Here is a 72,089-nt window from a genome sequence, read left to right as displayed (position 1 = left end):
CCGTAACCATGGCCGCCGAGGGTATATAAATGCTGCACAAGGTTCCAATCGTCCGTTTACACTTGCTCGTGGACTTGTTTCGACCTGCTCCAACCTCAGCCTGTGGAAAGCTAAGTTTTGAAAAACATTTGACTGAAAGCGGATTAAACTTGAGAGCACAACAAGTACTTCATCTGTTTGTACTTGTTTTTGTTTTTCAAGTTTGAAGATGGCTCGCCTTGGACCCGGACTCCTCGACTGTCACCTGGACTTCGCTGCAGGTACGTTTGAAAATTTCTTTAACTTTAAATGACTGTAATAATTTAACAAGTTCCAGTGTGAATATCAAGTTTTAACGTGATCAAATATGTGTATCCCAAGATTGTTTCCCGTAAATTGTTTGTATGCTTTAAATTTTCCGGGAGAGGTGTAGAAATTATTAACGACTGGTGTATGAATATGAAAAAAAGGTGTTACTTTGATTTGAAGGCTTCAAATTTGACACTTTTCTTTAAAATGAAATGGTTAAAAATAGCTTAATGGACTAAAATTTGTAAAATGCCCAAAAATCCGTTTCTGTGGTAACCGCATCATCAAGATGTCATGGCGTCAGAACACGCAGGTGTAAACACACAGATCCAGGTCCCCTCCTAACATCCTTTTCTTCTCCGGATCAAAGGCTTTATTGACATAAACTATATTTTTTCTCTGCTGCAAAACACAAAGATAAAAAAAAATACAAATAAAATAATATCAAAAGAATATGAAAACAGTAGAAATAATGGCATTAAGACCTATCTTCTGTTACGGTAATGCTTTTAACCTTATTAGATAGCAGAGAGAGATATTGTACACAGGGATATTTACACAGGGGTAGCATGTTTACCACAGATTAGATGTATCTGTCCTTATGGCAGATACAGTCCTTGTGCACATTTCTAAAAATGTGGATTCTGAGTTAAGAGTTTGTTTGTTTGTTTGTTTGTTTGTTTTTCACTTGACCATCATTTTCAGACATACCTGCAGAGCTTTGTGTGTGCAATTTTTACTCTTGCCAAGGAGGTTGTGTTTTTATTTAAAAAAAAAATTTATGTTTAGGACATGCGATTGGTACATGTGGTCTAAATGTTACATTATGGTTTGCATCCACATATTTAACCTATGAGCTTTTTTCAAAATGTGTGACATCGTGAATTGTAAATAAAACAGGAGAATGAGCTGCATGGTTAGTTATAAATGTACTGTAGTATATTTATATAATAAGTTACTCATGTTCGGCTATTTACAAATCAATACTTATTATCCATTACCTATTCCAACATAGTGTTTGCATAAAGGCTTACAAAGAACAAATAAAACAAATTGAATGTACACAAAATACAGTGTCATATATAGTGTCAATATAGTGTCACCTTAAAAGTACACAGAGTGAGCTGCCTTGGTGGAGGTTTGGTGGTCTTCTATTAAAAAACTTCACTTAAAGATTGAACAAGTAGAAGTGTCATTCAGTCTGGCATAAAATGCTTTTCTCTCATCCTCTGCTCAAACTAACAGATGTAGGTCTGTTGCTTTAACACTGGGTGTCTATTACATTCCTAACGTTATTTTAAAAATTGTTTCCTCACAGGGCGTCTTGACTATGTGGTTGAACGCCCTGCAGAAGAAGGCCTTCCTGAAGTCATCAGGATCCTGGATGACAGTCTCCAGAGCACCACCTCTTCTGATGAAGCTCAGGACACTGATACCCAGCGTATCAGCGAAGGTGAGTATGGTGAGTATTGTTACCCTCTCTCATCCTCACCCTCTTCTGATGAAGCACCAGATGCTGATGACGATGAACAGCAAGGTGAGTATGGTGAGTATTGTTACCCTCTCTCATCCTCACCCTCTTCTGATGAAGCACCAGATGCTGATGACGGTGAACAGCAAGGTGAGTATGGTGAGTATTGTTACCCTCTCTCATCCTCACCTTCTTCTGATGAAGCACCAGATGGTGATGACGGTGAACAGCAAGGTGAGTATGGTGAGTACCCCCCCTACCTACCTGTAGACGATGAAGAGGTGAGTGAACAGACTGACAATTCATCTGACTGGAACGACTCAGAAGAGTGGGGGGATTGGCTTAGCGATGACTCTGGGTATGACACCATGGATGAGAGAGATGATTCCCCTCTCATCCGGGAGCACCCTCCAGAGCCGTTTTGGCACGATTGGCAACATCCTATTGCTCCAGGTGCTGCCCCCATCGCCATGCCGCCTTTCGGCCAGGTCAACGCCCCACTCTTCCCTCGAGTTGTTGCCCCAGTTGGTGATCCGCCAGCTGCTCCTCCCTCACCTGCTCCCACTGCTGCTCCTTTCTCATCTGCTTCCTCAGCTGCTCTCTCTGCTGCTTCTTCCTCATCTGCTCTCTCTGCTGCTTCTTCCTCAGCTGCTCTCTCTGCTCCTCCCTCAGCTGCTCTCTCTGCTGCTCCCTCTGCTGCTTCTTCCTCAGCTGCTCTCTCTGCTGCTCTCTCTGCTGCTCTCTCTGCTGCTCTCTCTGCTGCTCCTTTCTCATCTGCTTCCTCAGCTGCTCTCTCTGCTGCTCTCTCTGCTGCTTCTTCCTCAGCTGCTCTCTCTGCTGCTCTCTCTGCTGCTCCTTCCTCATCTGCTCTCTCTGCTGCTTCTTCCTCAGCTGCTCTCTCTGCTCCTCCCTCAGCTGCTCTCTCTGCTGCTCCTTCTGCTGCTCCTCCCTCAGCTGCTCCGTCCTCATCTGCTCTCTCTGCTGCTCTCTCTGCTGCTTCTTCCTCAGCTGCACTCTCTGCTGCTCTCTCTGCTGCTCCTTCCTCATCTGCTCTCTCTGCTGCTTCTTCCTCAGCTGCTCTCTCTGCTCCTCCCTCAGCTGCTCTCTCTGCTGCTCCTTCTGCTGCTCCTCCCTCAGCTGCTCCGTCCTCATCTGCTCTCTCTGCTGCTCCTTCCTCAGAAAAGAGAAGCAGAGAAGGCATCTGCACCGAGGAGGTAAGTGCAAAGAGGTGCAAGGTAAGTGACCAGTTTGATGCCCCTTCAACATCCTCAGGTTGTTTTGGAGTCAGACGTTTCTGGGAGAGGCCTTTTAGCCTTGATGACAGTGACTCTGATTAGTTTATGTTAGAACATGTTTTTAAACTTTGCCTTTGTGTTTTTGTTTTTACAGTAATAAGAACATCTGACTCGCACATGTGAAATGTATTGTTTTTTTCCTGATAGGTGACATTAATATTAATATTACATTGTGACTGAAAGGTAGTTTTTTAGTTGTTATTACTTCCAGTTACGTCCAAGATGGAGCTAACACCCCACCCAGAAGACAGCCTTACCCCGACCAACCCGATGAGAAGGATGGATGACCAAGTGAAAAACGGGAGAGTGGTGCTGTGTTCCAACTATGTAAGTTATCACCTCACATTGACAACAAACTGTATTGAAGGCGAAATTCTTCCAATAGTTGGTATAAATCATCATCTTATGTCAGCAGCACTGTAGGTTTAGGTTTATTTATATTTTTCATGTGTATACGTTGGGTTTAAAATTGCTTTTTAACAACATACTGCAGCTACCAACAATGAAAATGCTGTTTTGTGTTAAAATGACGTCTTTCTTGTGTTATTGCTTTGCAGGGAAGCTGAGAGTGGACAGAGCTGCACAGAGGACCAAAGATCCACTCTCAGCACTTCATAGCTGACTGGCCACAGCACCACCCCTCCTCACCCAGGGTGAGGAGGGTCCTGACCCCGCCTGCACAGAGGGAGTTGTGAACATGCACTTCTGTGTCGGTGGGTTTAGGATCCTCCTCACACTCACACTGATGAAGACTGTCACTGGAAGATGTCTCCATTGCATCAGCAGGACGTAAGCATTTGTAAAATATTACAGTTTGTGATGTTTTATACATATTTTTATTGCATCATTTAAAACTATGAGATATAAAATAAACCAATTTTCATAACATTTTCTGTGTATTTAGTTGTTTTCTTAATAAGTTATTTGGAACATCATCGCAACCTGTCAGCTTTTTATTGAGGATTTAGAAAGTTGCTGGTGGCCCGAGTGTGTAGAGTGGGGTGTTGTTTTTGTCACATGGTGAAAGTGACCTCATGGGGAGCAAAGAGAACAACTGAACAATTTGGGGATTCACAGACTTTGGAAATCGCTAAAAAAAATGAATAAAAATTGTTCTGTGTGAACTAAAAGCTCAAATATAAACCATCCTGACACACTGACACAAATGATCTGCTGTTTATAAGCAGGACAGTGTTTTCATGAGCCTGGGTGAAGCTCATTTGCATGAGTTTAACCTCCTGGTCAAAAACTTGCATGACTCTGTTATCACTGTAACTTTCTTCTGTTTATTTATTCATTTCTGCTAATTGTAGTAGATTAATATGTTCACCAGCTGATTCTTGGCCTGAATGTTTGAATGTTTGCAGTTTCAGGTCCTACTGATCAGTTTTAAGTATTGTAGAAAGTGAGCAGCAATTAAATCGAGTCCTGGGATGAAATGGGACAAAAGGGTAATGTGACAGCCACATTAGTTCCCTTCCCTCGTTTAACAATGTGTAAGCAAACTGCTTTAACCTGCAATTTACTGCATGTTGTTAGGCTGCATGGTTCAACCACAGTCTGCTAACCACCCGTGGTGATCGAAGGTTTTGAGGTCTTGCTTGAGCTACTGATGAACTTTTATCAAAGCTTGTTAAGTTTCCCAACCACATTTCATCCTGATGGTCCAAGGCTTACATCTTTATGCTCACAGACGTACTTCTGTAATTAATCAGTGACCGATTTATTACTTTAAGTTACAGTGTGAGGGGCATTAATGAACATAAATCAGATTTAACTGGATTATGTGTTTAGGTCAAGAGACACAGACCTTCATCTTTAAGAGGCTCTTCTTGAATGTCTAATCACGATGTTTGTGTTTGTCTGCAGCATCACTGCAGCAGAGAGGGTATAACACAAGGCCACAGTCATGTGGTATTCTTATTCTTATATATAAAAAGGGTTCACAACTGAAAGTAAAAAGTAATACAGTTAATGCACATTCACATTAGTCGACATAAGCATAAAGACAATGTAAATAAGATGTGAAACTATTTTAAAAGTTATTATTTTTCATGTTGCATCAATGGTTGTCATTTTATTCACGAGAACTGCGATCTGTACAATACTAATCGGCTAGTTTCTGGGATCGATTGGTAGTGTCTCCAATCTCCACTAGGGGGCTTTCGCACATTCTCCTCATTGCATTAAACTACTCTGTGAGATAACAACACAAAATCACTCTTGTGATTCTTTCCTTCCTGTTTTCAGGGGTGTAATAATGGCTGCATTCACTGAGGAACGTAGAGGAACAGTTAATATATGACAGCCTATATTTAGTATCATAGGGTCAGTGCAACACAACCAGGCTTTTTTACATCAATAGCTCAATTATGTCCAGCAATATTGGTAAATGGCCTGCATTTGTAGACCTGGAAACATTCCTCACAGATTTAGTTTCATATTGACATGATAGCATCACACAGTTGCTTCAGGTTTGTCGGCTGTGCATCCATGTTGCAAATCTCCTGATCCACCACATGCCAAAGATAATCTGCTGGATTGACATCCGTTATAAGATGAGTATACTGTGGTCATAAAACGATGGTCAGCAGCACAGCTCAGAGAGCTTGTACCTCTGGAAAGGCCACCTGAAGTTTTCAGCAGCGAGTTAGAAAAGAACGGAGGGTTCCTCAAACAGTGTTTCCTAGTGTTTCATCAACAAAGTAGAACTTATTCTTCAGACTGTGCAAAATTTGCTTTCATGGTTATCCTGCTGCGAGGGTGAGCTCTGAGATGGGCCGAAGCCATGCTGAAACCAAACCCAAATTTCATTGCAAAGTGTTTATGACAAAGGATTTAGCTGATGCTGCGGGCAATAGGCTGTTTACCCTTAACCAAAGTGAGAGGAGGTTTAGCTCTTTATCTCACACCTCATCGTCCTTATGACTGCTCCATTGACTCGCTTACTGCTCCTCCTTCACCTTCCAGTAATCAGTATAATTTTTAAACCCACATGGGTCGTTTCGGTTATTTGAAAATAGCATTTTCAGCAAACGCACCAGGAGTCTTTCAGGCCCTGGTCAATGACATCCTTTGTGACTTCATCATCCACATTTTCTTTATTTCAACAATATTCTTAACTTCTCTCAGTTGTTTTATACCTGTCAAGTCCTTCTCAAATGTCTCCTAGAAAAAAACATCTCAATTTAAAAGGTGAGAAATGTGAATTTCATGTTGATTCAGTGTCATTCCTGGGCTTTGTTGTTGAAAAGGTCATTTAAAAGCACACTCAGTCAAAGTGGTTGAATGGCCAGTTCCCTCAAACAGGAAGCAGCTTCAACAATTGCTGTTTTGCTGACTTTTACTACCTTTTGTGATTTCAGAAAAATAGCTCTATTGTTATCAAATTCAAATTTTATTTGTCACACACACAACCATACACAGTATGAGGCAGTCCTGTTTGAAATTTCCACCAAATCTACTTTTGTGTTTGTAGTGCTGTGTTTCCTCAGTGGATGCAGATGGTCAAAGTCTGTGTTTTCAAATATGTAGAGTGTCATTTCTCTACATAACACAGAAATAAGAATTTACAAATCAAACAATTATTCAGAAACAAAATGTGCAAAACCCAAAATAAACGAATCTTCAGTTTAGAGCAAAGGAATCATCTATTAATGTTGTGGAGTTGTTAAACACACACAAAGTGCTCTAAGATGAATAACTCTGTGTGGAGATCAGGGAAATATTTTACTGCTACTATTCATAACCATCATCATTACCATTACATTAATTATCATTTCATCAAGTGCAGTGTTTTGTGTTGTTTCACTTTAAATTTGTTTAAAAGGAGAAAGCTGAAAATTTAAATAGTTAAAAGTTGAAATGTAAATAGTTGGTTTTTGTATTTTATAGTTTATTTATTACATTTTATGTGAAGTGAATAAATAAAAGTATATTTATGCTGGCCCCTAGAGACAAAACACGTACAAACTACAAAACACGTACAAACTCCGAAGCACGTACAAACTGCAAAGCATGTCGTACAAATTCCGAAGCACAACAGAAGTGCTCCAGGATGCCAGGGGCAGTTTTGAACTTTTGTTACCTAGTGGCTACACAAGCCAGGAAGTAGTGGTAGTAACAGGTAAATGAAACATTTTTTTAAAATTATTATATATGTATATATATATATATATATATATATATATATATATATATATATATATATATATATATATATATATGAGTGTTTGTGTATAAATACACAAACAATAGACATATGCTTTCAACTATGTAATTTAAGTTATCTAGGTAGCTCTGTTTACTTTATTGATCCCTAGGGGTATTATATTGGTTACAGTGCTCCAGTACAAACAGTAACAAAAATAGACAATACAAGAAGTAAGAAATAGCACAATATATATATACATATAAGTCACTTACTAATAAATATCTGAATAAGAAAGAAGAGCATTTGCAAAAAGGGTGTAGCTATTGCAGTATATAGTGCGTTAGGTGGATGAGTTGTACAGGGAGATGGCCACAGGCAGGAATGATTTCCTGTGTCATTCAGTGGTGCTTTTTGGTCATCTCAGTCTCTCACTGAACGTGCCTCTGTGGCGAGCCAGCGTGTCATGGAGTGGGTAGGAGGAGTTATCCAACGGCTCCCTAGAGTTTTTGTGCATCGACGATTCCTGGACCCTGTGGATACCTGCCTCATCGCTCCTTCTTGACCCCTGTCCTCCTTGGCTCAATGTGCGTCAAGTGAACCCTGCAATCTGAGGCCTCTGTGTCGGGCTCCCTGTGCATTTTATATTTATATATTTTTTTTGTAACTTATTATTTAACTTAGTATACAGCACTTTGTTTTCAGCTGGGAGTTGTCTGAAAGTGCTATATGAATAAATTGCTTGCTCTCTTGCTTTTGAAAACTGAGCTTTAAAATGAATAGTGGTAATAAAAACGGAGACAGGCCAACAGTGATCACTGACTTTTTTAGGGGCTTAAAGATTAAATGGAACAAGATACAAAGCATTAAAACATGTTAAAAACGCAACAGCCTTAATAAATGCAGAGTCGTTGGGACCCGGAAGCAGGGTTCATATGTCATCACTTAAAGACCGGATATCCCACCTGCTGTGAATGTTTTAATGCAGTACAGCTGTTATTATTATCACTTGTCACATCCTGTTTATGACAGATAAAACAAATAACATTCATATAAGAAATAAAATTGTCTGTGTAAACTGATTATGGTGTTAAATAGGCCTATATTACTGTACTTTAATGTCGTTCATAAGGGTGGTACTTTAAGAGCCATATATTTTATGAGGTGGTACTCATTGTGAAAAGTTTGAGAACCACTGCCTTAGAATGCTCTGGTTTCTTCAGCGGTAAAGTAATCCAGTGACAGCTGTCAGTATTGCCACTGTTGCACAGCAAACAACAACTGTTTATAATGAATTCAGCAAACTTTATTTTTCAAATTTTAAACAAATACAGTTTACATTTCTATCGCTGCCACAGTGTAACTTGGTTTAATGCAGTAACCTGAAGTGTCCATCAGAGTGACCAATCAACTGAGTTGATTTGCGAGTGCAGAGAGCAACCCACGAGAGCGTGTAACTGAAGCAGAGTTAGCTACAGGAACTGTAGCTTCTTTGTCTGTTGTTGAATTTACGCGCAAGGAATTTATTTGAAATTGAATTATTTGGTCAGATTATCTTTCTGAGTTGATTTCCTGTCTTCCCACATTCTGCCTGCAACACAGCTGATCCTTCAAGTACTGTTTTTTTATTCTATTTTTTTGTCTCCCCTTTGACATCAATTAATGCACGTTTGTCAGAATTTTGTACAGAAACTCAGTGAAGCCTGAATGAATTTCATGAGTGGAATCTGTCTCGCACATTTCTGTTTATGACCATCATATTTTCTCAGAAGATGCTGTTTTCCAGTTTGTGGATACAGACATTTAAATTAATTATTCTGTATTTCAGGTGTCACAGTAAGCACCGTGGTGGATTTGCGCAAGAGAATCTATGGCGGTCACGACTGTCAAAATGAGCGTCACTATCACGTGAAAGTTATTTCACAAAAGGGACAAAAACATGGGTACTGTGGCGGCTCACTGATCCATCCACGGTGGGTTTTGACTGCAGCTCACTGCCAAGAGAGTGGATGGTGAGAAATCTACAGTTTTTACATAAAAACATTAAAAATTCATTAACAAATTGTCCTGCAATGTGTCTTAAAATACTGAAGCAAAAATAATTACCAATAATTTTTCATAGCAACAATAAGATAATAACAACACTGCTCATTCTTATTTTTAGCAAGCACAGTCGCTATTTCAGTCACTGTTACGGCCTCCGGCCTCAGGTGGCCCCGCCTTCCTCTAGGTAAATCAATGTGTTCCAGGACTCGTGTGTGATTGGTTACTGGGAGACCCGTGCCAACCCTCTCTTATGCAGAATGAAGTGTGCCAGACCACACGGACGATTGGCTGCCCCGGGATCCCATGATGCTCCAAGAGGCAATCAGTGGCTGATCGTACCCACCTGTGGCTACAAAAGGCTGGAGGTCCTTCACTCAGTGGCAGCTGCTTAGGACTGAACATGCAGTTTGCCCTTCGTGCCTCCCTCGGCGATCTTTGTTGAACTTATTCATATTGCTGAACTTTGTTGAACCTTGGTGCATGCTTTAAACTTAGCCTGATTAGAGTTTTGAGCTGCTAGCGGGCTGTGAGTAGGATTTTGTGAAGCTGGCTTGCCTTAGTTAAAACCCTAGCTTTTATTTTGTGTGCGGCCAGCCTGCCTTAGTTACCCTTTAACTTTTACTCTTACTCGTCACTGTTCTTTCTTTATGTAATAATTGTCTGCCCAGTGGTCTGTTGCACAGCCCTGTCGGTTTTCTGTTTAAAGTTTGTGATTAAAACCTTTTGCTTTACTCAGTTTTGTGTTGGGGGGCTCGTGTATGTTACTCCCTCCCTGACGTCTAGCAGAGGGGGTCGTAACATAAGTGGGGGCTCGTCCGGGATCCCTCATAGGGGGGGTCTTTGGTCCTGGGAGCGGGGGTTAAAAAAATAAAAAAAAAAAAAAGAAGAAAAAAGGGGGGGGTGTTTGTTTTATCACTAGAGATTACGCACTATGTCGGCTGCGTTTTGTTTACAGCACTTTATAGCTGCCCCATCTCTTGAGATTATTAATAGCTGTCGCAAAAATGATTTGCTGCAAATTGTGGATCACTTTCAGCTGCAGGTTTCAAAAACCCTCCGTAAGTGTGATATAAAAGCCTTAGTGGTGGACAAGTTGGTGGGAGCTGGTGTGCTTCAAGTGCCTGTTTCCCCTGTGGTCTCTGGTGTGCCAAGCCAAGCTGCCGTAGTTGAAGAGGGCCAAAATGGTTCTAGTGGGGATGGTGAGGGGGATGAGCGGGGAAAAACGCCGCGCACGCTTCCTCGCTATGACCCGCTCTCTTCTGGGAGTTCAGAAGGCAGAGAAGGAGCTCGGCTGAAGGTGCGGCTGGCACGTCTCCAATTGGAGGCTGAGGAGAAGGCTCAGAACAGGCGGGTTCAGCTCGAAATAAGAAGGCTGGAAATAGAGGCAGACAAAGCCGTTAGGCTCTGAAAGCTTGAGCTGGAGTCTGAGTCTCAAGCCTCATCTGTCTCTGCTGACAATTCCGGTCCCACCTCCTCGTCCGCTTCTGCTTTTAAAATTAATAAGTGCATTTCTTTAGTGCCCGCTTTTAGAGAAACTGAGGTTGATACATACTTTGCAGCATTTGAACGTATCGCTGGCGCGCTGCAGTGGCCTAGTGAGATTTGACCTCTTTTGCTACAGTGCAAACTGTCCGGCAAAGCCCAAGAGGTGGTGGCTGCACTTCCTTTAAAGGACAGTTTAGATTACGCGTGCGTTAAAACAGCTGTCTTGCAGGCATATGAGCTAGTTCCCGAGGCCTATAGGCAGAGGTTTCGCCAGCAAAAGAAATTGCCAACTCAAACTTATGTGGAGTTTGCAAGAGAAAAGGGGGTTCTCTTTGATAAGTGGTGTGTTGCTTCAAAAGCGAGTGACTATGACGCTCTGCGCGAATTAGTTTTGTTAGAGGATTTTAAGAAGTGCATTCCTGAGCGTATTGTGCTATATTTGAATGAACAGAAAGTGACGTCACTCGCATCTGCTGCTGTTCTTGCTGATGAGTTTGTACTCACTCATAAAGCCTCGTTTACTGACAGTGAGAAGCCACGGGTTAGCCCTGTGCAACAGCGCCACACAGCTAAAGCGTCTGGGTCTAGGGAAAACCGTGAATGTTTTTACTGTCATAAAACTGGACATGTGATTGCTGACTGTTTAGCCTTAAAACGCAAAACATCAAATGCTCAGCAACCCAAAGGGGTGGGTTTTGTAAAAGCTGAGGCCCGTCATGAGGTCCATGGTTGTGGTGGTAGGGTGCCAGACCCCTGTTTCGAACCATTCATTTTTGATGGCTCAGTATCGCTAACAGACAATCCATCTGAGTTAAAACCTGTGCGTATTTTAAGGGACACTGGAGGTTCTCAAACTGTCATCCTCTCAAGTGTATTACCATTTTCTGCTGAAAGTGAATGTGGTTTTAATTCTGTTCTACGGGGGATAGAGATGGGTTACGCTCCCAGACCAGTTCACAGAATTTTTATTAAATCAAACCTTGCTACAGGATTTTTCCCTGTTGCTGTTTGCCCGGCCTTGCCAATAGAGGGTGTGGCCATGCTGTTGGGCAATGATATCGCAGGAGGGGTAGTGCTCCCTCGTCTGGAGGTTTTAGACAACCCCCTGAATCAGAAAGCCTCTGATGTTTCTATGCACCCTGGGCTGTATCCAGCCTGTGCAATTACTCGAGCACAAGCTCGTAAAGATACTGATATTGCCCTCTCTGATTCTGTGTTGATGTCCTCATTTTCCGGGGAGAATGATGTGCCCACTAACAGAAACAATGTTCTGTCACCCCCAGACTCTGTGAAACCTGAGGAGCCTGATCCATTTCCTAAGGTCTCTTTGCTGCCCTTGACTAGAGACCAGCTATCAGCAGCTCAATTAGCTGATGAAACACTACAGAGCTGTTTCAAACGTACGGTAAGTGCTGAGCAAGTCGAGAAAGAGCAACAAGCCTATTTTGTAGAACATGATGTTCTAATGCGTCAGTGGTCTCCACCCGGTGCAGAAGGTGCAGATTGGAGTAAGGTCAAGCAGATTGTAGTTCCCTCTGTGTACCGGCAAAAGATCCTGGCCCTTGCCCATGAAAGCCAGTGGTCGGGACACTTGGGCATCACGAAAACATACCAGCTACTATTAAAACATTTCTTTTGGCCTGGTATGAAGCGTGCTGTTTCTACATTTTGCAACAGCTGCCATGTATGTCAGGTTGCAGGTAAACCTAATCAGGTCATACCCCTGGCTCCGTTGTGTCCCATTCCTGTAGTGGATCAGCCATTTGACCATGTCATAGTAGACTGTGTGGGTCCACTACCTAGAACAAAATCAGGAAAGCAATATCTTCTCACAATCATGTGTGCAGCTACCCGTTTCCCCGAGGCTGTCCCGTTACATAAGGTTACAGCAAAAGCAGTCGTTAAGGCGTTGACAACATTCTTTTCAGTGTTTGGCTTGCCAAAGGTCATACAGACCGACCAGGGCTCAAACTTTCAGTCTAAGTTGTTCAACCAAGTGGCTAGCACTCTAGGTGTCAAGCATGTCGTGTCCTCTGCGTATCATCCTGAATCGCAGGGTGCATTAGAGCGGTGGCACCAGACCTTAAAGACGATGCTATGCAAATACTGCCTGGAGAGTGAAAAGAGCTGGGATGAGGGTGTTCCATTTGTGTTATTTGCTGCCCGTGACGCCGTTCAGGAGTCACTTGGTTTTAGTCCTTCTGAGCTGGTATTTGGCCATAGGCCACGGGGACCCCTCAAAGCTCTGAAAGAGGCGTTTTTGAGCCCACATGGGGTTTTCAAAGTGAATGTCAGCAGTTATGTAAAGCACTTCCGTGAGCGTTTGAATCAAGGCAACGCTCTGGCTAAACAGCACCTTGCCGCTTCACAGGGAAAGATGAAACGCCATTATGATAAGGCTTCTGTTAAAAGAACCTTTCAGGTGGGTGACCAGGTTCTTGTGCTCTTGCCTGTTCCAGGCTCAGCCTTGTCTGCTAGGTATAGTGGCCCCTTTAAAGTTTGTGAAAAGAGAGGGGAGACAGATTATGTAATTTGCACTCCCGACCGCAGACGCAAAACACGCGTCTGTCACATAAACATGTTGAAACTGTACCATCCTCGATCAACGCCAGAGCCTGCTGGGTTCTGTGCTCCTATTGTAGCCTCAAACCACCTAGAGGAAGGAGGGGTGGATGAGGTTGATGGGTTAAAACTACGTTATCCCACCTGTTCTAGACCCCGTCTGCCTAACTCTGAAATGCTAAAGGCCTTGCCGAGTTTGCTTGAGCATCTGTTTTCAGAGCAGCAAGAAGACATAATTGCCTTGATTAGGGAACACACCTGTTTATTCGGGGATGTGCCAACTTCCACTACGGTGCTAGAGCATGACATCGATGTCCAGGGAGCTAAACCTATTAAGCAGCATCCTTATCGAGCCAGCCCCCATAAGCGCTTGCTCATGAAACAGGAGGCTGACTATCTGCTGCAACATGGCTTAGCGAAGCCCAGTCAAAGCCCCTGGAGCTCGCCTTGTATAGTGGAATCTAAGCCAGATGGCTCGCCCCGTTTTATTACAGACTTCCGGAAGGTGAACTCTGTGACTGTGGCTGACTCACATCCTCTCCCAAGAGTTGAGGATTGTGTGGACAGTATTGGGACTGCTCAGTATGTCTCAAAGTTAGATCTTCTTAAAGGTTACTGGCAGGTCCCTTTAACTGAACGTGCCTCTAACATCTCTGCCTTTGTTACACCTGATGATTTTCTACAATACACAGTCATGGCGTTCGGCATGTGTAACGCTCCTGCCACCTTCCAGAGGCTAGTAAATAAAGTCCTCCGTGGCCTGTCCAACTGCAGTGCCTACCTAGATGATCTAGTAGTTTACACTGAAACATGGCAAGATCATTTGGAAACGTTACAGCAGGTATTTCACCGTTTGGCTCAAGCTACTCTAACTCTCAACTTAGCTAAGTGTGAGTTTGCCAAAGCCACAGTGACGTACTTAGGCAGGGAGGTGGGACGTGGACAGGTCCGGCCCATAGATGCCAAAGTGGCAGTGATTAAAGAGTTTCCCACACCTACCACCAGGCGTGAGTTGCGTAGGTTTCTAGGGATGGTGGGCTACTACAGAAACTTAGTTACCCTTTAACTTTTACTCTTACTCGTCACTGTTCTTTCTTTATGTAATAATTGTCTGCCCAGTGGTCTGTTGCACAGCCCTGTCGGTTTTCTGTTTAAAGTTTGTGATTAAAACCTTTTGCTTTACTCAGTTTTGTGTTGGGGGGCTCGTGTATGTTACTCCCTCCCTGACGCCTAGCAGAGGGGGTCGTAACAGTCACTATTTCTCTTGTGCAGGACTCTGAGTGTGATTGTTGGAGTTCATCCAGGTCCAGGACAGGTCCAGAAAGTGGCAAAGAAAAAGATCTTTAAGACGAGCATCTGGAAGACAAATATCTTAAATATCTTTAATAGAAAGCATGACATCATGCTACTGGAACTTTCTGAGCCACTGACTGGGATTCAGCCTGTAGCCTTACCTGACTGTAACAACCCTCCTAAAATGTGAGTTTTCATGAAATTACTGTGTTTGAAATATTCATTCTTGAGATGCTGATATAAGATGTTTCAGGTTCTTATGTTAATGTTTTGATTTATTTTCTACCCAATGATTACCTGTGCCAGATGACTGTTTTTTCTGTATGTTTTTTTTTAATTAAATGTTATATCATAGCTGACTCTTTAACTTTGTATTGCAGTGGTCAGAATATCACATACTGTTTTTAGCTAAATCACACAGCTTCAATAACATTTCTGTATTTTTAGCATATTATTATGATGTACTGGGTTGGCAGCCTTTTCAGAATTTAGTCTCCCTCTTCTGGGCGACTGGCTTCAGAGTGGTGGACAGTGAAGCAAGGTTAATCTGTTAGTGATGCACGCTGAGCCTAATTTCTTTTCAGTGTTTCAGGTGGCTCTCTTGTTACCTGGTAAGATCACCATGGAAATATGCTCCTGTTGAGATTATGTTCAGAGTTTTGGTTTAAAATGAACAGGAAGCATCACATTTGAATTAGTCATTCAATTTATAGTATGCTTTAAGCATGACATAGATTGTCTGCTGAATTAATACGTTTTATGTAAGCAACTCGTTAAGACATACATTACTAACACCATCAGTTTAGGAGCAAACAGGTTTGGCTTGAATCTGCTCCTCAGTCTGCTTCACACTGCTGGAAATGCAGCTAATAGAACACAGATTAGAAAATGTATCAGTAACATTTGTAAACTATTTATCAGCTGCTCAATCTATAAATTCCAGTTTGATCTGGAGCCAAAAGAAAGTGACTTCCTGGTCTCCTTTATTAAGCCATGGGTCAGAGTAACGGTGTGTTCACACCGAACGCGATGGGCGCGAGAAAAAAGCCCCAAACGCCCCTAACTTGACGCGTGTACATTCGCACCTCTACGCGTGTCCAAGAAAAATCCATCGCGCCCCAAAATATCATATTTTAACGCGCGTGAACCGGAAATGTGGGAGGGATGTGGGAGGAAGTTTTGCCAGACCGGTATCTTTGCAATATGGCAGCTATCGAGCTAGCGCTTGAAGAGAGTCTCCCTTCTCTATTTACTGTGGAGAGCAGAGTAGCGGCGTAAAGGACGTCCTCGCCGTACCTGGGTCCATCAGGTCCTCCAGAGGTGTGAGCAGTTTGGTGAGTTTCACCACTTGCTCCAGGAGCTGCGCCTGGATGACGGCCGATTCCAGCGCTATCACCGTCATTCACTCGGCCAGTTTGAGGACCTGCTGTCCCGCGTCGGTCCCAGAATCGCCCGCCTAGACACCAATTACAGGCGCTCAATCCCACCTGCAGAGCGCCTGTCCGTCTGCCTGAGGTTAGTAAAACTATTTAATACGGTAGTCCTTTATTGATACCTGTGCTAATATATGCTAAACCATCCATTTATACACTGCTAACATGGATGTGCTATGCTAACAGTGGAATGCTGTCGGTGTTTACTGAAAGCAAACTGTGGTACGGAGACGACTATTTATAATATTTCTAGTGATACTCAGAAGCTCTCATCAAGCCCCGATTTAATTCGATTTATGCTGTTATCAGTGTTTGCATGATAGCATGGCTGTGGTGTCATATCAATGTATGCGCTCGGTGTTTGCTGATATCAAACTGTAGCATTAGGACCACTGAGTTAACCTTGTAGTGATACTCACTCCTTTTTATTTAGACCTGGTTTGATTCTGGGATAGTTGAATATTTGTATATAATCCCTGCAGCTGTCAGACTCTATAGCAGGGGTCACCAGCCTTTATTAAAACAGAGTTAGATAAAACTGAACAGTTTGGTTCATCTTTAGTTACATGGTTCTATCTTGATAAGCTGTCTTATCACAGATTAATTTTTCAAAAATATTAATGATTTAAGCAAGGAAAGGGCTACATGTCAACATACAACTCTTTATTTCTATTAATGTCTCACTTCATTCCTACCTGATTGACATGTTTAGGAATTATGAGTGATTGGCTCACTGTAGTTGTGAAAGTTGCTACCAATCAAATTATGATATGTTAAAGTTAAAACAAAACAACTGTTTTAGATATTATCTAATATACATTTTGTAATTATCCTTATAATTACAAAAGGTTTTATGTAAGATTCATGTTTTGTGATTTAAATCTGACATCACAAAAGTATTTTGGAATTTGAATAATGTATTTTGTAAGTACAGTACACATAATACTGATTTTGAACAATTCTGTCCAGGTTCCTTGTCACCGGGGACTCCTTCACGACCAAGCGTTCAGTTACAGTCGGTGTGTCCACGGTGAGCCAGATCACCCCCCAGGCAGCGACGGCCACCTGGGACTGTCTAGTGGAAGACTTCATGGCTGTGCCTTCACCTGGAGACTGGCGGTCCATCACAGAGGGATTCCAGGAGCGCTGGAACTTCCCTCTGTGCTGTGCAGCTCTGGATGGGAAGCACGTCCAGACAAAGGCACCCCATATATCATATAGGAGACACACACATTGATATACACTAAATATTTATTTCATTTCTTTTTTGTGGTGCCCAAATTGATGCACCTGCTTGATTTTGTTTAAACAATTATTGCACACTTTCTGTAAATCCAGTAAACTTCTTTTCACTTCTCAAATATCACTGTGTGTCTCTCCTGTATGATATTTAACTGACATTTTTTATTGTAACAACCAACGATTTATACAGGAAAATGATGTCTATTAACAAGGTTGCCCAAACTTTTGCATCCCACTGTATCAGTATATTTTGTCATTAGTATAATATGAAATAAATTCTACATGTGTCAAGTCGTGTGCCAACATTTGCTGTGTAGTAGAACTGAGACATTAGTCATTATAAAAATTTATTTGAAATAATATTAAAATTCTCAAACAGAAAAACATTAAACATAAATATATAAAATATAAGAATTTACAGAGAGACAGGAATAAAAAGGACCAGCTGCTCTCCAGAGCAGGAACAAGGCTGAGGAGGAAATGCTCCATTGGAGACTGGTGTGGCCTCTTCAGGGACTCCAGGATGGCCAGCTCCACCGCCGATGGACCGTCCTGGGACCCGTCCCTCATCTGCCTCGGAGCCGTCCTCCCCTGTGGGCCTGTAAAACGGCACAAAACACAAAGAAATGAGAAGGCTGCTACTAGATTTTAATTTCAACATTGAAAAAAAAAAAAAAAAAAAAAAAAACAGGATATAATCAGATTGGTTGTAGATATTTAGTAAAGGTGATCACAAGGCAATCCCACCGACTAAAAAGGTATCAGTGCTTGCTGTACATACCTGTGGGTGCAGCAGCAGGAGCTCAGGGACTGGGGAGCCAGGAGAAGCAACAGGGGATGCTCTGCTGCAGAATCAGTTGGTTCTATCAATACAGTATTAAATGTTAACAGGTTAAATATAATAATCATAGAGTAGACAGTGGTCCCTCATTTATTGCAGCAGGGGTTCTCAGAATAACTAGCCCCTGGCCACGCACTTTATACACTGTTTTCCACACACACACACATGAACATTGGTCACAGTTCTCACAATTGATTCTCAAAGTGCAAACCTTTGTAGATTGCAAAACGTAAAAGTATTATTATGCCGTGTTTTGTCTTCATCTGCCCGCCACTTTCGTGCGCCTTTTTCCCTCGCGGTGCAGGTGTCTATTTCCGAATGAGGCTCATAGTTATGGGTGTTTTTGTGCTGTTTTTTCTATTGGACGTGATGGTTATCAAAACCAAACATGATAAAATTGACAAGCGCAGGAGACACGACACGGAGCAGATTTGTCAATCAGGCTGCAGAATGCAATGCTGTACTGTGCAATAAAAAAATCAGCGAAAAAGCGAAGCAGTGACGGATGAACAGCGGGACCACTGTGTGCTGTTTATTAATAAACAATAAAATATATTCTTAAATGACAACATGCATAAAAGCAGAACGGTATTTGTACGTCAGTGGGAAAATAGCGGTGGCTTGCTAGCTTTTGTGCGGCTTCCCCGGGTCAGTGAAAACTTTAGAGAAAACTTAAGAGAAATGAATAAACTTACCAGGTTGCCCGATCTCTTCACATATCTTCCTCCAAGCTCGGTCCTTTATATTCCTGTCTCGGTCCAGAAAGTAGCTGGTGTCGTACGGCTCCGGGTTGTTTGCTACGGCATTGATTAGCCTTCCTTCTATTGAAGAATAAAGGGCTTTGGCTGGATCTGCCCCTTTGAACTAGGTAACAGCCACGTCACCAGGCTCCTGATTGGTTGTCGCGGCGCGATTTGACGCTGGAGTTCAGATTTTTCCAACTCGAGCGGTGGACGCGAAACGCGTGTATGCACAAAATGCAACACATAAACTCACGCGCGTGGTTTTTTTTCGCGAGTCAAACGCCTGAAACGCGCTACACTCACGCGCGTTTCAGGCGTTTTGGCGTTTTCGCGACACAAATCTGCTTCCGAATTTTCGCGGGAGCCGCAATCGCGGGTCAGCGCGCCTTTCCATTGACTTTACATGTAAGCCTGACGCTCTGCCTGCCTCTATCGCGTTCGGTGTGAACACACCGTGAGTGATCTGTGGTGTTTAAATGTATTCAGTTTAAATTTTCAGATCTCCAATGTGTGGCTGTCATGTTGAGTTAAAAACAGCAGCACCGATAGCACAGTGATGATCAAATCAGGGTTCTGCAACATTACTTTTTCTTTGATTTGGAACACCAGCGTTGTATTTTGCTGTTTACTTATTTATTTATATAAAACACACACATGCACACACACACACACACATCTCTAGGGTTTACAGAAAGTGGTATGAAAAAGTAACATATCGAGCAAGTAATATTTCTCTGGATGAAAATGCCTCGTCAAGATAACAATGGCCAGACTGCTTTGAGCTGAGCGGAACAACAACTCAAATAACCACAAAACATTGTTCTTTGTCAAATCGGTTTTTAATTAGTAATTCACTCACAATCAAAATAAAACTATAGAAAGGATGAGAGCCTCTGCAACCACATTTGTACAAAGTAATAAAAAAAGAACAATTTTAACAACATTGGTTTTATTAAAGGGGGTCATTATTCAGTTTGTGCAGCTAGTTTTAAAAGTTTGAACTTATCTGAAAATGGAAAGGGGTGGGGTAGGGCTGTTTGATGCTAACAGTTGTTGAGCTCAACTGTATCAGTGTGTGATGAGTTCATGTAATGAGAAAATGCCTCCCCCTGTTTTGTACACTAGAACAGCGGTCCCCAACCTTTTTTTGCGCCACGGACCGGTTTATGCCCGACAATATTTTCATGGACGCCTTTAAGGTGTCGCGGATAAATACAACAAAATAAAACCAGTACCGGTACCAACCCCCCCAATCTATTGATAACACACCGGAAAAGACCCAGGGAAACCGAGTTAACGATAAAAACAATAAAAAATAACGATAAAAACCCTGAAAACCATAAATTTCACACCCGAGCCTCAACTCTCGCAGCCCGGTACCAAATGACTGGCCCAGGGGTTGGAGACAGCTGCACTAGAATGATAATTTTGCACTTTGTGTGGATACAAGTCTCTATGAGCTTACTATGTATCATTTTGATTAGTTACTACTTCAAGATGTGGTTTAAAGTTAAGACTGCTGATTTGACTTAACCCTTGTGCGCCCTGGACCAAAAAAAAAAAAAAGAAGGGGAGGGGGGTCACGCAGACCCCAAAGCGCCACGGCAACAACTCTCAACTTCACATCATCATCATCATCGTCTCCTTCTCGAGAGTGTTCGCGTACACCGGCCTCAGTGAGGACCTCGGACTCTCCGTTCCTCCTCGACTTCCTTCCTCCTTCTCCCCCGTTCTCCTGCTCCCCGCAGGCAAGCGCTTAGCCGGATGGGCCCCGGGTTACGCGTAAACCGGCCCAAGTGGGGACCGCGGGCGCTCCGTGCTCCGTGGGTACTCTGTGACCCCTTAGTGATCATGATGGGGTATTTCGCCACCCCACACCACATTCGTAAGTTACGATGGCAAATACTGGGGTCTCGAGAGACCCCGAACCACCGGAGCAAACATCTCTCAACTTCACATAATCATCATCATCATCGTCTCCTTCCTCCTTCTCCTTGGTCCTTCTACCCTGCGCTTGCAAACGCTCAGCTTTACAGAGGGTAGTCTTCACGTAAACCGGCCCTCTCCTCAGTTCTCCTGTGCCTTGCTGTTGGACGCTTGGCTTTACAGAGGGCAGAGTTCGCGTAAACCGCCCTCCTTGAGGTCCTCAGACTCTCCCTGCCGCCTTCCTACCTCCTTCTGCTCCATTCTCCTGCTCCTCGCAGGCAAGTGCTTAGCCGGGTGGGCCCCAAGTTACGCGTAAACCGGCCTTCGCGAGGACTGGGGGTGCTCTCTACTCCGTGGGTACACTGTGACCCCTTAGTAATGGCGATGGGGTATTTCGCAACCCCAATGCACATTCGTAAGTTACGATGACAAACACTGGGGTCTCGAGGGACCCCGAAACGTCGGAGGAAACAACTCTCAACTTCAGATCATCATCATCAATGTCTCCTTCTTGGCAGTGTTCGCGTAAACCGGCCTAAGTGAGGACTTCGGACTCTCCCTGCCTCCCCGTCCTCCGACCTCCTTCTGCTCCGTTCTCCTGGTCCTCACAGGTGAGCGCTTTGCCGGATGGGCCTTGGGTTACGCGTAAATGGGCCTAAGTGAGGACCTCGGGCTCTCCGTTGCTCCTCGTCTTCCTTGCTCCTTCTCCATCGTTCTCCTGCACCTCGCTAGTGAAAGAGCAGCTGCTTGGCCTGCCTATTACGCGAACACCGCCCTCCAGTTGGACCTCAGGCTCTCCGAGCCTCCTCGTCCTCCTTGCTCCCTCTACATCCTTGTCACGCTCCTCGCTAGAGTATGCTTAGGTTTGCAGAGGGTGGGTTTTGCGAAAACTGCCGTCGGTGAGGACATCGAGCTCTCTGTTGTTCCTCGTCCTCCTTGCTCCTTCTCCATCGTTCTCCTGCGCCTCGCTAGTGAAAGAGCAGCTGCTTGGCCTGCCTATTACGCGAACACCACTCTCTGTTTGGACTTCAGACACTCCTTGCCTCCTCCTCATCTATGCTCCCTTTACATCGTTCTGATGCTCCTCGCTAGCATACACATAGGTCTGCGGAGGGCGGGTTTCGCGAACACCCCCTTCGGTGAGGACCTTGGGATCTCCGTTGCTCCCTGTCTTCCTTGCTCTCTCTCCATCATTCACAAGTGCCTCGCTAGTGAAAGAGAAGCTGTTTGGCCTTCCTATTACTCGAACACCGCCCTCCAGTTGGACCTCGGGCTCTGCGTTGCTTCTCGTACTCCTTGCTCCCTCTACATTGTTCTCAAGTGCCTCGCTAGTGAAAGCGCAGCTGTTTGGCCTGCCTATTACGCGAACACCGCCCTCCGTTTATGCTCCTCGCTAGTGTATGCTTAGGTCTGTGGAGGGCCGGTTTCGCGAACACCCCCTTCAGTGAGGACATCGGGCTCTCCGTTGCTCCTCGTCCTCCTTGCTCCTTCTCTACCGTTGTCATGAGCCTCGCTAGTGAAAGAGAAGCTGTTTGGCCTTCCTATTACGCGAACACCGCCCTCCAGTTGGACCTCGGGCTCTGCGTTGCTTCTCGTACTCCTTGCTCCCTCTCCATCATTCTCAAGGGCCTCGCTAGTGAAAGAGCAGCCATTTTCCTTTCCCATTACGCGAACATCGCCCTCCGTTTATGCTCCTTGCTAGCATACGCTTAGGTCTGCAGAGGGCCGGTTTCGTGAACACCCCCTTCGGTGAGGACCTCGGGATCTCCGTTGCTCCTCGTCCTCCTTGCTCCTTCTCCTTCATTTTCATGCGCATCGCTAGTGAAAAAGCAGCTGTGTGGCCTGCCTTTTACGCGACCACCACCCTCCAGTTGGACCTCGGGCTCTCCATGCCTCCTCGTCCGCCTTGCTCCCTCTTCATCGCTCTCATGCTCCTCGCTAGTGAAAGAGAAGCTGTTTGGCCTACCTATTACGCAAACACCACCCTCCAGTTGGACCTCGGGCTCTCCGTTGCTCTCCTTGCTCCCTCTACATCGTTCTCAAGTGCCTCGTTAGTGAAAGCGCAGCTATGTGGCCTGCCTATTACGCGAACACCGCCCTCCGTATGGACTTCAGAAACTCCTTGCCTCCTCCTCATCCTTGCTCCCTCTACATCGTTCTCAAGAGCCTCGCTAGCGTACACTTCAAATCAAATCAAATCAAATCACTTTTATTGTCACATCACATGTGCAGGCACACTGGCACAGCACATGCGAGTGAAATTCTTGTGTGCGAGCCCCACAAGCAACAGAGATGTGCAAACACAACAACACAAACGAGCAAAATACAAGAATGGCCAACCTGAAACTAATAAATATATGTACAATATATAATAGTGTATGCATTTCTGGATGTGTATACTAAATATTTTCCTACGTGTGTGTGTGTGTGTGTGTGTATACACATTTTTACAAATTAAATAGTAAAAAAAAAAAAAATAAAAATAAAAATAATAATAATAATAATAATAATAAAATATATAAAATATACAGAGTTGAATATGTGCAAAACAAGTGGCATTTATATACAGTGTGGAGTGCATAATGTTGAAGTTCCAGTAGTGAAGCTGAGGTGTCTATGACGTGTTCAGCAGTCTGATGGCCTGATGGAAGAAGCTGTCTCTCAGTCTGCTGGTACGGGACCGGATGCTGCAGAACCTCCTTCCTGATGGAAGCAGTCTGAACAGTTTATGGCTGGGGTGACTGGAGTCCTTGATGATCCTCCCCGCTTTCCTCAGGCAGCGCTTCCTGTAGATGTCTTGGAGGGAGGGAAGCTCACCTCCAATTATCCGTTCAGAGCACCGCACTACTCGCTGGAGAGCTTTGCAGTTGTAGGCGGTGCTGTTGCCATACCAGGTGGTGATGCATCCAGTGAGGATGCTCTCAATGGCACAGTGATAGAAGGTCCTGAGGATGCGGGGGCTCATGCCGAATCTTTTCAGTCTCCTGAGAAAGAAGAGGCGCTGCTGCGCCTTCTTCACTGTTTTGTTTGTGTGTACTGACCACGTAAGATTCTCAGCCAGATGTACTCCAAGGAACCGGAAGCTGCTCACTCTCTCCACAGCAGCGCCGTTGATGGTGATGGGGGTGTGTACTTCTCTGCACCTCCGGAAGTCCACTATCAACTCCTTTGTCTTTGCGACGTTGAGGGTGAGATGGTTGTCTTGACACCAGTGGGTCAGGGCGCTGACCTCCTCCCTGTAAGCCGTCTCATCACTGTTGGTGATAAGACCCACCACTGTAGTGTCGTCCGCAAACTTCACAATGATGTTGGAGCTGTTAGTGGCTGTGCAGTCGTAGGTGTAGAGTGAGTACAGGAGAGGGCTCAGTACACACCCCTGTGGAGCACCAGTGTTCAGTGTGATGGGGGATGAGGTGATGCTGCCCAGTCTGACCACCTGGCGTCTGTCAGACAGGAAGCTAAGGATCCAGCTGCAGAGGGAGCTGCTCTTTCCTAGATCCTGCAGTTTCCTGTCCAGCTTCGAGGGAACGATGGTATTGAATGCTGAGCTGTAATCTACAAACAGCATCCTCACATACGTGTCTCTCTTCTCCAGGTGTGACAGGGCAGTGTGTAGTGTCAGGGCTATGGCATCATCAGTGGACCTGTTGTGGCGGTATGCGAACTGTAGAGGGTCCAGTGAGTCGGGTAGTGCAGAGCAGATGAAGTCCCTGACCAGCTTCTCGAAGCATTTGCTTACGATGGGGGTCAGGGCTACAGGTCGCCAGTCGTTCAATGAGGAGATGGTGGAGGATTTGGGTACAGGGACGATGGTGGCCATTTTGAAGCAGGCTGGGACTACAGACAGAGAGAGGGAAAGGTTGAAGATGTGCGTGAACACTCCAGCCAGCTGAGCCGCGCATGACTTGAGGACGCGGCCGGGAATCCCGTCCGGACCAGTAGCTTTGCGTGCGTTCACCTTCCTGAAGCACTTCCGCACATCCTCCTCAGACACAGTGTACGCACTGACGTCATCCGCGGTGCGCACACTGTCCGGTCTCATGGTGTTCGCTGCGTCGAATCTAGCGTAGAATACGTTTAGATCCTCACACAGAGAGGCCGTGGTCTGCGGTGTGCTGGTTTTCCCTCTAAAGTCTGTGATCGTGTTTAGTCCCTGCCACATACTCCGAGGGTTGTCAAACTGTTGCTCCACCCTGTCCCTGTACTCACGTTTGGCTGCTTTGATCGTCTTCCGGAGTTGGTAATGTGCGTGTTTGTAGTCCGATGTGTTCGCGGAGGCAAAGGCGGTGTTCCGTGCCGCCAGTGCCGCGCGAACATCTCCGTTAATCCAGGGTTTTTGATTTGGGAAGGATTTGACTGTTCTGGATGGGACGACATCTTCCACGCATTTCCTGATAAATCCACAGACTGAGTCTGTGTATTCATCAATGTCTCTGGCGGCCACGTGAAACATTTCCCAGTCCGCGTGATCAAAACAGTCCCGCAGCGCAGACTCCGATTGGTCCGTCCAACAGTGCACCGCCCTCCGGGTTGGAGCTTCCTGTTTCAGCTTCTGCCTGTAGGCGGGCAGGAGCAGGATGGAGCGGTGATCTGATTGGCCGAATGGGGCGCGGGGGAGGGCTTTGTACGCATCCCGGAAAGAGGTGTAACAGTGGTCGAGTAGCCGGTTTCCACGTGTGTTAAAAAGGATGTGTTGATGGAGTTTTGGTGAGACTTTCTTCAGGTTTCCCTTATTAAAGTCTCCGGCTGTGATAAACGCTGCCTCTGGGTGTGCGGTTTCCTCGCTGCTGATCGCGCTGTACAGTTCCCTGAGTGCACGGTCAGTGTCGGCTTGTGGGGGAATGTAAACAGCTGTAATAATCACTGCTGTAAATTCCCTCGGTAGCCAGAATGGCCGGCACTTAATCATCAGGTACTCCAGGTCCGGTGAGCAGAAGGATTTGACCGGGTGCACGTTCGCATAATCACACCAGCTGTTGTTGATCATGAAACACACACCACCGCCTCTGCTTTTCCCAGTAAGATCCTGTGACCTGTCCGCGCGGTGCACAGAGAACCCCGGCAGTTGTATTGCGGAGTCCGGTACTTTGTCCGATAGCCAGGTTTCTGTGAGGCAGATCACGCAGCAGTCCCGCATCTCTCGCTGGAATGAGATCCGTGCCCGAAGCTCGCACAGCTTGTTCTCCAGAGACTGCATATTAGCCAGTAATAAACTGGGTAACGGTGGTCTGTTAGTGCGCCGTCTCAGTCGAACCAGAACGCCAGATCTTCTCCCTCTGCGTCGGCGTTTGCGGCCTCCAGGGCCAGAGAACAAAGGCGTCTCAGGTGAGATGAACTTAGGTCTGCGGAGGGCGGGTTACCTGAACACAGCCTTCCGTTTAGACCTCGGACCCTCAGTGTCTCCTCATCCTCCTTTCCCTTTTTTAAAACATTTTCCTCGCTCTCACGCGCCTCGCTGGCGAGCCCTTAGCTTTGGGGAGGGTGGGTTTCGCGAACACCACCGTCTGTGAGGAACCCAGTACCTCCTACACACACACACACACACACATACAGGAGGCAGTGAGGAGTAGAAGGAGGTTGTTGCTACGCCTGCGTCGCGAAACCAGGGCTCATTGTGTGTGCGCCCGGAGCAGCTACGGGGGAAACACATGGGACAACCGACTAGTTTGGGGCCATGGTTTATTCAACGTGTATTTTCAGTGTGGTTTAACTTGCTAATCTGATCTGAAATACTTTCCTTGAATGTGCCTTAATTTCACCTCTTTTTTCTTTCTTCTTGTCACGGCTGGCGTGGTGAGCCGTGTGGTGTAGGAGGAAAAGGACCCAAAATGCAGGCAGTTGACTGGTGATGAGAGTGATGTTTTATTTACAGAAGTGGAGCGACCGAACAGGCAGTGAGAAAAGACGAATGACTGAAAAAACCTAGACTGGGAAAACTAAATGACAAACCTAAGCATGAAACGGGGAGCGGAGAATGCAGAGAGCCGTAGTTACACTGAGAAACACAGACGATCCAACAATGAACAGAAGCCAACACACACTATAAATACACACTAGGTAATGAGGAGATGACATGCAGGGGTGGACACAGCTGACACTAATGGACATGTTGAGAAGCAGACCTACAAAGTAAAACCGGAAACACACAGACTGTTTTACAACAAAAACGCAGGGACCTGAACAGAGCACAGAGGGGAGACACAGGTAGGGATAATAAACACGACAACCAACCCAAAGAATTAATACAGAATCAGAATAAACACCAAACACAAGATGAACCCAAAAAGAAACACCAAACGCTGGGTCAACGACCCAGGATCATGACACTTTTCTTAGCTTACTGAAAATGTTGGCGACCAAAGGCCGGATCCAGGGATGTGTGCTGCTTGTGCTACTGGCGTTATGTGGGCAAACTGCTTGCTGTCAACATCGATACAAAGGTAAAGTGCAATCCCAGGGTTGTGTGCTGCTTGTGGTACTCGCTTTATGTGGACAAACTGCTTGCTGTCAACATCAATACAAAGATAACAAAAGAATAGCCTAGTGTAACGTAGTGTTTTATGTTTTTTTTTTTTTTTGAATGAATGAATGAATGCTTTATTGGCCATATGCAGGTTGCCCCACAGAGGAATAGGACCCCCCCCCTGACTTACACACACAACAAAGACATCACATGGGAATACAGTCGGAGATCGGCAGCGTTGCAGAGAATAACACTGAAAAAATTACACAACAATGGGAAAAGTACAAGAGGAAAAAAAGAGACCTCTTCCCACGCTGGGCAACCTATGGGAGGACAGCATGAGAACAGGAAACAAAAAAACTCCTCTGCACAGAGAGCACATTAATGTCCACAGCACAACATTAGAGCACATGACAAGCCATGACATTTCTAGAATGATTCAAATGTTACTATCATTTCCCCAACCCCGCAGGCTCTGCGACCCGTGAAGAACTGAGACTCCTTCTGGTCGGTAAAACAGGATCGGGAAAGAGTGCATCCGGAAACACCATCCTGGGGGATGCGAATGCTTTCAAAGAAGACGTTTCGCCTGAGTCTGTCACCGACGGCTGTCTCAGAAAAGAGGCAGAGGGTGAAGACGGAAGACATATCGCTGTGATCGACACTCTGGGGCTGTCTTTTGGACGAAATAGATGAAATGGTGGATTTCAATGGAGGAAACCACTACACCGACGAGATGTATAAGGCGGCCCAGAAGAAACTCGAAGGAGAAAGGCTGAAGAGGAGAAAGGAGGAAGAACAAAGAAAAAGGGAAGAAGAGGAGAGGATCGAATTGAAGGAGCGGTGTAAATTCTTCCGCCTCGCTTCCCTGGGATTATTTGGCACAGGAGCGTACTTTACATCTTATGTTCTCATGGGGCTCGGTGGAGCCCTTGGAAATTCTCAGTTAAAGACTGAGAATGTGGGGTGGCTGTAGCTCAGGTGGCAGAGCAGGTCGGCCACTAATCAGAAGGTCGGTGGTTCGATCCCAGGCTGCCTCCTGACTGCATGCCAAATATCCTTGGGCAAGATACTAACCCCGTGTTTGCCTACTGGTGGTGGTCAGAGGGCCCGGTGGCGCCAGTGTCCGGCAGCCTCGCCTCTGTCAGTGCGCCCCAGGGCAGCTGTGGCTACAATGTAGCTTGCTATCACCAGTGTGTGAATGTGTGTGTGGATGGGTGGATGACTGGATATGTAAAGCGCTTTGGGGTCCTTAGGGACTAGTAAAGCGCTATATAAATACAGGCCATTTACCATATCTGCTTCTGCCGTGGCCTGGTGGACAAAACATTGGTTAAGGGTTCCCCGAGCTTTCACGCCCCTCATGTTCTTCATGCCTTCATGCTTAGAAGCATGCCTATGGAAAAAGTGCGCCGGCACACAGTGCAGTGCGCTTTAAAGGTGTTATCGTGCATTTTCCAGCCAGGTGTTTTCCTTTTCCCATTCCTCCCTGTACTTTTGCAGCCTTTTTTCTTTCTCTGAGCGAACAAACATTGCTGCTCTAATGCTGGGCTCACACTGTGCGATTTTTGGCCCATTTTGAGACGATTTTTGAGTCGTGCGACCGATTTGGTGATCGGCCCGATTTTGGCCTTCATCGTGCATCGTGTAGTATACGTGGGGTAACGAGAAGCGATTAACACCTCACGACCAGCTCCCGATCATCAATCACGTGCAAACACGTAAACGTCGGTGAAAAAGATGGAGCAGCACGGCTGTGCAGCGTGTGATCTGGACACAAGCGATGGAGGCACAACTTGTAGAACTTTGGAAAGCTCATCCGAGCCTTTTCGATGTGGCATCACAAAATTATCACGACCACAACAACCGTGAAAATAGTTGGATTTACACTGCTGCTCAATCACAGCTGCCTGATCAATGTTGATCATTAGCAATTTAGCAAAGTTGATGGTGGTGGTATGCGTGTCTGTGTGAGTGAAAGACAGAGAGAGCGACAGAATTTCTGTTATAACCTTCATTTTATGGACGCACAGTGTGAGCACTCGGGTCGCATCAGAGCATCGGGCGGTATAGTGTGAGACCTGCATCGTGACCCAACTTCTAACCCCTGCGAGTCAATCGTGCAGTTTGAGCAGGAGCTGAATAACGTGACTGAAAAAATCGCACAGTGTCTGCCCAGCTTTAGGTGTACTGTCGTCCGAGCCCATATGGAAAATATATATATAAATCTTATAAAGTTTGTATCTGTCTTGTGTGAAACTTGTATGAAAGAGAAAAGCATATAAGAGTGAAAACAGATATAAGATCCCTTGAAAAATTATATAATGAAACTTGTATGTTTTGGATACTTACTAAAACAATGTATGAAAGTAATGAGAAAGTGGCCACTTTCATGAGTAATCACATATAAGTTTTTACTATTTCTTTTCCATATGGGAGACTTGCACCGCAGTGTCGGCGTTTGTTTCCCTGTTGGCCATGCTTGTTGTTGTGGTCATCTGTTGTCTTCCGGTATTTTCTCCGCAAGCGACCTTTCCTCGACCAATGAGATGAGCGGTAATCTGAATTGTCATACTCGAATTGTCACAAGTGTGCTGTCAGCTCATTGGTCACAAAGCAGGAGAGGGGCTGGGAATTATGTTTTCAAACAAAGCGTTAATTCCATTAACATTTATAGACTACTTTTGATTCTCACTGTATTACGGGACAAAGTGCGTCTCTTATTAGCTCAATACGGGACGTGTACTTTTGTTTCTAAATACGGGACGATTCCGTTTTTTAAGGGAGGGTTGGCAACCCTACCATCGACCCACCGAGTAAATGCCTGGTATGCCCGATGGCCAGTCCAGCTACGGTCTTGCCATCAGTTAACTACGCGTGCCTAGGGTTGCCGACTCCTGCTGTAAATGTACAATTTTCTTTCATTTATAATATTCCTATTTCAATGTATTATTTGCATTAAATCTATGAACATTACCAGGAAATCACATACCAGCAATAACAACTTTTCAATATATTCTATTATTTATTGAGTTTAGCTGCTGCAGGTGGAGAAAACCAATGAAAGAGCGAAGTGAGTATAATAAGATTTGACAGGTTGGTTGGAACTTAGAAGAAAAGAGTGTTCTATAAACATAAATGTTTTTATAAATCCTTACATTACAGAGATGCAAAACGATTATTTCTCAAAGGATTGAGAGCAAAAAGAGAAGTAGAAAGGACGAAGATCCCCAACACAAAACCACATTTGAATGCTGCTTAGCATCTTTTTGGAAATTCAGAAAGATTTAAATGAAATTGACGATAGAAAGCCAGAGCTATTCAAATGCTTCGAACAAAGGCGGAGTCTATGCTAAAGAAAAGCTTTGACAAGTATCACAGTCCATGAGTATCTCACAGACTTGATTTAAAAAAAAGCATCATCAGGAGACCCTGAGCTTCAAAGGTTCCCCGTTATCTGCTGCCAAGGTGAGTTCTGCTGTAGAAACTGATACACAGTGTGTGATGGACCGAGTTGAAAAACAGGAGAAGTCCCAGGAATTATTAGAAAAATATAGTTTCCATTTATTTAACCCCCAAAATTATATTTACAAGCGTAATAAATGTTGAGCTCAACTCTGAGTTGGTGACCAAATTACAGGAACGTGTGCCTAATCAGATCCAGAATAGGCATTTGAATTTGTTCACAATGAAACTGATCATAACACAAGAAAGTACACCTTATTAAGAACTATATAAACTGTATAACTGAAAGTAATGCAAAGCATACAAAATATTAAAACTGATATTTATTTACACTTATTTAAAACATAATATATTCAGAAATGGGATGTTGAAAATAATTGACATTGGACAATAAAATAAAATACTCAAATAATTAAATATATTTTCCCTTTAAACAGGTTTATAGGTTCAAAATAAATTTCAGATAACTTTTCAAAAACATCTCGTAGCAGGAGTCTCAAACTCACAGCCCCCGGGCCACTTCCAGCCCGCACCTCCCCTTCTTCCAGCCTGTGAATTGATGTAAAATATATAATGCAATTTTGCCCTTGAAGTTACTTTTTGGTTTTTTTCTGCAATGAAAAAAAAAATTAAGTAATTTATCATTTAAATTTCCAAAGTAAGTGCAGTTTTTGACTAGAGCAGGGCAAAGAAACCGCAGCAGCTGAAGAAGAAATGGTAATATTAGCAGAAGAAGAAGCAGAAAATGTTGCTTTCCAAACCTAAAGGAAAGTGGATGACGTAGACCGATAATTTCAAGAAAGATGGACTCTGCAGTATTTTTTGTGAGTTTGGTTGAAAAGCGACCTGCCTTATATGTAAGGAGAAACTTGCTGTACTCAAGGAATATAATCTCAAGCCATGTTTAGTCGCATGAGATTAAACACGTTGAATTGTGAGAACAACAAGGGAGATGACAGGGGAAAAAAATTGGCCAAACAGATATAAAGAAGGCTACCAAAAACTACTAGAACCTTTTCACAAAGTTGATGCCGACACTGATTTTGCCATCCAAGCAAGTTATGGGGTTAGTGAATTAATCACTAAAGTGGAAAAAGCCAGAGGGGCAGTTTCTGAAGGATTGTATGTTGCAGGGTTGCTGATATGATCCTATGTCCTGAAAAAAAGAGCTTGTTCACCAACGATGTTGTGCCGGCAAACACCGTGCCACTGTGCAGATTAATGCATTATACAAGTAATATCTTTGTAAGACTTACAAAGAGTCCAAACCTTGTTAGTTCAGTTTGGCTGTATTCAAACAAAACAGCAACTGTGAATGGAATCTTCACAAAACATACTTACAATAATGTGCGGTACCTTAAATGTTTCAGTGTAGGGGTCCAGATGGAAAACATAAGTTGTCTTGTTGTCCTCAATCAGAAAAAACAGCATTTTGTGGAACAGAAATCAGCCTCTAACTACATTAAAGCTGCTTCCTGGAATACACCTCAGTACATTTAGAGTTACAACTGTTTTCCACTGGAGGGAATCAAAGTATATTCTTTGTTGAAATGCATCGCATATAGTCAATGAAACTCCTTGAGCAAATCCTATATATAAATAGAATCTGTCTATCTACCTATCTTAAGGACACAGATTTGTCATCTATCACATTAATGGGGTTACATTAATAGATTCAGGATTAAGTTAAAGTCTTATTTCAGCCTGACAACCTGGGGGTGGAAACTCCAGTCATTCTGTCTTTGTTGTTTTCAGCATATGATAACGTCTCCTTGATGGCAGCAGGTAAAAACGTCTCTTCCTGTTTGTGACGCAGTTAGGTCCCCAACGCTCTCCGTATTTATTGCATGTATTTGCAATAAATGTGTCCTCTGCTTAGTGACTGAAAACTAGTTTGGGAGAATTGTAGATTTGCTTTTAAACTCTGAAAAAACAACTTTTTTTTATAATCCAAGAACTGCTTTTCTATGAGCAAATATTTAGATGTTGTGTGTAGCAGGATTACAGTTGGGCTTCTTTACCTTTCCCTATAGCTAAGCAAAAAGATTTAAAAAAAAAATCTACTTCATTTGCAAAGATAAGTATTACAGATACTTATCTTTTATACTTATCTGCAAAACTTTCTTTTATAAATCTTTTATTTATAAAATATGTTTCATGTCATGCTTTGCATGGTAGGAAGCAGATTCATGAGTTTGTTACATTTGGATTTCTGTTTGAAATCTCCACCCTGATAGGTGAGGGTGGAGTCACTGTTTTGTGACTCCACCCTCACCTTGTTTTGTCCAAGGTTCGCTGTTGTTTGGGATTACCGGAAGAGAAAAAGACAGCCCTCTTTCCTGTATGCAGTGCCGATGGTGGATGATCTCTTAAACAGTTTTCACAGGATTTCAGAGGTTCCAGTGATTCCTGCCTATCAGCAAAACTTAAAAAGTGGAAACGGTAAGAAGACATTTCTATACTATTATTTTTGTTCTCAGTGCATTCTCTAACCTCAGTTTCTGTGTATTTACAAGAACTATAGCAGCCGAGAATACTACGTTTTCTAGTAAAAATATTTCTCATAATTTTGTATAATACTAAAATTATTCCACATTCCTTGTCCAGATGTTTTCATAAAAAAAAGCACCTTAAAAAGTCATATTTTTACAGCCTAGGTTCGGATTCTAATTATTCCTTGATGGCTGCATTTCGTTGTATCCTTCACGAATTCAGGACACCTTGGTGCTATTTGTAGTTCAGGTTTTTTTTATTTTCCATTCTTGTTCAAAGGAAAGTCATATTCTATTGTTCTGGAAGTTTTTATTGTAAATGAACTTACTGATTCTTAAAAAGCTATTTGATTTATTCACCCTACTAATATTGCTATATCGATTGGTTTTTCTCATTCAAATACAAGAATTACAGCTGAAAATTATGCAAATCTAATGTATTTTTACTAACTGTGAGCAACACAGTGAAATTACATGAAATTAGATAATTATATAGGCATTTAGACTAAATTCTGAATTCACCATTACTTCCGTGGTAACAAAAAAACAATACCTTTGTCTTCCAAGATGACTAGTTCCTGGTGAGTAATATGAAAGGTTAGCATTCACTTTAGTGAATGTTTAACAAGGTGCGTACTTTCATAGAATTAGATTGCTCAATGTGAATCTTTGTGTTTATATGTATTCTTTTACATACTGATCAAGAACTGCTCTTAGACAAACTAATAAACAAAACAAGAATAAAATCAAGCAGGTTATAAAGACTTGTTGTCAGTACGAAAAAATTGCACTTGGTTCTTCAGTTTTGCTTAATTTCAAAATAGTCTTTTTCAATCACTGGTTGATCTGAGCTCAGAGTTCAAGAGGTCTTCATTGCGTAGCTGTTTGAGGCAGTTACCCCTCTATAACATCTCTGCAGAACACATGGCAGGTTGCTCAGAGTAAGTTCTGACATGTTCAGGGTGAATGTAACTGAACGCTGGTCCAGAGAAACATTTGGGTATGTAAGTTCTTTAAAAAGCAAAAAAAAAACTTAATATGCAGCCATTATGAGCAGAGAGTACAAACATGTGGATGGATTGGCTGTTTTAGTTCAGTGAGAGAGTTATTTGTAAACAAAACAGTTTTCACTAGCAGTCAAAAATGAATGTGTACACTTATATCTGCATTTTTATTTTGTTAAATATGAACAAAATTATAGCAGAAGCGCTGCCACGTATCTGGTCAGAAAGAGAGTACCTATTTGTTTATTTAGTACTTCAGATAAAGGCAACACTACGTTTTTGGAAATATTTGTGGGTGTTTTCCTGTTTGTTTGTAGGGTTGTTTTTTTTTAAACTACTTGAACACTAAATTGGCCCTCACGTGAGATGACATTGCCAGCAGTGGCCCACAGCTCATTTAAATTTGAGACCCCTAGACTAGACACTTCTGTTATTTCCCTTCACTGTATTAGCTTCCATGTTGCAGAAATTAACAAAACACATTCATTTTGACAGGATAATGTTGGCTAAGATTAAACACATCACATTATTAAAGATTATAGCATTTGATTGCTGTGGTTGGTGGTGCAACTCCTCAAGCCACTAAAACACATCTACATATCTTTTACATGAACATGACTGTTTAAAACACGTAAAGAGAAAAGAACACACAAGACCAACAACTCAATTAGCGCTTTATTATTTCAGAACTGTTGTAGAAATAGCTTGAAATGATATCTATAGTACTTTTCTCCATGATTTTTTTATTGTTTGTTTTTTAATTCAATTCAATTCAATTCAATTTTATTTATATAGCGCCAAATCACAACAAAAGTCGCCTCAAGGCGCTTCATAGATACAGAGAAAAACCCAACAATCATATGACACCCTGTGAGCAAGCACTTTGGCGACAGTGGGAAGGAAAAACTCCCTTTTAACAGGAAGAAACCTCCGGCAGAACCAGGCTCAGGGAGGGGCGGGGCCATCTGCTGTGATTGGTTGGGGTGAGAGAAGGAAGACAGGATAAAAGACATGCTGTGGAAGAGAGACAGAGGTTAATAACAGATATGATTCAATGCAGAGAGGTCTGTTAATACATAGTGAGTGAGAAAGGTGACTGGAGGGAGGTTTGGAGTCTTCTCTCACCCCCGTTCTCTGCGACCTGCTGGAGCGGGGGGGCCTGGGAGGAGGAGTTGGCCGTCCGACTGCGGTCTGGAGTGTGGGGCCTCCCTGATGCTGCGGAGTCGGGGCGGTCTGCCTCCCCCCACCGCAGGGAAAAGGGTAACACCACCTGGGTCTGGGTGCAGTTCCCCCTCCAGGGGCAAGGGTACCTAGACCCGGTTCGTAGAGTACGCTTGGGGAGTGTGATCGTGTGTACAGCGTCTCTTTATGTCTGTCTCCACGTTGGTTGAGTGTGGAGTAAGTGCATATGAGAGCATGAGGGTGGGAATGGATGTTTGTATATGTGTGTGCCTGTATTTCTGTGTCTATATGTCAGGTTGGGTGTCAGGCGCCACCTCTCTGGGGACATCTTAGGCCCTCCAAGGTTTCGAGGCCTATCTCCACCCACCACCACTTCCCCTGCCAGTGGCGGACTCCCTCAGACATCGGTGCGTTGGTGGTTCTTTGTGTCCGGGGATGGGCGTCCAGGTACACACCGGCTCACTCCTTGGCGGCCGCTTATCGGGGCCTGGAGCCTGGGGCTCGCTCGGGCCACTTCGGAGGTGGGGTGCCCCCGGCCTCTCGGCCTGGGGCTCGGTCACTCAGGCACGGCTGGCTGCCGGCGGAGCTCACGGGCGCGTCACTGCAACTCCCCCTGGCTTCTGCTCCGCGGCTGCTGAGTGAGCCCTCATCTGGGACTCTCCTCAGCTCTTTCTGGGACAGTGGCGCGGCTGCCCCTCTGTTAGTCTTCCTTGGTCTCTTGTGTTCTGGGGGCCTCTGGATGTCTGGAGTTTTGATCTCCTCCATACCTGCTTCATGCCCTGGAGGACGGGGCTGCGGCCCCCCCACACCCTCTAGCAGATCATTACATGAAGGAACCTTTTAAAAAAACAAGCGCGTCCATGCTCACAGGTGTACACACGGGTGATCACACCCACAAACTACACCCTTTTTGGCTCCTACCTCAAAGCACACTGTGTTCTGTTGATCTTATGTGCTGCACAATAATGTTTAATATTTAGTATTTACTGTCATATTCCCATATATCATTGTGATGTTGTTTATTCTATTACTCTTGTTCTCTTCTGCTTGTTTTCTTTTTTCTTTCTCAGCAGGTGACCCAGGTGATCGATAGATGCATTTTTTTTCTTTTTTTTTTCTGCTCATTCTGTTGGTTTTTGTTTTTTGCCCTTCTCCCCCGTCCCTCTTCTCAGCTGTTTCTCTTTCCCTCTTTCTTTCTCCCCTTCTTTCCCCCAGTCAAGTCTGTCCCGTATTCAGTAAGTGAAAATAAAATAAACAATAAAAGGTGAATCAAATGGACCATTACGGCAAGGCTGGGATGGTCAATTTGGTAAAGTAAATCCGTTGGGCATCTTTCTTTGCCTTTAGACAACAATTCTGATGGCAAAAGAGCCAAACGGGACAGGCCAAAAGAAGAAAAAAAAAAAAAAAAAAAAAAAAAAAAGAGAAAGGTGACTGGAAAGGAAAAACTCAATGCATCATGGGAATCCCCCGGCAGCCTACGTCTATTGCAGCATAACTAAGGGAGGATTCAGGGTCACCTGGTCCAGCCCTAACTATATGCTTTAGCAAAAAGGAAAGTGTTAAGCCTAATCTTGAAAGTAGAGATAGTGTCTGTCTCCCGAATCCAAACTGGAAGCTGGTTCCACAGAAGAGGGGCCTGAAAACTGAAGGCTCTGCCTCCCATTCTACTTTTAAATACTCTGCAGGCCTACTTGTTGTTCCTAGAGCGAGAGCGAAGTGTATGGGCAGAAATCTGTGCCATCAGAAACTGAATTTGAATAAGTTCAATTTGAATTTGAATTGCTCAGATTGAATCTGAATTGTAACTTGAATAAATGCTTTTGAAAACTGAATTTGAATTAGTTTAAATTGAAATTGAATTTATACTTTGAAAATGAATTGATTTGCTTTGAAACTGCATTTTATCCTTTAAAAATTCAGCTCTCGAATAATTTCAGTTTCACTTCTCACCATTCAGTTTCAGTTCTACAATTCAATTTCAGTTCCAAAATTCAGTTTTTTGGAACTTACATCCGGTTCCGGTTCAAGCGCAGATTAATAGAACTACGTTTTACTAGCGGACCGAAAGTGTTACCGACGGGAATCTACAGCGTCTTGAGCTGAATTAAGACTTCAGAAGTCATTCGTCATGTCGAATGACCAGCGGATAAACTCTCAGGTTGGTAATAAATGTATTACATGTATAAGAACAAGCGTCATGTTAACAAATGATAGCCGTAAGGTAACTTTTATGCTTATTGTAGCTGTTAGCTCAAAACGCTAATTTAGTGTAGTTTGCCCTGAATTCAGCTTTGACAAACAAATATGATCGACTGTTTCTAGTAGAATTCCAAAGTTGTCATCTTGGACCCTCTCAGAGTACCCCCTCTGTATGCTTGCAGAGACCCCTACAGTAGGGAAACATGCAAAACAGTGCCCAAACCTTTGTATTTTAGCTTTATTTATGTCTTGCACAGCATCCCAACTCTTTAGCTAACTTAATAACTTTAGCTAAAGTGAATAGTTAGTCTAATTCATTAGTGCAGCATTACTGGATCACCTCTGTTTGAAGTGATATAATGTGATATACAACTATCACTGTGTTTAACTACCATAATAATTCTTAGGGTACTGAGTGCATGCTTAAATTTGATTTTTTATTTTTATTTTTTTAAAGCATACTGCTCCATTAATATGTTTGACAGGCTGAAGTTGTCGGGTCACCTCCTAAATCGACCATCTTTTACAGGTGTTTTGTGCCAGAAATGGAGGGTCCACTGAAGACTGAAGATACTGAATCTCTACGCCTTGCCATTGATCCCTCTTGTGCCTTCATCTAGACAAGAGACATTAACTTAACCACTCTCATATGCTCTGTACCTACATCACCTTCCCTGACAGTCGTAGCTTGGCTCATCTGAGGGTGAAATTATAAGAATGTGTTATTTTGCAAAGTGCTCTCTCGGGTTCCTAAATAAAATATGGCATTGAGGTCATTTCTTTTGAATTAATCCCTTCTTCTGAAATATAAGAACCTCTCCTGGTTTTAATGGCACTTTGGATTTCTTTACTTTCTGTTCCACTTCCAAACCCAAATAGATGCTGACAAGCTGACACAGTAACATGGAAGAGGGAAAGACGAATGACTTCTGAAGTCTTAATTCAGCTCAAGACGCTGTAGATTCCCGTCAGTAACACTTTCGGTCCGCTAGTAAAACGTAGTTCTATTAATCTGCGCTTGAACCGGAACCGGATGTAAGTTCCAAAAAACTGAATTTTGGAACTGAAATTGAATTGTAGAACTGAAACTGAATGGTGAGAAGTGAAACTGAAATTATTCGAGAGCTGAATTTTTAAAGGATAAAATGCAGTTTCAAAGCAAATCAATTCACTTTCAAAGTATAAATTCAATTTCAATTTAGACTAATTCAAATTCAGTTTTCAAAAGCATTTATTCAAGTTACAATTCAGATTTAATCTGAGCAATTCAAATTCAAATTGAACTTATTCAAATTCAGTTTCTGATGGCACAGATTTCTGCCCATAGAAGTGCTCTAATAGGGTGATATGGTACTACAAGGTCATTAAGATAAGATGGGGCCTGATTATTTAAGACCTTGTATGTGAGGAGCAGGATTTTGAATTCAATTCTGGATTTAACAGGAAGCCAATGAAGGGAAGCCAAAACAGGAGAAATATGCTCTCTCTTTCTAGTCCCTGTCAGGACTCTTGCTGCAGCATTTTGGATTAGCTGAAGGCTTTTCAGCGAGTTTTTTGGACATCCTGATAATAATGAATTGCAGTAGTCAAGCCTGGAAGTAATAAATGCATGAACTAGTTTTTCAGCGTCACTCTGAGACAGGATATTTCTAACTTTAGAGATGTTGCGGTGTGAGGGACCAAGCAGCCAAAGCAAAGAGGACACAGGCAAAAAAGTGTCTTCAAAAAGGGGTTTCTTTATTTTAACCCTCAAAAAGTCCAAAATTAACAAAATTCAAAAACATACTTAGCAGGCCCATAAAAGAGGTCAACTAAATATAACTCTACAAAAAAGTAATTTCCAGAAACTTAACCAAAACAAAGTGAGACATAACTTAACTCACAAACTTACCTAATTACAAAGACACATGAGGGTAGCTTTTATAATGATTTGGCCAAAACATTAACACACAATAGGGGGAAACAAAACACACACTAATATTAACTAAGCACAGAATAACCTAACTAAACCTAAAACACCCCTGTTCCTGGTAAGCCCATGGTTGGTCCTGTTGAGCAGGCATTTTGTTCCCAGAGTCCTCAGCCACGCCTTTTGCCCAGACAGGAAACAGCCACCGCCCAAACCCAGGTAACTCAAAGAAAGAGAAACATAATTAATATAACAAAACATTTTAGAAAAACCACACAATGTTACTATGTGCGCGCCTCATAATACCAGTGTTAGGTTTAACCAAATGATTAATGAAGAAAACTGCAAAGCAAACTAATGTCGCGGTTCGAATTTTGAGGAAGAGACATACGACTGAAAGTCCATAGTGGGTCAACACAAATTATTTTATTAAAACACATATATGTGGTGAAGATAGGCTCTGCAAAACATCAGGCTCCATCTCCCCCTTACAATAGGTGGGTGTAATATTTATACTTATGATGACCAGTACCTCGCGTCACTAAAACAGAACAGTTCCTCTTTCAGTTCCTCCAGATGCATCCTGTTATTCTACTTGTCCAGACTTAAACAACACTTGCAGTCAGTTTACCCAGACAGGTTATGTGTCTGTGTCTTTAATCTAAGTGCACGACCCCCCCCCCTCTACGTCATCTGTGACCAGGCAACCTTCAGTGCAGCCTGCTGAATGCACACAGGCAATATGTAGTAAATTATACTGTAAACATGTAGGCAACCTTTCAATAGCTGAACTTTGCTCCATTGATCGGCCAGACATCGCGCTGCCCGTAGCTTCAAACCATTAATTAACTTGACCGAGCTTCAACCCTTTAATTATGCAATATGTGTATAACATGATTACAGTTGCACCTGCAATTAAAGATTATTATGTGCTTATGCACAGCAAATTCAAAAGTGTTAAATGTTTTGGTGTTAATAGTCTTCTTGCAAAAGTAGAGTTAATTTTACTCTAAGTAGAGTCACATTCTTTTAATGTAACTCTGAGGTGTAAAATGATAGTAGTTAAAACCGAGTGTTAAAAATGAGTGTTTCTCTTTCAAATCTGGAGGTGTTACAATGGAAACATTAACTCTTGACCTCTTAACTCTGAACTCCTAGAGGGGCTATGACACCAATAGAGTAAATTCACAGACTCCGCCCCCAGCACGGCTCCAATCGAAGCTGAAGTGAAGCCGTTTCAGAACATTTTGCTCTACATATTTGAGTTGTTTGCCATGCTTGGTAAGTCATTTTTTCAAAGATTGTTTCCATTATTATTATGAGCTTTTACTTCTGTGGCTCTTTGGAGTTGAGACAAAGCTGTGTGAAAGGCATTAGCCATGTTGCTCGGTGATAGCATAATATTCTGTTTTAGCTAGCTGAAAGGTATTGTTTGCGGGCAAATACCACAGCCTTGAAAAAAAGCTTGCATGTGAATTTTCAGTCAAATGTTTGGTCAAATACACCTAAAACAATGTCTAGAATGTGAAATGTTGGTATAATGGTGCTACTTGAAGCCTGAAAACGATCGCCCATAAAAAAAACCCGAGCAAACAGCAGTAGCAGACGTCCTGACTGGATTCTACGTTAGCATAGATCCCTCCAGAGTTTTGTGCACACGGTTTAGGTAAAAATGAAAAAGGTTGAGGTTTTACATTTAGTTCAGTATTACCTGTTGCCTGTGTCTTTGTCTTTTGGGAAAATACTTTACACAAGTAATGGCTCAAAGAGGATTCCTTTTTTTTTTGTTTTACTGTGCTGCAATTGTTTACTGGATTATTTGTGCCATTAATTAGTGTCAACTAATTTTTATTCAATCTCCGCACAGGATATGCTTGTGAAGATGGAATATGGGGGAGAGCAGAAGTGCGTTGAAGTTCCACAAAGGGATGAATGAAGGACGTGCATATTGTATTGAAGAAATAAGTGATGAGAATGCTGTTATTTGCATTTACCATGTCAGACCTTTTGATAAACAAAACTCTAATGAAAGTGAGAACATGTACACTGTTACATCTTTCAGAAAATGTTTTGAAATTGTGGTGCACAGTTCAGAATAAATGTTTTTCAAAAACCATTGCATCTTTTTAGTAAATGTTTATTTCCAAAAGAAGTTTCTAGAAGTTCAGAACAGTAAAATTCCCGCTTTTTAGAATGAATTAGAAGATAACTCTTACGTAGTTAAACTAAAATACTCTTTGAGAGTTAATATATAAACTCTTAACACCAAGTGTTAAATTATCAACTCCAGACAGATTTGGTGTTTAACACTAAATCAGAGTTGACGTACCAACTCTCCAAAAAGAGTTAAATTAACACTCTCTGGTGTGGACCCATATAGACACTTTAATAGTGTTGAAATCAAATCCGACAGTGTTAATTTGGACATGCTGGATTTGCTGTGTGCTAACACCTGAAATACAGACTTTACTATAACCTCACCAGTTTCAATAAATGTGTCAATAAAATGATAACAATGATAAATCATAAATGATGCAACAGTAACAATAAGGATTATGAATGTAAAATAATATTTCATTCCGACACTCCTCCTCTGTTGGCCTCCAAAAAAGGCCAACACTCCTCTTATTGTCTCACTCCTCGGGCCACTCAGCCACCTCCTCTTTGAGTGAAATGATGCTCTGCGATCCTTCTCTTCTTTCTTCAACTTCCCAGGTAGACTACTGGTTAGTCGTTGCACGGGTCAGAGGGTTTATTCTGCCTCTGTTTTGCCACCCGTGTTATTTGGAGATGAGCTTGTCTCCACCAAACTCTCATCTGCTACTGCACATTGAGACCAATGGAACTAGGTCTCGCCTGTCCCCTTCAACTGGACCGCTGTTGTGGTACGAGTCGTCACTTTTGGAGCTTGGCACGCTCCCTTCATCCCTCAGGTTCTCATGTTCCAACGCTGCTGTACTATTTCTGCCGTTCCTCAAGATGATCACTGATCCTCCTCAAGCCTCTATCCTGGCCTCCGCTTCCATCCTGTAGGCGCCCTTCCTCACTCACTTCTCGTCCTGGCACCTCACGACACCTACAAATTAAAATGACCCTCCTCTTGCACCTGGCTTCCGCCGTGTGTCAACTCCCTACTGAGACCTGTACAAGAATGTTACACATTCTCTCTAAAACAATCTCCCGCCAACCTGTAACCTTGTGTAAAAACATTAGTCAGCAGTTACATGTTAAGCTCATCTAACTCCCAGCTCCACCTGGAACCTGTATCCTGGAAAACAAATCTGTTAAATCAAACATCTTATTTACAACCAACTATAGATCATGAAAGCGATAAAGTATTCAGCATAACAGACAAGTATCATGTTCAGGATTTCTCAAATCATTAAACCACTATTAGTGCCACAATTTATTTTATCCACAATTTAATCAGTGACTTTCCTTAAGCAATGTCACTCCACTTGTTTTATCACTATGAGCCCCATATTAAACTGTTCCATAAAAACTGCATCTCTTATTTGTTTTCTCATGTCACTTGTCTGTTTTCAACCGAATCCTTCACATGCACTCTTAACAAAAGCAAAACAAACGTTAGCAACACACATTTGACCATCCCGGGTTAGGCGTCGGCCATCCACATTCCAGAGGTGCTATAAAAAGATTTCCTGTAAAAAGAATCACACTGTTTTCAAGACCGGATGTGTCTCACACTATATTCACTCCCCTGTAGTATTCAACATTTTCCCAAGAACACAGTTTAATAGCATCACCAACTCATAACCTATAAACACAGTTTCTTCACACATAAGCCCAGAAATCCTGTAGTAGGAAAACAATATTAGAAAACATTAACTACTTGTCCAGTTATAAATCACATATTCAAAGCACATTAAGAACTGTAATGCTGTAGAAAAGAAAATGCAAATGTTAACGCTGCGCAGGTGTATACACCCTTTCTCACAGTTATCTCTGTGAGCAACACAAACCCCTGAACAACACACCCCTGGTAGCTTCACAAACACAGAAAGTGGCATTTAAAAGTTAAATCGTCATGCAACCTCAGATGTCGCTGTCATCCTTCTGCTCCTGTAAAAAGAAACACACATAAATTCATCCACCCTTTTGTCCTATCTAGGTGGAGGTTAACCTTGAGTCGTGGTCAAGTTTTGTCAGCTTTTACCAGTCAGTCAGTTTGTTTTTATTTCCAGTCTTTCATTCATTCATTCATCCATTCCGAATTAATTAATGGCAGGACTTCTTTGAGCAGTTTTGTAAGAATGGGGTCTAAAAGACACGTTGATGGTTTGGAGGAAGTAATTATTGGAGAAAAAGAGTCTAACTTAACATCAATGGTACTAAGAGTAGCTGTAGATAATATTACATCTGTGGGATGATTATTGGTAATTTTTTCTCTAATGATAAAAATTTTATTTGTGAAGAAGTTCATGAAGTCATTACTAGTTAACGTTAAAGGGATGGTTGGCTCAACAGAGCTCTGACTTTTTGTCAGCCTGGCTACAGTGCTGAAGAGAAACCTGGGGTTGTTCTTATTTTCTTCAATCAGTGATGAATAGTAAGATGTTCTGGCTTTGCGGAGGGCTTTCTTATAAAGCAACAAACTATGAGGCGCTGGGAGTTGCCTATTATTTTATTTATTATTTTTGTTGTTAGGTCTTTAAATGCTTCATAAAAATGAACAAAAGAAAAAAATCATAATAAATGGGAGCGCATGCTGATTCCTGCAGTTAAGTATCCACCCAAACATGGATGCAAAGCTTGCTGCTGTATTTTTACACTCAATCAAGAAGTGGTCGCATATGTAATCCCTCATTTATCTGTTTTACATTTATTTATGTATTTTTACTGTTTTACAACTATGAGAAATAGAAATCTCCTCACAACAATAAGGTCCTGGGTTTGATTCTACTGAAACTTTTCAGTTTAGAGTTTGTGTGTTCTCTTAATGTGCTGGTTTCCTCCAGGTATCTCTGTGTTCTGTTTCCCAGTCTCAAGACATGCATGTTACATTAACTGGTCATTCTAGATTGGCTAATGGGTTTGAATGGGAACATAAGCATGGTTGACTGTCTCTTCATATCAGCACTGCAATGGACTCATGGCGTGTCTATGGTGTACACAGCGTCTAGCTGAGTTACAGCCCCCACAAAATTAAACTTCCAAAAATATTTTGAACACTCTTCAACTTTGTTTCACTCTGCAGGTCATTAGTTGTATTTTAAAAGGTTTGCATCATCTGTACAGTGCATTTGTCTTTAGCTATGAGTCCCCCCCCCCCCACACACTTTTTTACTAAACAATACTGTTCACATTTATGCGTGTAATAAAGTTTTCAACTTTTGTACCACCTAACATAGAGTCCCTTTTGACTGTGCATTTAATATATGCAATATGCCTGATAAAGCTTGTGCTGCACAAAGTTTTCAGTACAAATGACTGTTCTGTGTTCTGAAATACACTGTGAAAGTCCTCTCTTTGTTTCTTCAGTATAAGCTGGGACACAGAGGACATTAAAGCATTTCCTAGAAATCATGTTGTTCCAGTTTGTGAACATTTAAGCCATATTTAACCTATACACCATTTAAATTTTAAGAAAGAACTACTTGAATTTCTTTATATTTGAAACATTTTGAATTTTTCCAGAGTGCGACACCCAAGGATGCATATGCTAGAGTAGCTGCAGTCCATGTATTTGCAAAAATTCATGGTCTTCAGATCTGAAAAAAATTACTTGTTAAAATTAATTTGAATGTACAGTTGTGTGAAAAAATGTTTTCCCCCTGCTTGATTTCCTAGTGTTTTGCATATTTGTCACAAAGATCTCAAAAGGCAACACATCATACCACAATCTAAAGAAACACCCAAGAAACAAAGTCACTGCCATCCTTCAGTCTGGAAAGGGTTACAATCAATTTCTAAAGCTTTGGGAGTTTCCCAGAAATGACCGGCCAACCAAAATTACTCCAAGAGTACATCACCGACTCATCCAGGAGGTCACAAAAGAGCCCAGAACAACATTAAAGAACTGCCGACTTCACATGTCTCAGTTAAGGTCAGAGTTCATGATTCAACAATAAGAAAGAGACTGGGCAAAAAAGGCATCCATGGGAGAGTTTGGAGAGAAAAACGACTGCTATCCAAAAACAACACAAAGACTCATTTCACATTTGCCAAAAAACATCCCAAGATTTTGGGGAAAATGGTCTGTGGACTGACAAGAAGTGTAACTTTTTAAATGGTTTGAGTCCGATTACATCTGGCATAAAAGTAAAACGGCATTTTGGGAACATCATGTCAGCAGTAAAATATACAGGGAGTGCAGAATTATTAGGCAAGTTGTATTTTTGAGGAATAATGTTATTATTGAACAACAACCATGTTCTCAATGAACCCAAAAAACTCATTAATATCAAAGCTGAATGTTTTTGGAAGTAGTTTTTAGTTTGTTTTTAGTTTTAGCTATTTTAGGGGGATATCTGTGTGTGCAGGTGACTATTACTGTGCATAATTATTAGGCAACTTAACAAAAAACAAATATATACCCATTTCTATTATTTATTTTTACCAGTGAAACCAATATAACATCTCCACATTCACAAATATACATTTCTGACATTCAAAAACAAAACAAAAACAAATCAGCGACCAATATAGCCACCTTTCTTTGCAAGGACACTCAAAAGCCTGCCATCCATGGATTCTGTCAGTGTTTTGATCTGTTCACCATCAACATTGCGTGCAGCAGCAACCACAGCCTCCCAGACACTGTTCAGAGAGGTGTACTGTTTTCCCTCCTTGTAAATCTCACATTTGATGATGGACCACAGGTTCTCAATGGGGTTCAGATCAGGTGAACAAGGAGGCCATGTCATTAGTTTTTCTTCTTTCATACCCTTTCTTGCCAGCCACGCTGTGGAGTACTTGGACGCATGTGATGGAGCATTGTCCTGCATGAAAATCATGTTTTTCTTGAAGGATGCAGACTTCTTCCTGTACCACTGCTTGAAGAAGGTGTCTTCCAGAAACTGGCAGTAGGACTGGGAGTTGAGCTTGACTCCATCCTCAACCCGAAAAGGCCCCACAAGCTCATCTTTGATGATACCAGCCCAAACCAGTACTCCACCTCCACCTTGCTGGCGTCTGAGTCCTACTGGAGCTCTCTGCCCTTTACCAATCCAGCCACGGGCCCATCCATCTGGCCCATCAAGACTCACTCTCATTTCATCAGTCCATAAAACCTTAGAAAAACCAGTCTTGAGATATTTCTTGGCCCAGTCTTGACGTTTCAGCTTGTGTGTCTTGTTCAGTGGTGGTCGTCTTTCAGCCTTTCTTACCTTGGCCATGTCTCTGAGTATTGCACACCTTGTGCTTTTGGGCACTCCAGTGATGTTGCAGCTCTGAAATATGGCCAAACTGGTGGCAAGTGGCATCTTGGCAGCTGCACGCTTGACTTTTCTCAGTTCATGGGCAGTTATTTTGCTCCTTGGTTTTTCCACACGCTTCTTGCGACCCTGTTGACTATTTTGAATGAAACGCTTGATTGTTCGATGATCACGCTTCAGGAGCTTTGCAATTTTGAGACTGCTGCATCCCTCTGCAAGATATCTCACTATTTTTGACTTTTCTGAGCCTGTCAAGTCCTTCTTTTGACCCATTTTGCCAAAGGAAAGGACGTTGCCTAATAATTATGCACACCTGATATAGGGTGTTGATGTCATTAGACCACACCCCTTCTCATTACAGAGATGCACATCACCTAATATGCTTAATTGGTAGTAGGCTTTTGAGCCTATACAGCTTGGAGTAAGACAACATGCATGAAGAGGATGATGTGGACAAAATACTCATTTGCCTAATAATTCTGCACTCCCTGTAGTGGTGGTAGTGTGATGGTCTGGGGCTGTTTTGCTGCCTCAGGATCTGCAAGACTTGAATTTTGCTGTCTACCAAAACACTGTGAAGGAGAACGTCCAGCAATCTGTTCATGGTCTTCAAGCTGAAGCACACTTGGGTTCTGCAGCAGGTCAATGATCCAAAAAACACTAGCATATAATCTGAAATCAGGCACTTTTCTCACACCACTGTATCTACCTTTAATTTATGTGCATTGTCTGGATTCATTAAAGAAAAAGAGAAGCCATCTTTTAAAATATTTATTTGGTGAACTAATGAAATTTATAACTGGTATCTTCTTGATCAAGATAATTTCTTGAGTGAGTGTTCTCTAGATTCCATAAGACTACAGCATATGGCAGACACTACTCTGGGAACTGTCTCTTGGTGAGATAATCCAAGTGTCTTTATAATGGGATATATTTTATCCTTATATCTTTATAACGTTTAGGTTGTAGTCTTACATTTGTAAGATCCTAAAGGAGTCCTGATCTGTAAGATTGTGTGTTTTTCAGATATGAGAAATGAGTCCCCGTCATTTGGAATGCACTGTTGTCTTTTATAATTTATTGGTTTTGCTGGATGGCATAATAAGTGAAGTTCCTGCTTTTTTAAACTATCTTTTATTTCAATGAATACCAATTTAAGATCTGTTTTCTGGTTTCCATGATTAAAATGAGTTACATGATTTTGGTTTAGCACGGCAGATGAACTGGGAAGGCACATCTTCCTTAATCTTGCCACTTGTCAGCCTGTTGTCATAAAAGTTGAATTGAATTAATCTAATATTTTAACTTATTAAATGAGACAGCACGTAAGTAGAGTCAATTATTTCCCTACTGTGTTTATTATTAGCTCAATTTGTTGAATCAACAAGTTAAATTGCACTCTTACAGTCCTGTGATATACATAGTGAGTGAACACATTATTTCAAGCTGAGACAGCTATTTACCTACAGACAGCTGACTCGTTCATTTAAGAGAACATAGAGAAAATTAACAAATGTTTTTTTTCTCTGCCTTTCATAAATAGATACTACAACCCATTTTCTTTAATAATACAAGCATCAGTTATTTTTTAAATATAGTTAGTTTTAGTTGGGTTTATAGACATCAGATTAACAGACAGCCTGAAAAAAAAATCAAATTAATTTATCACAGGATCATGGGCATTGAAAGCTAGAGAGTGGGATGAATTATAATAATGTTTCTTTCTTTCTTTTCTTTTTTTTTGTTTTTTTTAAACAATACCTTCTGTCATTTTCATTAAATATTTTTCTTCCCTTTGACCTTTGCACTTTGCCTGGCAACAACACTGCAAACCCTCCCCTCTCTAAGTTGGTCCAATCAAACTTCACTGTAACAATTGGCAGAAAATGGGAGGTACTCTTAAGGTAAGGGATGTATACTTTCTGGGAAAAAAAACAAACAGTCGGTGTAATGTGCCTTTATTTCTTGAATTCACTTAAGTTGTAGCATATATGTGATGTTGCTGCGGTCTTTACTATATGAAAACTATGACAGCGAGCCGACTTAGCTAGTTCAAATTTTACATTCAGACCAGGCTTTGATTTACCTGCTAGCCAGTAACAGTGCTTAGCCCCCCATTAAAAAAACATTAAAAAACCAACTCAAAAACCTTTAAGGTACAGGTCTATTTTTACTGCCGCATAATATAAGTTGTACCGTTTTTAAGGAGAAGCAAGTAGAAAGCGGGCCACTTCAAAGGTGGTACACATAGGCGCTAACGAGCACGTTAAGTATAGCCTTATTTTTCGGACACTATTCTGAGCTCACGTAAAAAAATTTTTTGCAGGTGCACGTGTTGCATTTCGAGGAGAAATTTATTTTGAACGAAGAAAAGCTCAATTTAAGTGAACAAAATTCATTGCTGCGTGCAAAAAATGTACTTCAGTGTTTGCTAGTATCCATATACACATACAATAGCAGGCAGCCCCTCTCCCTCAGTTTTTGCATTTGCATTTTGCTGAGTTCTCTGCGGACCTGCTCGCAATGTGTTGCTTGCAGTGTTGCCAACTCCTCAGTAAGGAAAATCGCCATTGGTTGTCCTAAAAGGCGCTAGAAGTCGCCAAATGACGTCATCGCCTAATTTGCATAATTGGTCATGCTAATGTTATTGTAACCTATGTTGTTGGAGAGAGAAATAACATGTGGGAGAGACATGAAGTGAGTAAAAAACGTCCTAAATGCAGATAGAATTTATTTAGAACTACAAATTAAATTTCTTTCAGCAATTATTGTTTTTTTTTAATGTCACAATTCCAACCCTGCTCCTTTACCCGGGCTTGGACTGGCAAAAGTGACCCGAAATAGGCGCTCTGGTGGAGTTATTTTGTGTGTGCGTGTGTGTTTATAAGTAGTTTTAAACCTTGTGATCCACAAAACAGCATAACAGTAAAAGAAGAACTGACTGCGTTACAGTCAGTGCGGGAGCAGCGGCTTCGCTCATGCGCGATTCATTTGCCGTTTGGACGCACAGGTGTGAACGTCTCCTGCTCTGATAGCAGCTGGGGGAGGACTATCCTCCGCCTGTGAGTGCTTTGGCACGGGTGAGGTGCCCAAGGCAGCACCGCTGCTTGTTGAAAGTAAGAGCGATACGCTTTTTCACGTCAAAAAGTCGTCATAAATAAGTCTCCAATAATACCAGAAAAAGTCGCCAGAATAGTTGCTTTTTAGAAAAAAAGTTGCTAAGGGGGTCTGAAAACTTGCTAAATATAGCGACAAAGTCGGTAAGTTGGCAACACTGGTTGCTTGCGCTCTTAACGCCGTTATATTTGTGCCACAAAACCAACCAATCACAGACTTGGATGCAAATAATTCTACAAATAATACATTTTTTGCACACAGCAATTTATTTTGTTCACTCAAAATAAATCGTCAAACACTTACACTTGCAATGTTTTTTTTTTTTTGTTTTTTTTTACATGCGCTCAAATTTTTTTTTTTTTTTTTTTTTAATGTGTGCTCAGAATAGTGGCACAAAAATAACGCTATAGTTAAGCTAATTAATCCAGGGAATAACACAGACATGCTTGGATGTCCACTTATATTTTAAGGGGAACATACCGAAAAATTTTCTGATCTTCACATTCACCATCACTGTATTTTAATGCGAGTTTTTAATTACCTTTTTTACACTGTTAAATATAGTTTCTACAGCCGAAAGGCAGTAACTACTATGGCTTGGTACACCCAGCCTGAAGAAAAGCTGTCGGACTACACTTTGTATGTCTTCTGACTCAAACTGGGTCTCTTCCACAAAGTCCTCATCTATAAAGTGCTTTACAAACTCGAACATTGCAACTAACAGCTAGATTTTCCCGTTTTAGTGCAGCTAGCCAAACAGCAAGTGGCCAATTGCCGCTAAGAGACAGACCGTGAAAGTGGACAGCAGAGGATATCTCTGTTTCTTAGCATAAAACTCATAGTTGCAGCCAGGGACAACACAAAACGGATTCCCTTAAACTGATTTTTAGTTTTGGTGTCCTTAATTTCCTCTGAGTTGAAGTCTAAAGTCTATTAGCTACCAACTACATGATGTCACGGTCTGTACTGAAAGAAGGTGGCGCTAAACAGGTTTTTAAAACTTCAAGGACTTATTTCTTAAATTCAGTTTTGTCAGTTTTTGACAACTATTGCTTAAGACCACTTTAAAAATGACAAGAAAATCTGGCATCACTTACTGGATGCTTAACAGCAAAATATTAAAGAATGAGGGATGGATAAAGACTTTTGCACAGTACCATATAGATATCCTGATCTAACTTCAAATCCTTATGAATTGTTACTTTGTTCTTTCTCCATGGCTCTTGTTTATTTATTTATAGTTATAGATTTTAAAATGTTTTTTCAGATTATAATGGATGTGCCTGCGTTTCTGTGCACCTCTACAGATGTTTGTATTTGACAGATGGAAGCTCCAGGTGGTTTCTGCTGTGTGTGTGATCGTTGTGACCACATCCTATTTTATTCTGACGAAAGATGTTATCACTACACCAAAACTGAGGTAAAACTCAACCTCCGAGAAAGATACAGTATGCTCCTTATGCATTTTAGCAACTTTTTAAGTCCAAATACTTGCAGTTAGTGGAGTTTGGGTAATTTGTACATCTAAATTGCCCATAGGTGTTGTCTGTTTTTATAGTTGTGCAAATGTCTTCGTACATGTACACGATTCTTTAAAGATCAAAAAATACAGCATGAAAAGCACATACAGTGGCTTCATTGGACAAGGTTCGTTGTTCTTAACACTGTTTCACATCAGCTCTTTGATGTATACGTATGTTACAATTTTGCTCTTTTCTTGCTGACGGACCTGCAGTTTAATCCTGCTTTAATGGGAAATTGTGTCTTGTTAGGAAGCTCTATGAAGATCCTTTTTAGCAATATTTCTTCCTTAACTTTTTATTCCAGCAAAATACTGTGGATGATTTTCTGCCTGTGACTGATTACTGTGATTAATTAATGTGTGGAGTCTTTTGTGCCATGCATCTCCAAGTTTCATTTCAAATTCAAAATTTCTGAATCACATTTAGATTCTGTATGATTTGGCCATCATGGACCACTTGCTTCAAACAGCATGTGGATATGTTTCTCTACAGAGCAATAATAGGCAAACGTTCAGTTTACCCTTTGTCCTCTTTACTATCCAGTGCCAATAGTTACCAGGTACTCTGCTCCAAAATTCTGCTTTTTGATTCTGATAGATCTAATGAACAGTGTATTCTTATCATTAGATCTAAACGTAAAAGTGTCTATATCTGTTCTGTGAACTTAAAACTGATGAAGAGAGAATTAGATATTTTCCTTGAGCACTGCTACTAGTGAGCACTAGTGTTTCAGGTTATGGGTTTGTCTATTACATGATCTGTTTATTGTATTTTTGCATTGCTGTTACCGGTGGTCAGGTCTCCCTTGTAAGGAACCCAGTTGTACCTTTTAAATAAAAATAATATAAAGAAACAAAGTGATTTTGCTACAAGACTGTGGAATATGGCATGGTTTTTTTTTCGTAAAACACAAATATTAAAAACAATGATACCCTGTTTCTATCATTACTTCAGATGTAATTTAGTTTCATAAACCAGGTTTTTTTTTTGTTAAACTTTAATATCAGTCCATGAAAGTACATCTCCAAACCAAATGAGGTATAATAATAATCATTGTACTAATTATAGTTATACAGTTGTGTGGCATAGAATGAGTGTTAGGCTTTAAAGACATCTGATATACCCTCACCCTTCTACCCTTCCAGTTCATCTCTCCCCACGCATCTTCCCTCATCTGGTCCCTGCACTTGTCCTGCTGGCTCAAGGCTTCTTAAAGAACACCTCCCCAAGGATCAATATGAGGAGTTGGTGCAACGGCGAACTAAGGAATTCCAGCAGTACAAAGCCAGGTAGATGGACGGAGTTCACTAAACTGTTAATCGTTTTTGTCAGTGTTATTTTAGCAGGACAACAAAGAATGACGCAGTACTTTTTTTTGTTTAATTCAGACACCAAAACTATTTCCAGCAAACAGTTCTTCATTTAGAGATTTCAGTCTAATCTAATAAGAAGGTACAATTTACAGAAGTAGAATGTTCTTGCACACAAGCTTCCTCATGGAACCCAATCCAGATGTGGAGGTTATTTCTGAGTCTGGTCGAATTTCATTTTTAATTTAGCCTATTTTTTCCTTCCGACCTCTGTTTGAATTATGAGAATGTCCTTCTTTTATTTTTTTTGTTAGTTGGCAACTTAATATTTTGACTTATTCTTCAGATTTCTTTAAACTACTATATTGTGCAAATGTCTTGAGTCAACCATAATTTCTATATATTTTGCATAAGAGAGGCCAGACTTTCAGTTTTTTCTTTCTTTAGTTTTTCTTTCTTTAAGTGCTCACTGGGCTTTATAAAGGCTATTCAGTGCTTTTTAAATCATTTTCAGTCCAGTTCTTCTACCTTGAAAGAGAATGTTTTTTTTTTTTTTTTAACCATAACAAATGTGTTAGACCAGTGCTAACTTGAGAGATCTTGTGGGTGTGTAACTCTTATCAGCTGTTTAAGCCACATTTTATGGATGCTGGGCTAGGTCTTTGGGAATGTGAGCAAACAAACAAGTAATTTCATGGTGTATTCTGTCTCTGCAGATATTTCCATCAAGTAAAAATTACTTCTGCATATTTTTAAGTTACACTTGGTTATAAATCCAACATGATGTCACAAAGTTTGCAGAAATATTAACAACAGTTTTAGTAACGTACTCATGACTGCATACTTTTAAAAATTGATTTAAGAGTAATGTAAAAATTAGTGGTGGGCATTTAGCGTGTTAATTGCAATTAATTGATTTGAATAATAATAATAACTTTTTTCATATAGCGCTTTCAAACAAAGTGCTGAACAGTTATTAGAAGATAAAAAGATGAATAAAATAAAAAATAAAATAAAACCAGTACAGAAAAAACAGGCAGATTGTTCCACAAAAATGGAGCTTGAAAAGAAAAAGCATGCTCCCCAATAGTCTTTTTTTCTGGCTTTAGGAACTTTCAGAAGGCCAGCATCCTGAGATCGAAGAACATGGGAAAGAACATAGAGGTACAAAAGGTCAGAAAGATATGAAGGCGCTAAACTTTAAAATCTGCTTGAAACTGATTTCCGTACTGGGGTAATGTGCTCAAATTTCCCAGGTTAAAATGCGAGCAGCTGCATTTTGTATCATTTACAAACCTTTAAAACCTTCCTTCGGTAACCCAGAAAGAAGAGCTTTACAATAATCAAATGAAAAGGCACAAATGCATGGACAAGTACCTCTGCAGTGTCCAGTGATAAAACTTGCCTGATTTTAGCTATGTTCTTTAGGTGATAAAGGGCAGTCGTTGTTTTCTCTTCCACATTGGACTCAAAGGAGAGCACCGTGTCAAACCACACACCCAAGTCTTTTACCTTGTCTTTGCAATTTATGACATAGTCATCAATTTTCAAGGTGAAATTTTGGGACAAGTACTTAAATTTTTGTGGTCCAATGACCATCAAATCTGTCTTATCAGTATTAAGAAGCAGGAAATGATCAGATAACCAGCTACTAATGGCAGATAGACAAGCTTCTGATTTAGACAAATCAACACAGTTTCAAAGCTGCAGGTCAATAGCATAACAATAAAAGGTTACATTAAAAGAATGTACAAGAACAACAAAAGGCAGCAGACAGGTAGGATCTCAGCCATTATAAAACATTTCCCGCAACTCCTATAAAATGTTCTAGCCTATCCAATAAAATACAGTGCTCCGCAGTGTCAAAGGCGGCAGCATTTAGATCTGGCAGTAATAAAAATGAGGTTCAATCATTGTCTTTATTTACCTACAGATCGTTTACCACTTTGATTAAAGCTGTTTCTGTGGTTTGGTCTAAAAGCAGACTGAAATCGCTCAAACAGGTTGTTGGTTGACAGTGTGCTGCTATTTCCAAGCCTGTAGAAATACTTCTAATCTGGAGCATCACCAGCAACGCTCGGCTTTCCTACAAATTCTTCTCAACTTCATCAGTTCCTCATTTAGCGAGGTCATAAGGTTCCTTTGACAACATTTAACTTCTTTACAGGAGCAACAGGTCAAGAATTGCATTATTAAAGTTCACAGTCAAAGTGTCAACAGGTAAATTAACTCTAAGCAATGCTTCAGGGTTAATGTGACGAGATGACCTGAGGGGCAATTTTTCTCTCTCAGAGGCTGGAGATGTAGGAATTAAAAGATCAAATAAAATTGCTAAATGTTCTAAAATAGGTAAAAGACAGGTTTCAGTACGTACCCCAGGACAACGTCTAGGGTGTAGCCCTTGCATGTTGGCCCAGACACAAATTGTGTGAAATTTAGGGACTCAGTTACATTCAAGAAGTCTTTGACCAGGGATTTATCCTCATAACATAGATGAAAATTAAAGTCTTTGTTTTTTCATATCACTCACTATGAAAGAATCCTTTCATACAGCGACATGTCAACAAGTCTGAGAATTCCGAAATCAACAGTCAAGAGCCCTTTCTCAATTCTAAGTACGGACTCGCGTTCTCCGCGAGACCGGACTTGCCGAGAACACACGGGAGTCCGGACTTGGCGAGAATGCGAGTACGGAGTCGCGATTTGTACAATTGGAACACCAGCGTACTTGATGATGTCACAGCTCCGGAGTTTTTACTGCCATCCCCTCTTAATCTAACTGCGATTAATATGGTATGAAGCTTAACTTTAATCTCAGCCAAACCGATTTACTCAGGAACAAATAAAACCGGTGCAGTGTCCGCATCACTGCAGCCGCAGCACCAATCTGTCTGTCGATCTCCAGCTCCCTTCTCCCATCACTCGCGAATAAGACCCCGAGATACTTGAACTCCTCCACTTGGGGCAGGAACTCATCCCCGACCCGGAGTGGGCACTCCACCCTTTTCCGGCTGAGAACCATGGCCTCAGAAACATCGGAGCACGTTTGGAAATGTATAGAAATATATGCTATCTTGATAAACCGAGCAGATATTTGAAGTTTACACAGCTACATCCTCGCCTGAAAATATCTTAAAAGTTTATTTTGTGACCCAGAAAAAGTAATATTTTTTAGCCGCGCTCCTCCGCCATTGCCGCGTTTGAGTTTTGGACGGAATGCATTCTGGGATATTTAGCTGTACCAAGTCCACACAAGTCACCACCGATGCATGCTCGATAAAATGGGCGAAGCGAGAACAAATCAGGGAATTTTTCGCGTTCTCGGCTTGATGCGTACTTCGAATTGGAACAGTACTTGGTCTCCGACTGATGACGTATCATGAGTACATGATAATACAAGTACGCACAAGTACGCATATTGAGAAAGGCCCAATATATTTAAGTGGATAAAAGGTAACTATAGTTAGAACCACAGGACAGCTTAAAGTCAGGAGCTGGGAGTCAAATTCTGTTGCTTATACACCAACAAGGAGTGCGTTTTTAAAGCTAGCAGGTACAGCACTATGAACACAATACATAAACATTTCAGAACTAAGAGACGGCATGCCGGCGCCATCTTGACCAGGCTTAAGGCAGCAGGCTAACACATATAAAAAACACAAACAAACAAATTAACCGATGCACACAGCTACAGAAATGGAAGAATCAGAAGAAAGCATGTTGCTAGGACTGATCGGAGGCAAATTTCATTTCAAAAGACTACCCGACGGAAGCCTTGAAAAAAAGCTTGGTTTTGTGCAAACTGTGCAAAAAGGAGCTGGCATACCACCGAAGCACTTCAATCTTATGCCGCCATCTAAATGCAAGGCAGTGAGCACAGAAACTGTGGGAGCTGTTGGCGCTCGCAGTTCGAGTACCAACAAAAGGTGTCAACAGCCCAAACATGATGAAATTACTGTTTTAAGGACCAAAATTAGAAAGTCAACACAGGACAAACTTACAAATTCTCTAGCAAAATGAACTGCTCGGGACTGTAGACTACTATCAGTGGTAGGGGGTTGGAAAATGTGCTACAGATTTAGATGAGGAAGCCCTGTGTAAAAGGGCCCTGAGTTTGTGCAGAGCAAAAGCCACCATCAGTGAGACAGACTTCCCGCTACAGTGGTGGTCCAGTTGATCAGTGAATCACCCACAGCTGTTTGTCCTGTCCTACAAGTATTCGATTAGTCCTGCCGCTTCTGTCCCATGTGAGAGACTGTTCTCACCTGCAGGTCACACAGTAACAAAAAAGAGAGCTGTGAACAGGCTAGTTTGTCTAAGTAACTGGCTGCAAGAGACAGACAGTAAATAAGAATGGAGGTAATGTGCATCCATTGTTTTGTTTTTTTTCTAAAATGTTTAATAATCACACTGTTTTAGCCAAATGTACAGAATAATGTTGGCTCAGAGTTTAAAGGTGAAGCTGTTCAAATAACCTTTTATGTTTCTGCCTTATTTTTTTAGGATGAAAAACTGCACTTTATGTTGAAATATTTATTACTATTATTTAAAGACAAATATTAAAATTTACTTAAAGTACATTAATCCTAACAATAGAAAGATACCCTGGGTATGTTGATCTCACTTTGTAGTATAGGGCCCAGAAATGTATGACGTTGACACACAGAATAGAGGTCTAGTCACACCAGCTCTTAAAAAGTGAGAAATGTTGATCAGATATTGATGAAGGGGTAAGGCAGCAACCAGCAGTTGGGGCGGAACCACATCTAATATTACTAAATCTCAAAAGCTAAAAGAAACATAACTCAAGAGGTGTTTAACTATTTTCATTTTTTTAGCTACACTGAAATGATTCCATGTTTGTTGAAAACACATGCTTTATTTCCCATATGGATAAGTGTATTGCTTATCCAATAATGCCACTACTTAGATTGACCTTTGGCCTCATAGTACTTATTTGTTGCTTTGTAGTCATTATACTTGATTAGTCAAAATGATCTGTGTTTGCATACACCTCATTTCTTCCACAGGACAACTTCTGTACTGTCCAAGCTGCTGTTTGCTTTGCCCAACTCTCCTCTGCAGTATCCAATCCAAGGTTACACAGTACAGCCCTTGTCCTCCTCTGTCATACCAGGTGAGACATGAAGAAATACATAGGTAATGATTAATAAAAGAGATCACGCCAAATAAGGCACTGCAGCATGTCATATATTATCAAACACAATTTCAGGGTAGAGCTACCATGGTTACAGACAGGAAGGTGGATCTCGATTTTCACATGTTCAGTCACTTCCTTGATCATTTGCCTTTTTAAATTTTCTTTGTTATAAGGTCAATATAACCACTGACGTATCTATTTCTTTCCATCATGGGATGCTGTCACAGTGTGGTCATTTGAATTTTAGGTTTACAGCTGCATGCAGGAAAAAGAAGCAGCTACAAGGTTAGTGTCATAAAACAGTTCAGCTTGATAGGCAAATCTCACCAAACTCTGTTAGAATAATAGAGGTGCAAGATGGGTATCAAATATTTCTCCAAAGGTAGGTCTGTATGTTTCCTTTAAAATACAGTGAACTTCAAGGCTGCCACTGTAGTATTTCTACTTGGTGAAACTTTAAATTTCCTCAAGTATGAATACTTGGAGTACTTTTTAGTTTATTCAGATTTTTCTATTCTAGGTGGTCTTAAAAGTCTCTAAAGGTATCCTGACCACAGATATTCCACCAGCAGAGGTCACAGTCGAAGGTGAGATTGCACTTCTCATCAGTTTATATACAAATTGGTGACAAAAAGCTAGAACTCCTATACTAAACAAATCTGTTATTTTGTGGAGGTTAATTTGTTGGCTTGATTTGTGTCTGATATATATCTTAAAAGGATGGGTCATTGCAAATCAGGAACAAATATGTTCTGAGTCATTAACTTTATTCTATGGTAGAACATTTAAGTCCTGAAAGTATGAATAGGGCATGGAGGGGTCACTGCATGATATGATGGGTTTGATATGTTATGACATTCACAATCAAACTTCAATCTAAAGAAGACACTGGAATGAAATGTTGTGAAATTGTAATTCACAGGTTCTGGTGAGAAAGAATTGATAATCAAGTCCAGGAGCCTGGAGCTGCTCAATGACGTGCTGGTCAAAGTGTCCTATACTAGCACAGTCTACCATATCAACACTGGAGACCTTGGTCTGCATTGTCTGGGAACTCAGAGTCTTGTCTTTTAAGCCCAAATCTTCTTTTTAGTGTACAATAAGTATTTTTTCTTTTTCTTTTTTTAGTAACTTTCCAGTTTGAAAACCATGAAGCTGTGTTCGCTATTGCCATCAAGCAGCCTCATGTACCAGTCCTGTATGACATGGGGACAGGTAGGAATCTACTTTTCAAACAAGGGTATTAAAAAGGAGAGAGAGAGAGAGAAATGCAGGAAAACCATGAATTTTATCAGAATCAGAATCAGAATACTTTATTAATCCTGAAGGAAATTAGGGTTACAGCAGGCAGCACGCTAATGGCGCATGCACACTTACAAAGGAACCTTCTGACCAACTTTCCACAAACATCATATTGGGGAGACATGTCAGAAAGGTAGGCTGATAGGAAAAAAAAAACAACAAAAATACATAACATGAGGTAAGAGGAGGAGAAAAAAAAACTCCACTCAGACTGAGCTCCTAGTGGGAGAACAGTTTGATAACAGAAAAAACACCTCAGCACAAAAAGCACATGACTATCAATACACCATAGAAACACAAGACAAGCAACAGGGGCGGGTAAAGGGTAAGAGAGAGCCGGTGTAGACAGCGCATCCGGTCCTGCAGCATGTCTGTGCTGGTCCAGTCAACTGCCATCTTCCCCGGTAGGGCACAGGCATCGAAGGCGTTTGGAAAGGGAGGGGGGATCAGTGTGTGTATATCAGTGTATATGTATGTGTGTGTGTGTGTGTCCAGAGTTCAGCTGAGACAGTGTCCTTCGCCCCGCCAGGCTAAGTAAACAGTCTTCCAACCAACCCAGGTGGCCTTGCATGGAATGGGAAGGAACAGTCTAAACACAGTCGTTATCAGGGAGTTGTTTGTTCGGCTCCAGCCTTGAGCCCACAGCTGGCGCCGGAGGGGTAGCCGCATTAATAGGTAGATATCTGCAGCGTCCTCGACCGACGGTCCCGCCAGGCACACGATCCTCCATTTCTGCCACCCGTCCATCGTGTACCCGGCAGGGAAAGTCCCTCCAGGGCACTCGGGCTCTCCCAAGCCCAGACTTCTCGTTGAGAAAAGGGTGACAATAGCATTCAGAGACCAGTTGATCAAATCCATAGTTCTCTTTAGGTTTTAGACACAGACTGTGAAAGAGTGTTCCAGGGAAGTGAAAAAAAAAATATGAGACAAGACAAGGACATAAGCAGCTAAGCAGGGAAGCTAGGGGAAAGGAGGAGAGGAGAAAAGTGCGACCGCCTTCGCTCAGAGCTAAAGTGCCTTTTATGAAGGTTCTTTCACAGTATATGCCAACCCACTTATTTCTTTGGTTTTATTTTGTATCTTACTACTAGTTAGTGGGAATAGTGTGTTGTTAAAATATTAAGTATTCTAAGTTAAATTCCCCTTCACAATTTTTTTTTTTTTTGTTCCTTGTGGATTATTAAATCTATAACTCCTTTGGCTGAGTACTTTGAAACCAGATGCGAAAAATAATGTGTTGTACAATCTCACCAGGTCTAACTTGGGTCTGCTCTCAGTTTCGGGTCTCCATCCATCCATCCATCCCATCCCAAAGCGGCGCCGGGTCATGGGGGCAGCAGCCTAAGCAGTGAACCCCAGACCTCCCTCTCCCTGGTCACATCCTCTAGCTTGCTAAGGGAGCGGCTAGCCACCCTTAGCAAGCTCATTTCTGTCGCTTGTATCTGCTATCTCGTTCTTTCAGTTGCTACACATAGCTTGCCATCATAGATGAGCTTAGGGATGAAGATCGACTGGTAAATTGAAAGCTTCACTTTTATACTCAGCTCTCTCTCCACCACAATGGCCCGGTACAGCGTCTGCCTCACTGCAGCCACAGCACCAATCCGTCTGTCGAAGATCCGAGATACCGTATTTTCACGACCATAAGACGCACTGTACTAAAAGGCGCAGTCTCAGTTATGTGTGCCATTACTGTATTTAACACACACATAAGGCGCACTGGATTATAGGGCGCATACAAATACCGTATGCGTATTTAAAAATAAAGCGGGAGCAAACCTGAGTTCGGTACCTTACTCACATTTCTATTACCGGTAATCGTCATCATCAACAACACACAAGCATACAAGTGTGCATATTTAAAAATAAAGTAGGAGCAAAACTGAGTTTGGTACTCACATTTTTATCATCAATCAAACCCATCGAAGTCCTCATCCTCTGTGTCTGAATTGAACAGCTGCGCTAAATCTCCATCAAACATGCCAAGTTCACTTTCTTCACTGTCAGAGTCACTTTCCGTGCCGTGCGGCTCCTCGGAAATGATGCCGGCTTTTGCGAAAGCTCGAACAACAGTGCCAGCAGACATGTTAGCCCAAGCATCTACAATCCATTGGCAAATTGTGGCGTAACTCGCCCGGCGCTGCCTTCCACTCTTGGTGAAACTGTGGTCTCCATCGGTCATCCATCGCTCCCAGGCCGCTCGCAGCCTTACTTTGAACGGGCGGTTCACAACGATGTCCAGCGGTTGGAATTCCTTTGTCAGGCCTCCCGGAATGACAGCAAGCTCACAGTTCATTTGTTTCACTAGTTTTTTCACATCGGCTGTGAGATGGGCACGCATAGAGTCACAGATTAAGAGCGATGGTGATGCGTGGAAAAAAACCACCTGGTCTCCTTACATACACCTCCCTCAGCCAGTCTTTCATCATTTCCTCATCCATCCAGCCCTTTTCATTTGCCTTAATGATGATTCCTGCTGGAAACTTCTCTTTAGGCAAAGTCTTTCGCTTAAAAATCACCATAGGCGGCAGTTTCTGTCCATTAGCATGGCAGCCAAGCACAACAGTAAAAGAAGACTTTTCATACCCCGTTGTGCGTATCGCTACCGTGCTGGTCCCCTTCTTCTCCACAGTGTGACTCACCGGGATGTCAAAAGTGAGCGGGACCTCGTCCATGTTTGTGATGTGGCTGGGCTGGATGTTTTTGTCGCCGATGTGTTTGCTGCAGTAGGAGCGGAAGATGGCCAGCTTTTCCTTATAATCTGCTGGAAGTTGCTGCGCTACCGTAGTCCTGGGCCGGATGGAAAAATGGCACCGTTTCATAAAACGAAAGCACCAAGACGGACCTCCTTGGAAATGTTCAATGTTCATCTCTTCAGCTAGTGAAACTGCTTTTAGTCGAATGGTGACCGTCGAAACGCTTCTCCCGCTTCTCCCGCTTCTCCCGCTCGTTCTTTGCTCGATGATCCACCGCTCGAGTCTTTCCTCCAACTCGGGCCACCTCGCCTTATGTCCGCGGAAACTCAGCTGCGTTTTCTTGACCTGCCGGAGCTTGTTTTCTAGCTTCCTCCATTTGCGAACCATTGATTCGTTAATCTTAAATTCTCTCGCCGCTGCTCGATTTCCATGTTCCTCCGCGTAGCTGATGGCCTTCAGTTTAAACTGTGCTTCGTAAGCGTGTCTCTTTGCCATTTTCAGGGTTGTTAAAACAACGATGTCCTGCATAACGCACATACCTGTTCTTTTATACAGGTATGTGCGATAAAGTCAACGCACACACTTCACCCTTTAGCGTTCTCATGGTGTTCTCTACTACGTCCTCATTACAACACACAGGGCGCACTGCGCTATAGGGCGCGCCGTACATTTTGAAGAAAATCTATGACTTTTAAGTGCGCCTTATGGTCGTTAAAATACGGTACTTAAACTCCTCTACTTGGGGCAGGAACTTGTCCCTGACCCGGGGTGGGCACTCCACTCTGTTCCGGCTGAGGATCATGGCCTCAAGATTTGGAGGTGCTGATTCCCATTTCCACTGCTTCACACTCGACCACAAACCACTCCAACGCGAGCTGGAGACCATCAGCCGATGAAGCCAACAGAACCACATCTGCGAAAAGCAGAGATGAGATTCTGAGACCACCTAAGCGAAAGCTTTCCAACTCTTAGCTACACCTAGAAATTCTGTCCATAAAAATTATCAACGGAATCTGTAACAAAGGACGCAGCCCTGGCGGAGCCCATCATCCACCAGGAACGAGTCTGACTATGTGGACCAGGTTCTTGAAATGGCTGTATAGGGATTGAGTGGCCCGTAGCAATGGGCGCGACAACCCATACTCCTGAAACACCTTCCACAGGCCACACCGAGGGACATGGTTGAATACTTTCTCCAGGTCCACAAACACGTGTAGACTGGTTTGGCAAACTCCCATGCATCCTCAAGTCTCCTTGAGAGGGTAAAGAGCTCGTCCAGTGTTCCACAAATAGGGCGAGAACCCCGTTGTTACTCCTGTATCTGAGGTTCGACTAACAGACAGACTCTCCTTTCCAGCACCCTGGCACAGACTTTCCCAGGAAGGCTGAGGAGAGTGATCTCCCTTATATTTGAAAAACACCCTACTTAAAGATGGGAACCACCACCCCAGTCTGCCAATCCAGAGGTACTGCCCCTGAACTCCACGCACCATTGCCAAGACAGCCCTACAACATTCTGAGCTTTCAGCAACTCAGGGCGAACTTCATCCACCCCAGTGACCCTGCCACCAAGGGCCTGTTTAACTGCCTTAGTGAACTTGCCCCCTGAAATAGGTGAGTCGTCTCCCTCGTCCCTAGACTCTGCTTCCTTCACGGTGCCAGTGAGATTAAGTTGGTCCTCGAAGTATTCCTTCCAAAGTATTCTTTCCACTGCCCGACAATGTTCTCAAACGAAGTCAGCAGCGCTCCATCCGCACTATACACAGTGCAGGTAGAGCACTGCCTTCCCCTCCTGAGTCGCCAGAAGGTTTGCCAGAATCTCTTCAAGGCAGTCCGAAAGTCTTTTTCCATGGCCGCTCTGAACTGCTCTCACACTCAGGTTTTTTGCTTCACCCACTGCTCAAGCCGCGTTCCGCTTGGCCTTTCAGGGGCCTCCGGAGTCCCACAGGCTAACCAAGCCCGACACAGCTCATTCTTCAGCCTGGTGGCTCCCTTCACCTCTGGTGTCCACCATTTGGTTCGGGGGTTACCACAACAACAGTCAACAACGACCTTGCTGCAGCACTTCAGTGTAGCGGCTTCAGCAATGAAAAGTTTGCTGTTCAATTTGCACAGTTTGCACAAAACTCATTCTACTCTGTAGCAGATGATCTGTCTTATTTTCTTGAAACATTTCTTTGCTTCTGTCTGTCAGATATCAGCTCTCAAGTTACCATCGCCACAAAGACCTTCCTGCGGTACGAACAGCTGATGGTCTTGTTGGACAGTATCCGAAAATTCTATAGCACCATAAAAGTTATTGTTGCAGATGACAACTTTGAACCAGAGCACATTACCGGAGAAAACATCCAACATTACATCATGCCTCCAGCACAGGTATGCATAGACATTTAGAACTTAAGATTGGGGTTTTTTTTATTCATACTGAGTTTTATCAGACATCTTGGACAGAGCAGTATAATTATTGAAGGATTTATTAAAATAGTAAAATATAGGATTTTATGCTTTTTTTCTTTTCTAGAATTAGACTTTAAATCACTCATCCCCTAAATATAAGAAGAGTGGAGAGGAAATGCTCAGTGCATTGCATGAAATCCTCCAGTAGTCTGAGGGTAGTCAAGTGTGCCTTCATCCAGCCCTACGAGTAAGCTTTTAGAAGAAAAAGTTTGCAGCTTTTAAGATTAGACTCCAGTGTTTTGGATTAGTGATTTTAGGAACTTTCAGAACAATCTGATAATATTGAATTACAATAGTCCAGTCTAGAAGTAATGCATGTCACAAGTGACTACTTACAGCTTAGAGGGTAAAGGACCATTAAACCAGACTGTAAAAGATGTTTTCATCCTCAGGGCTGGTTTGCAGGCAGAAATCTGGCTGTTTCCCAGGTAACCACCAAGTACTTCCTGTGGGTGGATGATGACTTTTTGTTTACAGAGAAGACAAAGATAGAGAAGCTTGTGGAGGTGATGGAGGCGAACCCTGAACTGGATGTGGTGAGAATGAAATAGCTCATGTTATCTGATTATGTTTTCTTCTTTAAATAGAACACTAACTGATCTATGTACATAAAACATATATATCCATTTCTGTTAACAGTTCTAAGCCCCCCCCCCCCCATTTGCTGATCATTTTCATCACTAATGTGATCTAGGTTCCTGCTACACTAAATTAACTGCAGAATTCTGTGTTTTTGTCAGATTTTTTTCTTCTTTAGCTGTTTTTTAAGCTGCATCAAAGTGCAATTTAGCAAGCCAATAAAGTGGCCAATCAGATTTGTTTTCTTGTTATTCAGATTTACAACCAATAACAAGCAACAGTTAGACACAGTTAGGACCAAGCTTAGTTGAAGACCATTTTATTAAATCAACTACAGTACAAAAGATTAGCCACCTCATAAACTAGTTTGGTTTTGATTTAAAAAAAAAAAAAAAAACAGAAAAAGAAGTCATGATTATCTGTTTGGCATTCATGACCAGTGTTGGCCAAGTTACTTAAAAATAGTAATTAGTTAATACTAATTACTACTCCAAGAAAGTAATCCCATTACTTTACTAATTACTATTTTCAAAAGTAATTAGTTAGTTAGTTTTTAAAAGCGTGATACATTTCATTACTTGAAAAAAAGTAATCAGATTGGAGTAACATGTTACTGCCCATCTCTGTTCATGACAATATTTATAGCTCACTCTTCGGTTTCTCTTCTTTTTAGGTTGGTGGGTCATTAAAAGAGAATCAGTTTTATTTCTCTCTTATCTATGAAGAAGGAGAAGAAACTGAAGGTGGCTGCTTATACAGGAAGTCTAATAAGAAATTACATTCAGTTCCTGGTTACCCGCAATGCTTTTTGGCCAGTGGAGTGGTCAACTTCTTCCTGGCCCGTACAGATGCTGTACAGAGGGTGGGTTTTGACCCTAAGCTACAGCGGATAGCACATTCAGGTAGGTCCAGATCTCAGTTTGGTTTAAAAGTGACAAGAAGGGGGGGGGCTTCCAGTTTTGCTTAGCTATGATAACAAAATGTTTTATTTTAAAATACTTGTTGTTTTTTTTTAATCTAGAGTTCTTTATGGATGGCCTGGGCTATTTACTTGTTGCCACTTGTGGTGATGTATCCATTGACCATCAACATGTAGCCAGAAGTGCTCGTTATCGCAAGTTCAGAAATCCTAGAAAGGATGACTCAGAATTCAAATTGCAGCTTCATTTCTTCAAAAACCACCTTAAGTGCATCAAATATGGATAGAAGACCTTAAGAGAACATCAGTGAACTGGTTGTAGTTATATACTGCACTTTATTTTACTCAGAGCAATGTTTTCATAGATATTGCTTTGCCTGTAATTGTTAATGTTTCTCATAATCCATTCTACTATACTGTATGCTATAATAAGAAGAATTCAAATCGGATGTTTCCAAATATTCCGAATAAAACCAAATTCAATAAATGTTATGTTGTTGATGAAATAAGGACTTTGAAGTTTGGAAGTCACCATAGCATTTATGCTAGAACAAGTTATTGGTTACTCATTAAGTTATGGTTATAGTGAGTTATAGTTGTTGAGAAGTTATTGTTATAAAGTTACTGGTCACTTTCAGCAACAGGTAAAAACATTAGATTAGGGGCTATAATTAATTTTCACAAGTTTTTAGTGAAAAATCTGCGCATCTCAACTGTTTTTCTGTACAATAACCTTTACATTAAACTACATAAAACATAAAAAATTAAATAATATTAAAGCCATGCAAAATGTATTTTCACATTATGAATGTGTTCCAGCTTATAGACCCTCGTAGTGTGTCTTTGGGGAATCTTACAGTGGAGATTAATAAAATGAAGCCCTTTTCATGTGCACTGAATATACTGCCAGTGAGATTTCTAAATGAAGTTCATGTATCTGTATAATTCTTCAAATAATTGTAACCTCTTCTGAGAAAAACCTCTCTAAGTCCTTGGAAAATTTCACAGTTTTAGAGATTCCAAACTTCTCGTACGCTTTAAGAACATTCATATCCTGTTAGAATTTTTTAAAGTGTAAATAAATCTATTAAATAAAACTAATAGCTTCTAACTATTTCACACTGTGTACACAGCTGTAGTAACTGTAGCAACTGACCGCTGACACGCTGAAATAAGTTATGGTTGGTACACAAGCATCCATTGTTTTAATTGAACCATTGAGCTCAAGTCATCATTTTTTGATTTCCTTAATTTCTGAAATATTCTTCCCTGCAGTGCTATAATTGCAATTCCTAATCGCTTGCTTCAGCAACAAAAGAAACTCTAATAATAGCCTTTAATCAGATTAATATGGTGGTTGTGCTAAAAGCAAAGGGAAATCAAGTTTCTGTTAGCATCACTATAAATGTGTTTTATTGAGGTCAACATTATTGTGAGGTTGAGATTTTTGCTTTTCCATTGGAACTTCACTAAAGCTTTCTGTGACTTGAGTAATGATTGGCTGATGTTACAGCATCGCTTAAATTTAGGACAAAACACATTCAGACTGAATTATATTAAACTTTATATTCCCTTTGATAATGTAAATACAATTCATGATATTTTTATGTAATATATATATTAGAGTGTATGATCTTCAAGCAAGGAAAGATGTTTATAGTTCATATATTTGATTTCTCTCAGCTTTTCATAAAGGTTCACACACAGGAAACTGTCATGAAAGCTGTGTGAGGTGAGGCAGGATAGGTCCAAAATAATGCAGGACTCAAAGGCAGCTTTATTGCAGGAGTCACAGATTGACATAACAAAACCATGAAGGCACCTGGAAATTAAACTGGGAAACACTAAACTGACAGAACACACAGCTGGAAGGATGATGGAGATCAACAGCAGACAGGAGAAGACAGAGACAATGTTTACACAAAAGGGAAATCGGGGCAGAGAGGAGGGGAACACGGCTGAAGTCTGACTGACGAGACAGGGGAAGCAGAACCGAACATGATGCACACAGGACAAGAGAATATCACATAAAAAGAGGAAAGAGAGAATCACTTAGTGAGACTCAGATGAACTAAACACAGAGAGTGTGGGACAGAGGAAGAGCAAGAGCGACATGGAGACAAGACAGAGGCTTGACATCCATAACCAGACATGACTAACTACATATAGGGGTGCTGGTGAGGACACACAGAGGTGACAAAACTCTGTGAAATAACAACTTGGATCAGGGCTCTGAAAACGTAACATAAGAATCAATAATTCCCCAAAGAGTGAAAAAGACCAAACAATGCAAAAAACATAGTACAAAACAAACTTAAAACACTGGGTCAAAGCCCAAGACCATGAAAAATTCAGGACTAGATGTTACAACCCCTGATACTGTAACATCTAGTCCTTTTACTGAAACTTAATAATTAACACTTACACGATCAGTTTCACTTAATCTTATTAATGATGGTCCAATAGTCCGTTGACTTGTGGGGTGACATTATCTTCTGTCCTTTCATAAAGGCTAATGGCTTAGTGTATTCTTTGATAAAGGAGGTACTAACCAAGGGCTGAATAACTTCTTTAGCATGTAATAAATACAAGTCAGTTTTATTATGGCTGCAGTCCAGCTACCTCCTGGTCTTTTTCACACAGATAGGAGCCCTGTTGTTTAAATGTTTAGTTTCGTCATCTGATCTGTCTGCTAAACCGCTCATCTTCTTTGCTCTCTTTTTATGCTGAATAAAAGAAGCAATTAGCAAGTGAAACCTCAAAATTTAGGAAAGATGAGGGTCTTCTGATTTAATCAAAAACTTGTTATTTATGTAGCCATTTTAAACAGAGGCAGCTACTTACGTAAACACACCACTACATCATCCAGTAAGTGCTAAAGTCTTCTCTGTAAATTCCCCAGTTGTACATTGGAATTTTTTATGTTTTTTATTTTTTTTATTTTATTGTCAACCTGAATTTGTAAATGCAGTTGTGGGTCCTCTGTGTGATTCATCAGCAACAACAGAAGGAAACTATTTCCATTACATTGATCCGTCACATCATAGAGCCAATGGAATGCAATGTCTTCCACTTAGCAGAGAATCTTATTTTCTTTCAAGATACGGTTGTAGGAAACTTAAATAAAAACCTTTTATTTAGTAGAATATGCTAAATTCACAATCTGAAGGCCATCTCTACCAGAGAACGTCAGGAGAAGTTTAAACGAGCAGCTCAGTACTTTCGATAAGTGCTTCAGGATCGACATCCTTTCTTTTTACATTTAAAAAAAAAAAAAAATCTGTACTTTCCCAACCAGATTTTTGGAAATAGAAAGTCAGTTTTCTGTATTGAAGTGTATTTGTGATAAGTCACAAAAACACATAGCCCAAGAAGAAAAAATGTTCCCCCAAAGGTTCTTTAAACTCTGAAACAACTTGAAACTAAGATAAAGAATAAAAACAGCGAGGGATCATCATCATCATCAACAACAACTTTATTTATAAAGCACTTTAAAACAACCACAGCTGACACAAAGTGCTGTACATTGGAACAGTAAAATAAAATTACATGAGATATAAGTAAAAACCAAATAAAAGAAGAGTGAAATCATTAATTAAATAACTACTTCAATTAAAAGAGAAACTGAGTCTCACTGAGGTTAAAAGCCAAGGAATAAAAGTGGGTTTTAAGACGTGATTTAAAAGTGGACAGTGAAGGGGCCTCTCTAACGTGCATGGGCAAATTATTCCATAATTTTGGAGCCACAATAGAGAAAGCCCTGTCCCCTCTGAGCAGCTGGTCAGCTGACCTGAGAGACCGACAGGGTGTGTGGAGATGAAGAAGCTCAGAGAGGTAAGGCGGGGCAAGACTGTGAAGGCATTTAAAAACAAACATAAGAATTTTAAAATTAACTCTAAAAGACACAGGCAGCCAGTGCAGAGAGGCTAGCACGGGGGTTATATGCTCTCTTTTTCGAGTTCCTGTTAGGAGTCGTGCAGCCGCATTTTGAACCAGCTGCAGACGTGAGAGCAATGACTGACTGACCCCCACATAAAGTGAGTTACAGTAGTCCAAGAAGAAATAAAAGCATGGATCACTGTTTCAAGGTGCTGCCTCGAAAGAAAAGATTTTACTCTTGCTAGTCGCCTTAAATCACAGGTGTCGAACTCCAGGCCTGGAGGGCCGGTGTCCTGCAGGTTTTAGATGTGTCCTTGATCCAACACAGCTGATTTAAAGGCTAAATTACGCCCTCAACATGTGATGAAGTTCTCCAGAGGCCTGTCAATGAACTTATCATTTGATTCAGGTGTGTTGACCCAGGATGTTATCTAAAACCTGCAGGACACCAGCCCTCGAGGCCTGGAGTTCGACACCCCTGCCTTAAATGATAAAAACTGGACTTCACCACTGCTCTGATTTGGTTGTCCAATTTAAAATCACTGTCCAACTTAAAACCAAGGTCAGTAACAACAGGTTTAAAATAGACTACCAGGGATCTTAAAACAACAGAGGAGGACTCACAGGGGACCACTGGGTCCAAACACCAACACTTCTGTTTTCTTTTCATTAAAATTTAAAATGTTTAGAGCCAACCAAGCTTTAATGTCATCTAGACATGTCAAGAGAGGTTTTATGGAGATGCCATCCTTGTGCTTTAGTGGCAAATAAATTTGGCAGTCATCGGCATAACAATGAAATGAGATCCCATGCCTTCTAAGGATGGAACCCAGAGGCAATAGATACAGTAAAAAGAGCAGTGGCCCTAAAATTGAGCCCTGTGGGACGGAGGAGCATGACAGAGGAGCAGAAGATGATTCGTAACCGAGAAGGCTGACAGAGAAAGTTCTATCTGACAAATAAGACCTAAACCAATTAAGTGCAGTGCCACCAATACCCACTACATCATGTAATCGAGAAATTAGAATATTGTGGTCTACGGTATCAAAGGATAAAATACAGAAAACAATATCAAGATTTAACTACCCCAAAATCAAAACAAATCAAAACATATATTCAAACTGATATTTAAGGAGTGAAGGGTTGTCTTAGCTAGCCACACCATTGCTTTCTCTGCCTTTATTTTATTGTCTCTTTCCTTGCATAAAGCTTTCAAGTAGTGTGAAGTCGTGTTAACAGAGAGCACCCAAAATGGTACAATGCATGTTGGTGGCAAAAATTCAGTCACAAAACTATGCTTTTACATTTTTATGTGACTTTACAGAAATCGTGTTGTATTGCGGATGCTGTTTTCAACTAATTTGTTGAAAAATTGAAAAGAAAGGTGAAATTAAAATAGAAATCAAGTTGTGTTGTGCTGTGTTGTTATTTTCTATTCCAGTTTTATTCTAATACTTTTATTCAAATCTATTTAGTCTACTTTGAATAATTGAAACCATTGCAACGATTTCTATTTATTTAAAAAAAACACTGCAAATTAGTATTAGTGTTGTTTTATGCAGTAGCAGCGCTACTGGATAAAACAGAAGACAGCGATGATATACACACATCACCAGCCTTCCTGCTAGTGACATCTAGTGGTTTCTTTGGGGTATTGCAATTAACAAACCCTGCTCCGACCCTGCTCTGATGAAATGCTGTCTGGTTTTTAAGAAGAGTAAGGTACAGGGGGCAATCGCAGAAGTAGAACAGTGATGATATAAATGGGGGTTTAAATTCTCAGTTGATAAGACTAAAATAATGTTTTTTACAAGGAAAAGAGTTGGGGAGGAAATCAACGTCAGATTAAATGAACAAGAATAAGAAAGATGTCTGAAGGTTCTCAGTCCTCCAGGTCATCGTAGTCTAAGGAGCTTGGAAGCATCTGAATTTCTTTAAGTTGCTTGAAAGACATTTCACCTCTCATCCGAGAAGCTTCTTCAGTTCCAGGGTCAAATGGTGAATAATAAAAAAAAATAAGAAAGATATGCTGTGAAGGTTCCCAAGCCACTTAAAGAAGTCCAGATGATTTTCTCTCGAAGCTCTTTAGACTAAGAATAAGAACGGGTAAAACAATTTACATTTCTGAGGTTATGGTTTGATCAAAGGGTAACATGTGTAGTACATATTCAGAAAATAATAGACAAATACAAGAAAGTGTTAAATATAATGAGGTGCTTAGTGGGAACTGAATGGGGGGCTGATATGACATTTTTTA

The 72,089-nt window shown here is 41.7% G+C and overlaps 1 protein-coding gene across 2 annotated transcripts; it reads left to right on the top strand.

The window, feature by feature from the left end:
- Positions 1-48,540: 48,540 nt before the first annotated feature.
- Positions 48,541-66,847, top strand: LOC120736927 (beta-1,4 N-acetylgalactosaminyltransferase 2-like). 2 transcript variants are annotated; one of them, XM_040037309.1, is made up of 13 exons: positions 48,541-48,793; positions 51,314-51,426; positions 52,675-52,818; positions 57,870-57,976; positions 58,248-58,285; positions 58,521-58,587; positions 58,923-59,036; positions 59,129-59,215; positions 63,927-64,091; positions 64,193-64,374; positions 64,848-64,991; positions 65,708-65,936; positions 66,056-66,847. In XM_040037309.1, exons 1-13 carry the CDS (start codon positions 48,776-48,778, stop codon positions 66,238-66,240), a joined length of 1,593 nt encoding a protein of 530 aa, XP_039893243.1. In that variant the 5' UTR covers positions 48,541-48,775; the 3' UTR covers positions 66,241-66,847. The 2 variants fall into 2 exon arrangements, with proteins under 2 accessions (XP_039893243.1, XP_039893244.1); XM_040037310.1 differs by lacking the exon at positions 63,927-64,091 and having other exon boundaries at positions 48,546-48,793.
- Positions 66,848-72,089: the final 5,242 nt, after the last annotated feature.

Source organism: Simochromis diagramma, unplaced genomic scaffold (genome assembly GCF_900408965.1).
Source record: "Simochromis diagramma unplaced genomic scaffold, fSimDia1.1 OVJJ01000516.1, whole genome shotgun sequence".
NCBI lineage: Eukaryota > Metazoa > Chordata > Actinopteri > Cichliformes > Cichlidae > Simochromis > Simochromis diagramma.
The sequence above is the reverse complement of the archived record's forward strand: the minus strand, read 5'-3'. Positions and strand labels throughout refer to the sequence as shown.

Excerpts from the sequence above, each read along its gene's own strand:
- LOC120736927 (XM_040037309.1), top strand. Across the intron at positions 64,375-64,847 it reads ACATCATGCCTCCAGCACAG|GGCTGGTTTGCAGGCAGAAA; the intron begins GTATGCATAGAC and ends TTTCATCCTCAG. Across the intron at positions 65,937-66,055 it reads ACAGCGGATAGCACATTCAG|AGTTCTTTATGGATGGCCTG; the intron begins GTAGGTCCAGAT and ends TTTTTAATCTAG.